Source organism: Tursiops truncatus, chromosome 18 (genome assembly GCF_011762595.2).
Source record: "Tursiops truncatus isolate mTurTru1 chromosome 18, mTurTru1.mat.Y, whole genome shotgun sequence".
In the NCBI taxonomy this organism is placed as follows: domain Eukaryota; kingdom Metazoa; phylum Chordata; class Mammalia; order Artiodactyla; family Delphinidae; genus Tursiops; species Tursiops truncatus.
In genome coordinates, this window is record NC_047051.1 from 20,473,321 (window position 1) to 20,534,268 (window position 60,948).

The 60,948-nt window shown below is 37.2% G+C and overlaps 1 protein-coding gene and 1 non-coding gene across 2 annotated transcripts; one reads left to right on the forward strand and one right to left on the reverse strand.

Annotated features, from left to right (window-relative positions):
• Positions 1-5,100: 5,100 nt before the first annotated feature.
• On the reverse strand, positions 5,101-46,386 carry LRRC63 (leucine rich repeat containing 63). The gene is made up of 9 exons (XM_019936419.3): positions 46,266-46,386; positions 39,139-39,816; positions 38,593-38,661; positions 35,303-35,463; positions 28,709-28,807; positions 23,803-23,939; positions 17,464-17,547; positions 15,679-15,918; positions 5,101-5,344 (listed from the first exon to the last, which is right to left on the reverse strand). The coding sequence occupies exons 1-9, from the start codon at positions 46,348-46,350 to the stop codon at positions 5,101-5,103; spliced, it is 1,797 nt and encodes a 598-aa protein (XP_019791978.2). The 5' UTR covers positions 46,351-46,386.
• Positions 14,977-15,048, forward strand: TRNAE-CUC (transfer RNA glutamic acid (anticodon CUC)). Its single transcript has one exon. It is a non-coding gene; the product is annotated as a tRNA-Glu (tRNA).
• Positions 46,387-60,948: the final 14,562 nt, after the last annotated feature.

A 60,948-nucleotide genomic window follows, 5' to 3' on the forward strand; every position in this document is an offset into this window, starting at 1 on the left:
CTTTCTGACTTACTTAACTCTGTATGACAAACTCTAGGTCTATTCACCTCATTACAAATTGCTCAATTTCGTTTTTTTTTATGGCTGAGTAATATTCCATTGTATATATGTGCCACATCTTCTTTATCCATTCATCCAATGATGGACACTTAGGTTGTTTCCATCTCCGGGCTATTGTAAATAGAGCTGCAGTGAACATTTTGGTACATGACTCTTTTTGAATTATGGTTTTTCTCAGGGTATATGCCCAGTAGTGGAATTGCTGGGTCATATGGTAGTTCTATTTGTAGTTTTTTAAGAAACCTCCATACTGTTCTCCGTAGTGGCTGTACCAATTCACATTCCCACCAGCAGTGCAAGAGTGTTCCCTTTTCTCCACACCCTCTCTAGCATTTATTGTTTCTAGATTTTTTGATCATGGCCATTCTGACCGGTGTGAGATGATATCTCATTGTAGTTTTGATTTGCATTTCTCTAATGATGAATGATGTTGAGCATTCTTTCATGTGTTTGTTGGCAATCTGTACATCTTCTTTAGAGAAATGTCTGTTTAGGTCTTCTGCCCATTTTTGGATTGGGTGGTTTGTTTTTTTGATGTTGAGCTGCATGAGCTGCTTGTAAATTTTGGAGATTAATCCTTTGTCAGTTGCTTCATTTGCAAATATTTTCTCCCACTCTGAGGGTTGTCTTTTGGTCTTGTTTATGGTTTCCTTTGCTGTGCAAAAGCTTTGAAGTTTCATTAGGTCCCATTTGTTTATTTTTATTTCCATTTCTCTAGGAGGTGGGTCAAAAAGGATCTTGCTGTGATTTATGTCATAGAGTGTTCTGCCTATGTTTTCCTCTAAGAGTTTGATAGTTTCTGGCCTTACATTTAGGTCTTTAATCCATTTTGAGCTTATTTTTGTGTATGGTGTTAGGGAGTGATCTAATCTCATACTTTTACATGTACCTGTCCAGTTTTCGCAGCACCACTTATTGAAGAGGCTGTCCTTTCTCCACTGTACATTCCTGCCTCCTTTATCAAAGATAAGGTGACCCTATGTGCATGGGTTTATCTCTGGGCTTTCTATCCTTTTCCATTGATCTGTATTTCTGTTTTTGTGCCAGTACCATACTGTCTTGATTACTGTAGCTTTGTAGTGTAGTCTGAAGTCAGGGAGCCTGGCAGGCAGATTCTTAACCACTGCGCCAGTAGGGAAGCCCCTATACTGATTGATTTTTGAAGGTTAAACCAGTCCTGCATTCCTGCAGGAATGCAGGAATTATTATTATATTACTATTATGCTCAGCAGAATAATATGCAATCATAAAAAATAATATAAGCTAATAATATGCTGATGTGAAACTATCTCTGTGACATAATATTAAATGGAAGGGTGCAGAAAGGAGCATGTATTATTTTAATATTTTATAAATAGTAGGAAATATATATATTTATTAGCTTACATGTACATAAAGTATCCTGGAAAAATATAAAAGGCTTGATATCATTGGTTGTCTCTGAGAAGGGAAATGAATGACAGGGCACTGGGGTTAAAGAATTCTTAAGATATACTCTTCTGTATCTTTTATATTTTGAGTTACGTGATTTTAATACCTGGTAAATATTTCTCTGACAATACTTGGTAGATATCTTTTCATGTCAGGCAAAACAAAGCTATCTAATTTTTTAAGTGGCTGAACGATACTACCTAGTTGGATTTGCCATATTTAACCAACTCTCCACTGATGAAAACTTAGAATGTTTCTAATTTTTCACTATTGTAAATATCATTGCAGTGACTGTCTTTGGATATATTTTTGCATACATGTACAAGTTTTCTTTTTTAAATTATTTTTTAATTTTTGGCTGTGCTGGGTCTTCGTTGCTGGGCACGGGCTTTCTCTAGTCACAGTGAGCAGGGCTTACTCTTCATTGTGGTGCACGGGCTTCTCATTGCGGTGGCTTCTGTTGCAGAGCATGGGCTCTAGAGTGCAGGCTCAATAGTTGTGGCACACGCACAGGCTTAGTTGCTCCGTGGCATGTGGGATCTTCCCGGACCAGATCTCGAACCCGTGTCTCCTGCATTGGCAGGTGGATTCTTAACCATTGCGTCACTAGGGAAGTCCTGTGCAAGTATTTTTGAGCAATAAATTCTTACAGTTATTAGGATAAAAAATACACATATTAAATTTTGATTGTTATAGCTATTTAAATATTTAGTTCATCTTTTTGTTGTTATTTGTAAAAAGTCTCTGATAGCTCTAGATTTTAGCTGCCCAAAACATTTTTCCTTTCCCCAATTTTCAGTTCCAGAACTCTTCTTCCTTGTAAAGAATCTATTTCATGTGTTTGGGGAGGGACTAATTTCCCTTTTCCCAGTTACAGAAATGGGCATGTGACTCAGCCAATCAGAGTATTCCATTCATGCATCTAGAATGATTTGTTCATATATGGACATGTGAGAACCATGTTGAACCAGTGAAAATCATCCCTAATGTGTTTTACAGTAACAGTGGAGATAGATAGTGCCCTTTTCTCTGAGGTTCCTGGCATTCCAATACACGAACCTGGAATCATCAGTGGTCATCCTTGCTACCTAGAAATGAGACAGACTGACAGAAAGGTGTTACTAAGAGGTAGATGATAGATAGATAGATAGATAGGAAAATAGATGATGCCTTGATGACACGGTTTGAACTGAATTTGCTTGCCTGAAGACTCATGCACAAATGACTACTAATACATTTCCTTTTGTTGCTTCCACTGGTTCTAGTGGGTTTCTGTCATTTACAATCAAGATTCCTGGGTGAATAGTCTAGTTCTCTGTCGGTCGTATGTATTACAGATGTTTTCTCCAGTATGCTGCTTTGTCTTTTGACTTTATTTGTGGTGTTTTTGGCTGTACAGGAATTTTTAAAAATTTTACACAGTGAATCTGTTCATCTTTTCTCTTGGGTTTCATTTCCTACTTAAAAAGATCCTTCTCATTCTGAATTTTTATTAAGACCCATTTATCTCTTTATATTTTCAATTTTGACCTTTAGGAATCTGGAAATTAATTGTTGTGTGTGGTGTGAGGCAGATACAGATCCCGTTTTTTTAAGTAGAGTAATACATTATTTCAGTGTGTACATATACACATATACCTGTCAAAATGATTATCTCTTGTTCATTGTGTGGTGGCATTACAACAGAGATTTTGTTTTCCTCTTAGGTTTAGTTCCATTTTCAAATATTTCTGTAATGTATGCCTTTTAAAAAAAAATTATTTATTTTAGGCTGCATTGGGTCTTCGTTGCTGCACGCAAGCTTTCTCTAGTTACAGCGAGCAATGGCTTCTCTTGTTGCAGAGCATGGGCTCTAGGGCGCGCGGGCTTCAGTAGTTGTGGTGCACAGGCTCAGTAGTTGTGGCTCGCAGGCCCTAGAGCGCAGGCTCAGTAGTTGTGGTGCACGGGCTTAGTTGCTCTGCGGCATGTGGGATCTTCCATGCCCCCTGCATTGGCAGGCGGATTCTTAACCACTGCGCCACCAGGGAAGCCCCTCTATAATGTACGCCTTACTTTCATATTTAAGAAACACACTGTAAGTTATTTTTTTAAAGATCTGTAAGAGATCACTTAGATTCGAGGTTTGTACTGAACATGAAGAAATAGCGAGATTGAGCGCTAAGTATGTTTCATGTTTGTCCAAATGTCTAGGTATATTTGTTTCTCTGCAGTGTCTCTAAGATATTGTAATTTCCCATGAACCCTATTCTTTCCTGTTTATTCTTATTTCAGTATGATACCACCCAGTTACTCAAACCAAGAAACAACATTTTTTTAAATAAAAAATAAATATACTTTTCCTCCAAGAAATATTTCAGGAACAAGTGTAAGCATTAGTAGGCTATGTGCCACTAGGATTTAGTGAATTAGGATTTATTTTTTTAAATCTTGTTTCACAATTATGGGTATATTACATTTTTAATGAATTTATTATCATGCTATAAACATCCCCTTCTGGATTACATGTGTGATATGGTAGTTACTTCTCCTACATTAATAATTTTATTCTTTTGCTGGAGAATACCTTGTATACTTCTCAGGCAAGGTTTTCCTATTTCTGCTTAAAACTGAATTAATTCTCAAGGAGAAGAATACAGGCATCCCAATTTATTGAATTCATTAGTCAGAAAAATTATTTTGCCTGGCTTATTTTTTTATTTAAATGATATTACTACATGATATACACAAACTGACATAAAATGTATTTTCTGACATTCTCTAATGATACGATAGTTGTATAAATTTAAGTCGTTTCATTTCATCAGGTTTCATTAGCAATGACATTTTAGATTTAAGTTACCTGCACATAAAAGATATGCCATATATGAAACAATTCTATGCCTTTCTAAAATTGTTTGTTATCTCAAAATGCTCTTTTACCTTCCTCTTACTAAATACTAATTCTTAAAGCCTCAAGTTCTACTGTATCCATATGTTGCTTTGCAATGTAATTTTTGTACGTTTTACTTTATTTTCTTGCCAGGCTATCACTGAAAGCCTGCTGAGTGCTGGCACTAGCCTGTGGAATCAGGCTTTATGAGATGGCAGTCCGGGTAACTGAAAAATTGTACCAGTTTTCTTAGAGCCTGGGTAATGAATTCAAACAACTAAATATAGTACTGGAATTAATCTTTTATTCCCCAGAGCAATCCACAGTTGAGATGGTTGGCACTGGACAAATTTCCACAGAAATGCACAAATATTGAGAACTTGGGTACATGACTTTGAATCCATATGAGGCCCAAACCCCACTGAGGACTTTTATTACTATCTTATCCCTGAGAATGGATGCATAAAAAGGCCAATTGTAAGAGAAATACTTTTTGCAAAGGATTCTAACATTTTTCTTTTTATAGTAAACATACTCTGAAAGAAATTTTCTAGATCTTCTCTGAAATCCCCGAAGACCTTTTTACTAATCATTCTTAAGGAAATATTCTGCAAAGATTCCCTAACAATCGCAGACTTTCATTAGGAGCTAGGATTACAAAGAGGATTCACATGAGAAGACACTTATCTTCCACACAGAACCTGTGCTCTCAAAGACATGAATGATTATATACGTAAACTTTAATGGCTTTTAAAGTGGGACTCATAAATCACTGTATGATTCATCAACTCGGGATTTAGAGATATTCTTTCACCAGGAACATTATTGAAAACAAAATTGCTTTCCTTTACTTTTCTGTAGCAGGAAGAGGAACAGACATAAAATATAACAGGAAACTGTGTTACTCCAAAAATATTGCAGGATCGGATGATGCGAAAACCTTCACCGAACATTGGACCATGACACCATTCACATCGGGATGTGCTGCAATGAAGGAAACATCAGATCTACTAAAGGAAAGACATTTTGCTCGATGCTCTGTAAGACTCAAAGTAGTATAAAATATGGCCTTTCTCATTATCGATCTTACCATCTCCTTGAGGAGCTAAGACATACACAAGTGTAAAACTAAATGCTAAAAAATAGATATATGTGTATAAAATAATCCTAGTTCTCTAAAACAAAAAAAGTATAGATTCATAGTAAGAAAACACCCTAAGGACAAATCCCAAATGGAAGACAGTAATTATCCTTGGACTTATTCTCCTATGTGATCACAGGGAATTTTAAATTTCTTCATAATGTTTTTCTGTATTTCCCAAATTTTCTATAATAAATACATATTATTTTTATAACTCAAAATAAATATATCATTTTAAAAATAAAGGGACTGTTGTAACCTAGCGTAGGATTAGTGTCCATGTATATTTTTAAATGCTCACAAATCAGTTAAAAAAAGACATCAGCCCATTAGTATATTAAGAGTAGCACATGAATGGACTATTCACAGAAGATGAAACTTGAACATCCAGAGAACATTGAAAAGTAAAGCTTCTCAATTTCATTAGTAATCAGGGAATACAAAACAAAATAACAAAAGAATACCATTTCATAAATCATCAGATGGGCAAAATGTAAAAGTCTGATAGTGCAAAGTTTGGTGAGGATACATGTAAATTGGTGGAGTATAAATTGGTGTAATCACTTTGGAGCAACTTGGCAATTTCTGCTTAGGTTGAAGATGTACATACTCATAGAAAGAGTAGAGTGATGGTTGCCAGGGGCTGGGGGAAGAGGGAAACGGAGACGTGTAGGTCAAAGGGTACAAACTTTCAGTTATAAGATGAATACATTCTAAGGATCTAATGTACAACATGGTGACTATAGTTAATGTGGTATTATATACTTGAAATTTGCTAAAAGTAAACCTTGAATGTTTTCACCTCATAAAACAAGAGTTAACTATATGAGGCAATGGATGTGTTAATTAATATTATCTTTGTAATCATTTCATGATGTGTATGTATATCAAATAATCCTATTGTACAATTTAAATATATACAATATTGTAAAAAAAAAAAAAAAAAGACAAAAAACAAGCCTCCTCTGGCCAGGAATTGTAAGAGAGGAAAAATATCTTTTCCTCTACACATCTTAGGTTCATTGGCTGGGGCCCTGGAAATTAAATTTGTCAGTTTAAACTTGTCAAACAGATTAGCAAGAGAAAAAAACAGTTTAATTATGTACACATACATGGGACTTTCTCAAAGAAATGAGACTCAAAGAAGCAGTCAAATGATTGAGGCTTATATACCATCTTAGGCTAAACAAAGGAAAAGGGGATTTGGGCTTCTGGGCTGAGAAGCCCAGTTACGGGAAGGCAAAGGGTGGAAATATATGGTAAATAAGGGTTGTCTTGTTATACAGCTAAGAGTCTTTCAGGTGATAAGAGTTGTCTCCTGAAGTAGTTCTCTTCCTGGTGTGAAAACATTTTACAAATGGAAATTTCCAAAAGGGGAAATTTATGTTCTATTTTAAGGTAGTTACTGGGAGGTAAAGAGCTTTTCCTGCATCTGCTAGATCTCAGTTGCCTTAAGCTCAAAATAATACCTATGTGAAAGAAGCATATTTTGGGGTGGCATATTCTGGTAGCCTTAAGAAAGTGGAAAAATTCAGAAGGTCCAATATTTGCTATAGTCCCAGAAAGAGCACAGAAAAATAGAAGATAGAATTTTCGAAGTAATAGTGTAAGAAAATTTCTCAGAATTAAAATACATGAGTTTCCAGATTGAAAGGATACATCAAGTACTGAACACATTGAGTTAAAAAAAAAAAACTCACAAAGGCACATCATCATGAAAATTTTAAACAACTAGCAAAAAAAGAGAAGATTCAAAAAGCTTCCCCTTCCAAAAAAAAGGTATAGGTTATATATAAAGCATAAGGAATAAGAAAGCTGTAGATCTCAAATAAAAAATAGAAAAGTAGAAGATGATGAAGCAATGTCTCCAAAATCCTGAAGAAAATGATTGAACCCAGAGTTTTATACCCAGCCAAATTATCAATCAAGTCTGAGTGCAGAATAAAGACATATTCAAATACGCATGGTCTTAAATTTTTATTTCCGTGCATTCTTTTGCAGGGAGACACTGGAGGGCTGGCTTCACCAAAATGTGGAGGTAAACAAAGAACAAGGTATTCAATGTGACTATAGTAAAGGAAATTCCAAGATAATAGTGAAGGGAAGTCTTGGAATAACAGTTGTGCACCAGATCTAGACAACAACATTTCTAGATTAGGGCAGGAAGACACAGGGCTCCAGGATGATGTATTAAAAAAAAATTAATAGGACTGATAGCCATATCTGATACATTCATACTGATAAAGATTTAAATAATTCTATTAGAATTTTCATGGCAGAATTAATGATAAACACATAAAGCAAAGTAAATGAATAAAAGTCAATAACTCTTTCTAGGAAAAACAAAAAGTTGTACAGTAAAAGAAATATATTCATAGTACACTGTGTAGCCTAACTATGCATTACTTAGATTTTATAATTAAATAATAATTATTGATTTAACTTAAAATCATTATTTTACTCGAGAAGTATTAATCATTATGTCACCAGAACTATCCTAGGTACTGGAGATAACATTAATGAACAAAACTATCATGTATTCTTCTCTTCATGGAGTTTACATACTAGAGGACCAGCCTGATATTAAACAAAATAATTAGATAAAATATAAAATGAGGTGATGGTAAGTGCTACAGAGAAAAATTAAAGCAATGAAGGGGGAGGAATAAGGAGTGCCAGTAATGTGAGGCATAGGATGCTTGAACTTTTAAACATTCTGTAAATAACTATATTGTGAGGTTGGAGGAAGAAGACAGGTGTATATGAGGGCTGATAAGAGTCCTAATACCTATCTTGCTTAGTAGGAAATTTAGAGATGATAGCTAAAATTGAAAAAACAAGAAGAATGACTCAAGGATGCTATTTAAAAATATAGAGGCAGCTCCAAAATAAATCCTCATATAGATGGTCAAATGATTTTCAGTAAGTGTGCCAAGACAATTCAGTGGGGAAAGGACAGTCTTTTCAACAAATGGTCCTGGGAAAACTGAATATCCCACATTAAAAAAATGAAGTTGGACCCTTACTCACGCCATATCCAAAAATTTACTCAAACTGGATCAAAAACCTAACTGTAAGAGCTAAAACTATGAAACTCTTAGAAAAAAATATAGGGAGGGACTTCCAGGTGGGGCAGTGGTTAAGAATCTAACTGCCAATGCAGGGGACACGGGTTTTAGCCCTGGTCCGGGAGGATCCCACATGCCACGGAGCAGCTAAGCCTGTGCGCCACAACTACTGCCTGTGCTCTAGAGCCCGCCAGCCACAACTACTGAAGCCCGCGTGCCTAGAGCCCGTGCTCTGCAACAAGAGAAGCCACTGCAATGAGAAACCCACGCACCGCAACAAAGAGTAGCCCCCGCTCGCCGCAACTAGAGAAAGCCTGCGCACAGCAACAAAGAACCAAAGCAGCCAAAAATAAATAAATTAATTAAAAAAAATATGTATATATGGGGAAAAGCTTCATGACATTAGATTTGGTAATAACTTCTTGTAAATGACACCAAAAGCACAGGAAACAAAAGAAAAAATAGATTAAGTTGTACTTCAGCAAAATTAAAAACTTTTGTTCATTAAAGGACACCATCAACAGTGGGAAAAGGCAACTGACTGAATGGGGGAAAATATTTGTAAATTGTATTTTAAAGGGGGTTAATATCCAAAATATATAAGCAACTACAACTTGACAAGAGAAAACACAAACAATCCAATTTAAAAATAGGCAAAGGACCTGAATAGACATTTCTTCAAAGAAGATACACAGATGGCCAAAAAGCACATGAAAGGATACTCAGCACCACTGATAATTAGAGAAATGCAGTGAGAACCACGGTGAGATCCCACCTCACACCCATTAGGATGGCCAATATAAAAAACAAAAACAGAAGCAAAACAGAACATAAGTGTTGGAGAGGATGTGAAGAAATTGGAACCCTGTGCACTGCTGGTGGGAATGTAGAAAGGTGCAGCCTCTATAAAAAGCAGTGTTGCTGTTCCTCAGAAAATTAAAAATTCAATTACAGCAATTTCACTTCTGGAAATAGAAAAATGGAAAGCAGGTATTTGTACAACCATGTTCAGAGCAGTATTCACAATAGCCAAAAGGTGGCAGCAATGCAAATGTCCTTCAACAGATGAATGGATAAACAAAATGTGGTGTATCCGTACAATGGAATATTATTCAACTTTTAAAAGGAAGGAAATTCTGACACATGCTACAGCATGGATGAACCTTGAGGACATCATGTTAAGTGAAATAAGCTCATCACAAAAACAGACTAATATCGCATGATTCCACTTATATGGGGTGTTTCTGGAGTCGTCAAACTCATAGAGACAGAAAGTAGAAGGCTGTTTTCCACGGGCTAGGGGGAGGGGGAAGTGGGGAGTTGTTCTTTTATGGGTATAAAGACCGATTCCAGTTTTGCCAAGTTGAAAAGACTTCTGGAGATTGGATGCACAGAAATAAAAATATGCTGATTGCTAAACAGTACACTTTAAAACGACCAAGATGGTAAATTCTGTGTCATGTGTATTTTACCACAATTGAAAATAAAATTTAAAAAATACGAGCGCAAACACCCAGGGGAGAACTGCAAAAAGAGTTTGGCAATAGGTGACTCTGGAGGTAAAGAGTGAAGGGGGATAGAGATGCGGGCAGGGGTGATTTTCATGGAAAGACCTGTAGTAAACATTTGATCTTTTAAACTAAATACTTGTGTTGATAAAAGATGAAATTATTTTAAAGAGAAGAAAATTTGGTTGAGCAGGTCACCTAAACTCTTGAGGAATGTCATCTTCAGAATAAGGGAGTTTAGTGGCCTGAGTTGTTATTTCCTTATTTCCTCTAACTAAATAGTTCTATTGCTGTCCCCAAGTAAGTGATATGTACTTGAGAAAATACGCTGGTACTAATCAAATCACATGGAAAATTAAATTGCAATATTTAATATAATTTTATCAAAAAATTCAAAGACTTTTGCACAATAATGAAAAATGGAAGGCTATAAAGATGTTAAAAAAAACATACTGAGTTATCTCTAGTAAAGATGACTTCCAAGTATTAAGTATGATCAAGGCTTTATAGTTTAGTGGAACTGAGTAATACTTTTGAAACTTTAGTCTATATCTCTAAGTAAACATTTCTATCATTCTCGTGCGCAAGGAAGTTGAGGTAAAATCCTATGGAACGTGAGTCTTTTAACCCAACTCTCAACAAAGGCAGATTCTCTGTCTGATTGAGGTGATAGAATGCAGGTAGAGACACAGGGAGGCAAAATGCAAAGAGAAGTTGTAGGAGTCAAAAAAGAAGCTCACAGCTGCTAATGGGTAGGGCCCAAATCACTGGGGTGGCGGCAGAAGCTGGGCTTGGAGTAGCCTAGGAGCAGACATTGTACAGAGCCCAGAGCTGAGCCACCATTCAGACCCAGCAAACATAGTACTCGGGACGGAGGTTGGAAATTAAGGATCAAAGCCAAGAGTAGACGTTAGAGGGTGAGGGTGGGGTTGGGTGACAAACGCCTCCTTCGTTGTTTCTATCTTTATTAATATGACAGTTGTCCTCGATGAGATTGAACCCCTCATCGTTTTTACTCCTCCCTCTTTTACTTGCCTCACATACTCAGGCAGCCGTTGAGTTCATTTTACCTTCATAATTTGTCTTGTGTCATTTCCTACCCATTTACTCCTATGCCCATTACTTTGGTTTAATCTCCCCTTACCAGTTAACAAGAGCGCTTTAAGTGAGCTCCACCCAGCCTTCCGCTACCCAATCCATCTTCGACACTACTGCCAGGTCTGCTGCTATCACCTGCAGTGGCTCGCATGGCCTAAAGAAGAGACCTCATCAGTGGTCTCCATAAGCTAGCTCCAACCTTCCTTTTTAAACTTACTTTTGCTACTCTTCATAGATGTTTTGTTCTGGCTGGACATTCACTTTTTCTCTTTGCCCACGTTCCTAATTTTACTCAGCTTCGGTTCATTTCCCCATTTGGTTCCCTCTTCCTGGAATGTCTCTTCAATACAACACATATTTCCAAATATATAAATTTTACCTGTTCTTCTAAGACTCTTTTCAAACACCGTTTCATTCCTAAATCTTTTCCCTATTTTCCCAGCTGTAGTTGTAATCTTTCCTTCTCTAGCCCCTTTTGTTTGTAATTCATTTGTCACTTTTTATTTACATGAAAACCCATCCTTGTAAAATTTCCAAAAAAATATAGACGCATACAGGAAAAAAAGCACAGAATTTCCCCTTTATTCCTCCTTTAAATCATTCTAACTCCCCTTTGCAGAATAACTGAAGCTCATATTGGTGGTGTTCCCTCTAGCTCCCAGACACATGACTCTTCTCTACATAAATGGAATCTCTCTTGTGTATGTGTTTGTTTTATTTCATTCTTATTAACAGCACCATAATGTTCCAAAATACGGATACACCATTTTATCTTACCACTTTTTTATTGATGCTCACTTAGTCTGCAGTTATCCCTCTGCCTAACTGTGTATTCACATATACCTATTTCTATAAGACATATTACTAAAATTTAAATTTCTGTTTTAAGGAATATGTAAGATACTGTCAAATTAACCTTCCACAAAACTTCCACCAACTTGACAGTGCCACCAATGGTGCATGAGAATCTTGTTTCTGGGCATGCAAGGGCAACACTTAATATCAATCTTTTTAATTTTGATAAAACAGGTAAAAAACCCTATTGTTGCTATTTTACATTGCAGTTCCTTGGTTACTAGAGAGATTTAACACTCTTTATGTTTATCATCTATCTGTGTATTGTCTTCCGTGAATTGCATATTCCTATCATTTAACCACATTCCTATGGGTTATATCTTTTCTTACTGATTTGTGGGAGATATATGTTTAAACAGTTATAAGCATTGCAACATCTTCTTTCAGTTAATAGCTTGCCTCTTAATATTATTGATGTTTATAATATTATGTAGAAACATCTTTTGTCAAATTTATGAAACTTTGCTTTACTGTCTATATTTTCGAGGTTTGTTTAGGGTATCTTTCTCTACCTTGAAGTCATACAGATAGTCTCCTATACTTGCTTGTTAAGGCTTTAAAATTTTGCTTTTCATATTTAAGTCATTAATCCAACTGGAAATGATTTTGTAAATGATGGTAACATATACATAGCAGAAACATAATTATATACTTCTCACTTATAGATGATCAGATGTTTCAGTGTCATTTATTGAAAAGTCTCTCCTTTCCCTACTGATCCACAGTGCTATTTTTTGTCCAACGTCAAGTTTCACATGTACATGAGAACATAACTGAGCTATGTATTCTTCATTGGTTGGATTGTCTTTCCTTGCGTGTAATATCAACTGTATTTCTCTAATTTTATAAGTCTTTCTATCTGATAGGCAAGTCCCTAATGTTAGGCTCCTTTTTCAGGCTTGCTTTGGCTATTTTGGGGTGTCTGCTTTTCCGTACACATTTTATAATCAGCTTATCAAGTGTCTCAGAAAATTCTGTTCAGATTTTGACCAGAATTGCATTGAATCTATAGCTCTATTTGGGGAGAACTGATATATATATATCTATATCTCTCTCTATATATCTCTATCTATATATCTCTATATCTATCTATATCTATATGTATTTATACATATATATATATATATATATTTTTTTTTTTTTTGCTGTACGTGGGCCTCTTGCTGTTGTGGCCTCTCCCGTTGCGGAGCACAGGCTCCGGACGCGCAGGCTCAGCGGCCATGGCTCACGGGCCCAGCTGCTCCGTGGCATGTGGGATCTTCCCGGACCGGGGCACGAACCCGTGTCCCCTGCATCGGCAGGCAGACTCTCAACCACTGCGCCACCAGGGAAGCCCAGAACTGATAGATTTTTGGTATTAAATCTTATTATACCTGAGTGTGTGTATCTCTCCCATTTCATTCAGCCTTCTTTACCTTTTTGTAAAGTTGTAATCTTTTTCTCTATAAATATCTTGGACATACTTCACTTGATGTATTCCTAGGTACATTATGTTTTTTATTGCTATCATAAAAGGTATCTTTTTAAAAATCACATTTCTAACTGTTTGATGTCTGATTTTAGTTACATCTTCTTTTTAACACCACACCATAGACTTTGTTGTTACTATTACTTTATAGATCGTAGAGATCATACTTGTTTAATTTCTTTTCCCTCCATCCCTTCTTACATCTCAGAACATACTTCTGGAGTTATCTTCCTTCTTTCTGATGCACATTCGTTGCAAGTTTCATTTCACTAAAGTGAAAATCTGTGGGGAATAAATTCTCTGTTTTATTATCTGAAAATCCGTTTTTCTCCCTTGTTCTTGAAAGTTAGTTTTGCTGGGCTGAATAACATTTCTTCAGTTATTGTTCCACTGTTGCTAGCAGTTTATTTGTTGTTCTTTGTAAGTGACTTTCTTTCCAGCTGATTTCTAAGTCTTTGGTGTTCTTCACTTTCACCACAAGGTGTTTTACTTGGCTTGTGTAGAGTGTTCAGTCTCTGTGAATTCACTCCTTTCATCACTTCTGAGAATTTACAGTCACTACCTCATTGAACAATGACTCCCAACATTCTCTGGGACTCTAAGGATATGTTAAATTTTCTCCTTTTACTGTCCATGTCTCTTTGCCTCCTGTCCACATATAATTTCTCCAGATTTCTCTTCATATATGGATAATGTCTGTTAAACCCACGCACCAATTTCAACTATTACACTTTTAGTCTCTAGAATTTAATTGTGTTTAAAATTTCTTTCTCATATTTTCGTGGTCATATTTGATGGTCTTTTATTCCTTAACCATTTTAAAAATTATATCTTACTTCTTTACACTCTTAAGGTAGGTAATTCATATTCTGTCAACAATTCTAATATCTTAGATCCTTGGAGATTCGTATCTGTTAATTGTGCTAATTTTTACTCTTGGTGGTTTATTTCCTCATGTATTTGAAAGTCTTAATTTTGAGATAATATTCATTTGAAATTAATTTTCTGGAATCTTTAATGTCTAAATTGAGGATGTTTCTCTCAAAAACATTTGTTCTGCTGAAAGAGAAGTACTCACTGCTCTGGGGCCACCAGCCCCTTTGGCGGTACAGATTTCACCCAGGAATACCATGTTCAGCTTCCCTACTTTGTGGTGAATTCAAATCTCTTGGTCCCATATATGTTTACAGTCACTAGTTAGGTTTTAATTCTTTTTAAATGTTTTTGTCCTTGGTGATTTTCTTACTTTCTCATGTGCATTCAAACTCATGAACATTGACATAGTGCATTAAAATCGAAAACTTTGGCACCTGGTTCCTTTTTTTATTGATAGATTTTTAATTACTTTTTCAGTTTCTCCAATGGTTACTAGTCTGTTCAGCTTTTCTGTCTTTTATTCAATCAATATTGTTGACTAATATACTCCTGGAAAACCATTTTACTTAGACATACAACAAATATTTGTTATATCAGGGAATTCCCTGGTGGTCCAGTGGTTAGGACTCAGCACTCTCACTGCTGTGGCCTGGGTTCAATTCCTGGTCAGGGAACAAAGATCCCGCAAGCCATGCAGCACAGCCAAAAAAAAAAGTTATATCAGTAATACAAGCACTGATCATCGGTAGTGCAGAAAAAATAGTTTTACACCATCTGAAAGGAAATAAGAGGTGAGCCTGAGTGGACTCATAGTGTGTGGGCTTTGAGAATCCTAGTCCTGAGAGAGGCAATAATGCCCACACTGGCTTTCAACCCCTGAGGAAGAGAAGTTGCCCTGGGTGTGTCTGCTCTATTCCTCGTCTCTGTGAAGTTAGAGGAGAATAAAGCATTTCCCTTCATAGTGTGCCTGGCACTAAACAATCTTTTTCTGGAAGAATCCCCTTCTTTGTCCTTAGGGGTTCGTAGAAAAGACTTACACTACAACTGTATAGATATTGCCAGCTATACCTCAGCAATCTGTACCTCACATTGGATTTAAGTAGTAACTTGAGAAGGTGGGCTGAATCCAGACTACAACATTATGCCTGAAGAGCCAGAAGGAGCAGTCTGAAAGATTGCATAGATGTTTTGGTGTGTGGTGGTGTGTGTGTGTGTGTACAGTAAAACTATCATCTGGCCCTGTAATAAAGATTTTAAACACTTAAAAGTGTGTCTTGGTAAAAAGAGCTTCAGAATTTGCTCACCATTTTAGTAACTTTTGAATTTCCACTGGGATCACATTATAATATTTATGCAGATTATTCTTTAAAAAGAACAAAGAAGTAAGTTGAGTAAGATGTTGTGGACTATTCATAGAATTCTCTTTCCAAAAACTAGGATGAGTGAAATTATTCTCAAATAGGACTTTTTTCAGGTTAAGCTTCAAAATTGCATGTGGAAAACTAGTCAGTTCATTTCCATCAACGATCAATGTTTCAAGTGATCTGCAAATAAAGGAAACCATATTTTAAAAGATAGAAGAAGACATCTGTCCCAATGTTCCCAAAAATTGGTATAAAACTTAGTAGTAATAAAATATGTGTTAAGTATTTCCTTAAAAATCAAGAGAATTAACTAAAAAGCAACCAAACCAATATATTATCATGGAATTAAGTGCATTTGTGTAAATAGTAGAGTTAAAGCACATATTTTGGGTCTTTGCAACAAGTCATCGCTATGGAAAAAGAAATAATCACAAACAGAAGAATGAATGTTATACTACATAAAATATAATATAGTATAGTACAGTGATACAAAGAAAGAATTTATTTTCATAGGCAAATTAAACATTAACACGTACTTTTTTTCATTCAGGTAAAGGTCTCAACTATTGGTGGAAGGCAGCAGTGGGGAAACAGACCATCATGCTGGGGGAAGCTTTTATCTTGCTTTTATAAAAGATTAAAGAAAAATGTGTTTGTAAATTTTGGGGAAGGAAAGATAGCCTCTAATAGACTCAGAAAGTCCAATGGAGTTCCAAAATTAACAAGGGAGAAAAAAAGAGAACAGATAGAATCCTGAAAAAAAATCTCCCCCACCAAAAAAAAGAAATATGAAAAGGAGAAAGTGAATAAATAGTAAATACAAAGTAAAACGGAAGGTAAAAAATTATAACAGATGTGAACAGGCTGCATTCTATTAAAGTACAAAGATTGTTACACAGGAAATTAAATAATTGGTATAAATATTAGAAACAAAATGATCTCATTTTACTGAAGATAAGGTAATGCTCCTAGAAACCAAATAAAATCTAGTAAAACTCAATCAGAACTAAGATAATTTTTTACATAGTTTGATTTTAAAGTGTAAAGAAGTAAATAGCTCTTTTCTCTTCTGTTGCATTCTTTATTTCTCTATTCTGACTGGTGATAGTCAACTAGAAATGGAAATTACAGAAAATATTACATTCATAGTAGCAACACAATTGTATGTTTTTGGGGGGAGGAGGGGCTTAGAATGATATTAAATGATCTTAAAGATCATAATCTAAAGAGACTAGTTGAGGCTATTATTGAAAAACAATCTCCATACTACTTATTAAAATTATTCTAAAGTCATAATCAAAATAGTATGGTACTGACCTAGAAGGTCAGAGATCAACTTCAGAGACTTTTTAGAAATTAGTACGAGAATCAGATCTTAGTATTAAAGCACTGTGTATTACTAGCATTTTGTGTATATGTATTTCCTTACAAAAAAATCAACTGAAAAGAATTACAGGTGCACACATGGATAAATGGACAAAAGCAGCTTGTCATTCTGTTAAGGTGGTCATCAATACTAGCTTTTAAATAATCACTGAAAATGTTATGTCTTAAAAATGCTAAACACCAGTCATTCAGTTTACATTTTGGTAAACCTTATGCTTCACATATTATGTTTTATGGCTATTGAATAAATGAAAGGACTCAATTTTATCCATCACAATCATCACCTAATATATCCTTAAGGGGCATATGTCTTACGGGTACTTACTACTTCCAAAATACCTGAGTTTCTGGATTTCATTTGGAATAAAAGCAATACTATTGTAGGAAATATCAAGTTCCTCAAGATTAAACAAGCAAAATAACCTTAAATAGAAAGAGAAAATGATTATATGTTTACCATTACTGGGCATTAATAAAGAATTGAATTCGTCAGTAAATAGAAGCATAGAGAAACTGTATTTTTCTAAGATTTTTCAACTTATAGACTTTTTTTTATTATAGATGGTATAATTACAATGAAATTTCCTAAAAATGATTCATCTATCCCTTAAGACTGGTTTGAAATGTTTAGAGTTGGTAAAGCCCCATCTAGAAAAAACCACCTGTATTAGTTCCCTAGGGCTGACATAACAAATAGCACAATCTGGGTGGCTTAAAGCAACGGAAATTTATTCTCTCACAATACAGGAGGCCAGAAGTCTGAAATAAAGGGGTTGGCAGAGTTGGTTCCCCTGGAGGCTCTGAGGGAGAAACTGTCCCTTGCCCCTCTTCTGGTGGTTGCCAGCCATCCTTGGTGTTCCTTGGTTCATGGCAGTATAACTCCAATCTCCACCTTTGTCTTCACATGGCCTTCTTATAAGGACACCATTTATTGGATTTAGAACCCACCCTAATCCCACCCTAATCCAGTATGACCTCATGTTAACTAGTTACATCTGCAAAGATCCTATTTCCAAATAAGATCACATTCTAAGGTTCTGCATGGACATGAATTTTTGAAGGGCACCATTCAACCCAGTGCAGTTGCATTAAGATTTTCCTGGTGAAATATCTTTGGTCTTTCTTTCCATTAAGCAAAGTACTTAAAAGTAAGAACCAAAGAACACAAAGGCTAACGCAGAGAGTCCTGTCTCCTGGGGGGTGGGAGTGGGAGTTGCTTCTTGGAGACTGGAATTGAAGTATGACATTTACCAAAATCCCTAGTAAATATTCCCCTCTTTGTGAATGCTCTTCTCAAATACCTTCCTGTTTTCCTTAAAGGATGAAAAATTACTTGCATGATTATTAACTAAGGCATCATGAGCACAATATTTCATTAACTTCATACTATTTTAGTGTGGATTATAATGGTCCTCATGATCTGTCCCCAGACTACTCGTCCGACTCACCTCTCACACTACCCGACATTCACCTCAGGCCCAGAATTTATTTGCTGAATTTCCCTGAATTAGCCCAGTTCTCACATATCTCCAGTTCCCCCAAATTTGATCAGTGTCTTTCATTTTTTAAGTCTTGGCTTAGATGTTACCTCTTCCAAGGAACTCTTCCTGCATCTTTCAGAATAGGTGAGCTGCCTCTTCTGTACTTCTCTGCTTACAACTATCATAGAATTTATCACACTGTGTAATAAGTGTCTCCTAAACTATGACATTCTGGAGGCCAAGGATTCTATTTTACATTTCTGTATATCCAGTGCTTTGGCCAGTGCCTAGCACATCAAAAGTGCTTATGAAATCACAATTGAATAAAAGGTATGGTGACCCCAGTTAATATAAAATCATTTGCTCTGAGAAAGTAATGAGATTGAATAGAAAAGCAAAAAAAAAACTTTTCAGTTCAGTGTTCATCTCAGACTTTTTTTCCACCTCTGTAAAGAAAATATTAGTTCTGTTCCATTTTTTTTAATTCAAAATTATGTTATTTCATTTTCTTGCCTTAGGCAGTTTCTAGAGTCATTTTGTATTCCCTTATTACTTCAGTACAAGCAAACTAGTCTGGTTCTAGGCTTTCACTGCTGATAAATTCCTGTTGATTGTGATGTTTAATTGAGCTTGTAGACAGCACTGAGAAAGCTAATTAAGAAATTTCATAGGCTCTAGAGTTGAAATTTATCTCATCTATATACGATTTTAGAGAGCACATTTGTTTAGACAGCCTTAGTTTGGTTTGATAGCAACAAATCTATCACAATTTTCAGGGTGTATAGAATGTTTTACATTTATTTCATTGTTTTATTTATCAGCACATCATTGAGCAATGAGATGCTTAAACTAGACGCTTGCTGTTGGCTTGGAAGATTGTGCTAGCATTAATATTTGCATGTCATAACATTAATCACCACCACAGCAACATAAATATTACTTATTGAGAGCCTACTATGTGTTTGTGGCAGTTTAGAATGGTCTTTCATTGGACCACAGCAATATTGTTAATATTATTTACAGATTTAAAAAATGGAAGCTACCTTGATTCCTTGCAGTAGTAAATGGGAGTGTTCAAAAGGAATAAAATACCTAGGAATAAACCTACCTGAGGAGGGAAAAGACCTGTATGCAGAAAACTATAAGACACTGATGAAAGAAATCAAAGATGATACAAACAGATGGAAAGATATACCATGTCCTTGGACTGGAAGAATCAACACTGTGAAAATGACTATACTACCCAAAGCAATTTACAGATTCAGTGCAATCCCTGTCAAATTGCCAATGGAATTTTTCACAGAACTAGAACAAAAAAATTTTACAGTTTGTATGGAAACACAAGAGACCACAACTAGCCAAAGCAAACTTGAGAAAGAAAAACAGCTGGAGGAATCAGGCTCCCTGACTTCAGACTATACTACAAAGCTACAGTAATCAAGACAGTATGGTACTGGCACAAAAACAGAAATATAGATCAATGGAACAGGATAGAAAGCCCAGAGATAAACCCACACACATACGGTCACCTTATCTTTGACAAAGGAGGCAAGAATATACAATGGGGAAAAGATAGCCTCTTCAATAAGAGGAGTTGGGAAAACTGGACAGCTACATGTAAAAGAATGAAATTAGAACACTTCTTAACACCATACACAAAAATAAACTCAAAATGGATTAAAGACCTAAATATAAGGCCAGACACTCTAAAACTCTTAGAGGAAAACATAGGCAGAACACTCTTTGACATAAATCACAGCAAGATCTTTTTTTTTTTTTTTTTGTGGTACGCAGGCCTCTCGCTGCTGTGGCCTCTCCCACTGCGGAGCACAGGCTCCGGACACGCAGGCCCAGCAGCCATGGCTCACGGGCCCAGCCGCTCCGCAGCACATGGGATCTTCCTGGTCCGGGGCACGAACCCGTGTCCCCTGCATCGGCAGGCAGACCCTCAACTACTGCGCCACCAGGGAAGCCCACAGCAAGATCTTTTTTGACCCACCTCCTAGAGTAATGGAAATAAAATTTAAAATAAACAAATGGGACCTAGTGAAACTTAAAAGCTTTTGCACAGCAAAGGAAACCATAAACAAGATGAAAATACACCCTCAGAATGGGAGAAAATATTTGCAAATGAAGCAACTGACAAAGGATTAATCTCCAAAATATACAAATAGCACATGCAGCTCAATATCAAAAAAACAAACAACCCAATCCAAAAACGGGTGGAAGACCTAAATAGACATTTCTCCAAAGACATACAGATTGCCAACAAACACATGAAAAGATGCTCAACATCACTAATTATTAGAGAAATGCAAATCAAAACCACAATGAAGTATCACCTCACACCAGTCAGAATGGCCATCATCAAAAGAATCTACAAACAATAAATGCTGGAGAGGATGTGGAGAAAAGGGAACCCTCTTGCACTGTTGGTGGGAATGTAAATTGATACAGCCACTATGGAGAACAGTATGGAGGTTCCTTAAAAAACTAAAAATAGAACTACCATATGACCCAGCAATCCCACTACTGGGCATATACCCTGAGAAAACCATAATTCAAAAAGAGACATGTGCCACAATGTTCATTGCAGCACTATTTACACTAACCAGGACATGGAAGCAACCTAAGTGTCCATTGACAGAAGAATGGATAAAGAAGATGTGGCACACATATTAATGGAATATTACGCAGCCATAAAAGGAACGAAATTGAGTTATTTGTAGTGAGGTGGATGGACCTAGAGTCTGTCATACAGAGTGAAGTAAGTCAGAAAGAGAAAAATAAATACTGTATGCTAACACAGGTGTATGGAATCTAAAAAAAATGGTACTGATGAACCTAGTGGCAGGGCAGGGATAAAGACACAGTCTTAGAAAATGTGGGGGGGTGGGGGGAAGGGGAAGCTGGGACAAAGTGAGAGAGTAGCATTGACATATATACACTACCAAATGTAGAATGGATGGCTAGTGGGAAGCTGCTGCATAGCACAGGGAGATCAGCTTCATGCTTTGTGATGACCTAGAGGAGTGGGATAGGGAGGATGGGAGGGAGGCTCAAGAGGGAAGGGCTGTGGGGATATATGTATACTTATAGCTGATTCACTTTGTTGTACAACAGAAACTAACACAACATTGTAAAGCAATTATACTCCAATAAAGATATTTTTAAAAAAAAGAACTGTAAAAAAAAAAAAAGGAAGCTATAAGAAGTTAAGTAGTTTATCCAAGTCAGTATGAAATCAAATTAGTACTCCCTGTTCTTCAGGTATATGGATACAAAGTAATTCAGTCCCTATCTTTAATCAATACCAATATGGGAAAATAAATTTGTGCATTTTTAGAATCAGCTCTTACTTCAGTGTTCACAAGTATGTTCTTAAATTCTTTATTCCAAACAGCTTCTCTTTCCCAAAGAACATGCTGGCTAATTAAATCAAACTGAACCAAAACAAGGCAAAACTTTGATTCTGTTAGTTAAAAGTAGTAATTTTCTATGTCATTTTCCTCCTGGTATCCACTGAGAAAAAGATAAGAGCATTTTTTTTTAAACTTTTGTTACAGTTATGGCTTCATAACTTCAGGGAGTGAGGTGTGTGTACATAGATGTATGTGTGTGTGTGTATACACAGAAACAATTATAGATATGTGTGTACACAGATTAGTATACATACATAAATTATCTATCTCTGTCCACTGAGAGTGTCTAGAAGCAATATCATCCCAATAGCAGTGGGAATATACAGCACCCAGATCTTGTTTTTTAAATACCATCCTCCAATAAAAAGGAAATAGGGTTTCTTAAGAGAAATGGCTGATTCTAGTATCCAGGCAGGGAATCAAGGCAGTACACTTTATGTTACTCTGGAAAGATAGATGAGTCAAACAAAAATAAAACTCATAATGCAATATCTTTACTTAGTATTTATTCTTTCTTTTTAAATACATTTTATGTGTAATGTGTGATGTGTATATAAGCGTTTTTACACAGAAATGATATAATTTTTATATACTTTTTAATTTTTCAAAATGAATAGTTTTACAGTGTTTTAATGTAGATCTTGGATTGTTAATTACAAACAATGCTGGATGAACAGTTTTATAAATGAATTTTGATGCACTTTCTTAATTACTATAAGAACCTTCTTTTGCAAAATGTTAAACTGTTGAAGAGTCCCTGTGCTCTTAACTTTTTGCCCTTAACCTACGTTCAATTTGTTAAAATCTAACTGGAAGAGATATCTTGTTTTGGCATTTGGTTAAGGTTTTGGTTCAAAACTTTCATTAAGCCTTTAAATAATTACCAGTCCATATGTGGGGAAAAAATCCATCTCTTTTATGCCTGGATATAAACATTCCTATCAGAGTTTAAAGGATCTTAGACATCATACAGGTAATTTCTTAGTTCATAGGTTAGGAAATTGAGGCCTAGAATGGTTGTGTCTTTCTCCAGATCAAATAGATAATTCTCAACTTTGAAGTTAAAAGTCTAGAATTCTTTTTTTTCTCGATGTTTTTTTTTAAAATAAATTTATTTATTTATTTTTGGCTGCATTGGGTCTTGACTGCTGCATGCAGGCTTTCACTAGTTGTGTTAAGCAGGGGCTACTCTTTGTTGTGGTGTGTGGGCTTCTCATTGCAGTGGCTTCTCTTGTTGCGGAGCACGGGCTCTAGGCACACGTGCTTCAGTAGTTGTGGCTTGTGGGCTCTAGAGCACAGGCTCAATAGTTGTGGCACACGGGCGTAGTTGCTCCACTGCATGTGGGATCTTCCCAGACCAGGGCCCAGACCCATGTTCCCTGCATTGGCAGGCGGATTCTTAACCACTGCGCCACCAGGGAAGTCCCAAGGCTAGAATTCTTAATTCCAAGTTCAGAGTTCTTTCGATATCCAAAAAGGTTACCAAGGGATAGGTGTAAGTTTCTCACCTGAGCTTCTTTATATGATTTAATCCATACTTAGATAATGGATGTCTAGATATGTATTTACTAGCCCCAGATTAATTGCCATCTATGTAGCTGGTAGTTTTTTTTTTTTTTAACACAATAATTAGAAGCAAATCAGCTAACTGGAACTGAATAAAAATTATCAAATGGCTAAAAAGTAGCTAGCTGCTTTCAGAAGGGAAATTGATCCTTTTCTAAATTATATGCTCTTTATTTTCTATGTTTAGAATCTCAGACTATCAACCTTACCCAGGTGGAAGCGTAGTAATCAAATTAAAGGCGATGTTGAAAGTTCTAAGGAACTTAAGTTGTTGAATTGTAGAAGGGATTTCTTTGATAGGATTATTTCTCAGATTCAGTATTTGTAAATTTTTAAGACAAAATATCTGAAGAATGGAAAAGAGAAATAAGCATGAGTAGAATACTAAAGTGTGCGAATCCTTATTTTTTACATTTTATAAACCCTTTGAACTAATGCAGTCAAATCAGTATGGTAACACTAATTGGCTGTGTCATATATCTCAATAAATACCTTTGGTAAGCCTTGAAAATAACTAACCAGCATTCATATGTATGATATGGTAAGATAGTGCAGCTACTGTACTCATATACCCTTGACTCAAGAATGTTCCTTTTCTAAATGGGAAAATCATCCTATTTGATCAAGCTCACGGTTTCATAAGAGACAACCAAGAATGAGGAATGTCAAGAATGAGGAATGTAGGAGATACCTGCAGAATCAAGAAAATAAGTGGAATTAACTGCAGCAATCATGGGGTGTCTGATATCATAGCCAGCTTGATTCACTCTGATATCACAGTAATTTGTAAATAACTGATTTTTCATATGAAATTTAAAAATAGAGTATGCCATTTAAATCCACAATCTTTGCTTGATTTATATATTTCTTCCTCTCTAGTGAATCTTAACAAGCTTTTACATTAGCTCTCTTTAACATTAAATTAAAACTTTTTATATCATGAAGATTTAAAATTGGTGGAGTAGAGCATGCTTATTCTTGCCATCAGAAAGTTTAAGTCCTCCAAGTTTGTTTTTTCTTTTCAAGATTGTTTTGGCTATTTGAAATCCCTTGCAATTCCATATGAACTTTAGGATCAGCCTGTCAAATTCTGAAAAAAAGGCAAGTTGTAATTTTCATAGAGAGTGCAATGAATCTGTAGATCAATTTGCAAGTATTGCCATCTTAACAATGTTAAGTTTTCAGATCCATGAACATGGGATGTCTTGTCATATAATTATGTCTTCTTTAATTTCTTTTAACAATGCTCTGTAGTTTTCACAGTATAAGTTTTGTGCTTTTGTTAAACTTCTAAGTATTTTCTTCTTTTTCGTGTAAGTAGATTTGCTTTATTAATTTTGTCAGAATTGTTTGTTGCTAGTATGTAGAAATACAATTGATTTTTGTATATTGATCTTGTACACTGCACCCTTGATTAACTCACTCATTAGTTCTAATAGTTTTTAGTGAATGCCTTAGGATTTCTATATATAAGACCGTATCAGCTACAACAAAAGATAGTTTAAACTCCTTCCTTTTTAGTGTGAATGCCTTTTACTTCTTTTTCTTGTCTAATTGTCTTGGCTAGAAACTCCAATACAATACACAGTGACACGAGTAGACATCTTCATCTTGTTCCTGATCTTAGGAAGAAAATTTTCAGTTTTTCACCTTTAAGTATGGTATTGGCTGTGGGTTTTTTGTAGACACCCTTTATCAAGTTGAGGATGCCCCCTTCTATTCATAGATGTTGAGTGTTCTTGTCATGAAAGGATGTTGGATTTTGTAAAATGATTTTTCTGTCTCTGTTGATATAATTGTATAGTTTTTTTTAACCCTTTACTATATTAATGTGGAATCGCATTGATTGATTTTTGTATGTTTAACCAACCTTGCATTCCTGGAATAGATCTCACTTGGTTATGGTGGAAAATCCTCTTTATATGTTGCTGAATTTGGTTTACTAGCATTTTGTTGAGGATTATTGCATCTATATTCATGAGCTATTGTTCTATAGTTTGCTTTTCTTTCCATATCTTTGTCTAGTTTTGGTATCAGGGTATTACTGGTTTAATAGTTTGAATGAGAACGTTTTCTCCAATTTTTCATAAGAGTTTGTAAAGGATTGGTGTTAATTCTTTTTAAGACATCTGGCAGCATTCGCCAATGGAGCTATCTGATCCTGGACTTTGCTTTGAGGAAAGTTTTAAAATTACTACTGAAACTCTTTCTTTTTTTACAGAACCATTCAGGTTTTCTATTTATTCTTGAGTCCATTCTTGTGTCTTCCTAAATATGTGTCCACTTCATCTACATTATCTAGTTGGCTGGTATACAGTTATTTGTAGTATTTTCTTAAAATCTTTAAAAAATTTTTCTGTAAGGTTGGTATGATACCCCATCCTTCACTCCTAATATTAGTAACTTGAATCTTCGTTTTTTCTTGGTCAGTTTATGTCAGGTTAGTCAATTTTGTTGATCTTTTCAAAGTAACAGTTTTAGGTTTTGCTGACATTGTTTTTCTGTTCCCTGTTTCACTAGTTTTTATTATGTCCTTCCTTATTCTTTCTTTAGATTTATTTAGCTCTTTTTCTCTTGTGGCTTAAGATGGAATATTAGGTTTCGATTTTTTCCTTTTTAGTATAGTAATTGATAGCTATAAATTTCCCTCTGAGCACTGATGTAGATGCATCCCATAAATTTTGGATTGTTGTGTTTTGATTTTTATTTATTTCAAAATAATTTTTAATTTCCCTTTTGATTTCTTCATTGACTCATTGGTTATTTAAGAGTGTGTTGCTTAATTTCCATTTATTTCCAAATTTCTTTCAGCTACTGATTTCTAATTAAATTTCATTGTGGCCCAAAAATATACTTTCTGTGACTTTCAATTTTTTTTTTAATTTTTTGTAGACTAACCTATTGTCTCTTCTGCAAAATGTTCCACGTGAATTTGAGAATTATGTATTCTGCTACTTTTGGTTGGAGTGTCCCATAAATGTCTGTTAGGTCTTATTGGTTTGTAATGTTGTTCATGTCTTCCATTTCACTTTCATCTTCTGTCTAGTTGATCTGTGTGTTATTGAAAGTGGGGTATTGAAGTGTCCAACTATTATTTTTGAATTCTCTATTTCTTCCCTCAGTTCTTTCAGTTTTTGCTTCATGTATTCTGGGGCTCTGTTGTTAAGTACCTAAATGTTTATAGTTGTTACAGCATCCTGAAAGATTGACAAAATGTCCCTCTTTATCTCTAGTGACATTTTTTGTTTTAAAATTTATTTTGTCTGATATTAGTATAGTCACTCCAGCTTTCTTATGATTGCTATTTGCATGATATATCTTTTCCTGTACTTTTACTTTTAACCTCTTTGGATCTTTTACTCTTAAGTGTATCTCCTTTAGACAGACTATCACTGGGGCTGACAAACTGTATTTTTTTATTGGATTGTTTCATGTATTAACATTTAATGTTATTATTGACATGGTTGGATTTACATCACAATTTCACTTATAGTTTTCTAAATGTCATGTCATTTTTGTTCCTCCTTTACTGTCTTCTTTCGCATCAACTGGATATTTTCTAGTATAACATTTAAATTAATTTAATGATTTTTTTCCCACTGTATTCTCTTCAGTTATTTTCTTAGTGATTGCTTTAGGGGTTGTAATATACACCTTGACTTACCAGAATCTACTTCAGATTTACACTAACTTAATTCCAGTGAGATATGGAGATGTTGTTCCTAGATAGCTCTATTCCCTCTTCCTTTTTTGTACTATAATTTTTATACATATTACATCTATATATGTTACAAACGTAACAATACATTATTATAATTAATTACTACTGTACGTGATTTTGTGTCTTTTAAAGAAGCTACGAGAAGAAAGGAGACCAAGTATATATTTATATGGTTTGTTACATTTACCATTTCTGCTTCTACCTTTTCCTGTCCTAAACTATTTCAGTAGGCTCTGTCTCTGCCAGAGTCTACCATCTTGAATTTTCCATGAAACTTGTCCAATCACCACATGTATGCCAGCCTCTAGTCTTCTATTCATTTCACTTACACTATGCTAATAACTTGGCATCATTTGCCTACCCCTAGTACGGCCCTTCCAAGCCTGGATATTGCCATTTTCATTGGAACATTTTATCTATAGCTGTACAACACTGATCTGCATTTTAATGGCAAGTTCTACTTATTTCTATCACTTTAAAAATGAGCGCTTTATATTTTACACCTGAAAATCTCCCATATGGTTATACATTCTGCTTGAGTGGTTAGAGCATTCTTTGGCAGATGCACAAGCCTCATATATGACTGTTTAGAAGAAAGGTTAAAATTAATGTGAAGAACTAAGATCCCTGTATTCCTTGGGAATTCTTGTCAATTTGTCTTAGTCAAATTAATAAAACTAGTGTGATATACTAGAAAAGAACAAATAACTCTTCTAGTGAAAATAAAAACACAATATCATAGAAATTATGGAAAATATATGTTTCCAATACTACATGTTTGAAATAGAAAGCAAGTCAATTTGCTAGAAATTAATTCACTAAAAGTTAATACTCTGGAAATCAATTCACAAAACAACAAAACACCCCGTGACCAATGAAACAATGACTAAAGACACTGAAAACATAATCTGTCCTAATTACTTATAATGACTTGTTTATATAATGACATTGAATCATCTCACCCCATATCTGATTATCCTTGGTATGTTTTATTAAGCAGAATATCCTATTTCAGCCTATTGTAATTAAAACTTGTTACAACATCATATTACCTTGTCACTAAACATTGCCTTTAAAGCTTCCAATTAGCATGGATAAAGTATATCTTAGGTTTTATTCAGAATCAGAAAAATAAATAATTTTATATACGTTGTACAATTATGAGAACATATTTGAGAGCCTGACCATAACACAGTCTTTGGGGATTGTGTCATGGGACTTGCTAAGAAAAATGTACTATACTTTTGGTACTTCTAAAAATGAGCCTTTTAGGATACAATCCAAAATATATTTATTTATAGTAACTCCAGGGTATCATAAGTGTCTATTTTTAAATTATAATTATTAATAATAATAAATTATGACAATATATACAATAATAAAAATGGACTCACTTCTGTGGGAAAGTAACCGATGTTATTATATGATAAATTAAGATATATCAATTGGAAAGCCAAAGATGTTAGGTCTGGACAATTCAGGAGAAAAAAGCCCTAAAAGAAAGTGACAAGAGATAAGAATTATTTACCATGCACAAAATATTTTATACTAGTGTTTAAAAAAATGAGCACATAATCTAAATGTGTGACCTAATAACAAGCCTATAATAATCTTCCATTCATTTATTTTAGTCTTTCATGATAATAATTTCTTAAATATGTAAAGAAAAAAATAGAAAAACTAAGTATTTACATCTGTAATAAATATAGTGTTACATGTGTGAAAGGCATTATTTCAGTTAATAACAAGCAAACATTTATTGACTGTCCACTACATGCTGAAATAAGTAATTAAATATATTTTATATTTAATTCTCTTTACCCCCTCTTTTTTTCATGTTTCTACTTCTATTTCTCTGTTATCTTTCTATTAATCTAACGTCTTCTTAAAATTTCTTGCTTAAATATGCCAATTTCTGATTGAGGAAAACATATGCTTTTGTTATGGACTAAATGTTCATGTTCCCCCAAAATTCATTTGTTGAAGCTCTAATCCCCAACATGATGGCATTTAGAAGTGAAGTCTTTGGGAAGTAATTTGGATTAGATGAGGTCTTAAGGATGGAGCCCTCACGATGGAATCAGTGTCCTTATAAGAACAGTGGACCAGAGATCTCTTTCTCTCCACATGTGAGGATACAGCAAAAAGTCAGCTGTGAAAAAGAGAGCGCTCACCAGGAACCAAATTGGCTGACACCTCAGTGTCAGACTTCCCAGCCACCAGAACTGTGAGAAGTAAATGTCCATTTTTAAAGCCACTCTATGGCATTTTGTCATAGCAGCCCAAATTGACCAAGACATGCTTAGTGCCCCCAGTGTCTTTAATATTCCAGGAAAGTTGGTACATTTGTTTCTTAAGTAGCATAGAATCAGTAGTGTTCAGCTGAATGAACCAAGGAACTCTAATGCTGAAGGATCAAACCTCAGCTTATAGTGAAGGGAGGCATTGCTACCAATGCATTGGGTTATGGCATGCACTGTATGAGAGAGATGAGGTTCATGGCTAAAGAATCTTAGAATTGACAGTACTGGTTTCAAGACTGACCTCTTATTAAAGTATCAATATTTGTAAATGTCTAGATGTTGGTAGAAATATACACCTATAGAAGAGTAGGTGTTCTTTCTTCCTGTCACTAAACTTTCATCTCTTCTCGACATAACTAGTAGTACACTAAATTATGTAGCAGGAAAGTGTCTGTCACAGTCTGTAATCATTCCACTAAGTGTGCTCAGATAACTAGTGCCTTTACATTTTCTTCTGCCTGGAAAACTCTTCCCCCATCTATTCCCATGAAGTATCTTCTCACTTCATTCACAGGTTGCTTATAGGCAGCTGTCTGCTCGTAAGTCATCACATCCTATCACAAATAGCAACCTCTCAAACCAGTGCCCCATTGATGGCTTTCTGTCCCCTCCACTTGCTTTATTTTTCTTCATAACTCTTATCACCAGAGGACAGACTATATATAAATGTATGTATGTATGATCTCATCCCACTAAAGTATAAGCTCCATGAAATAGGTTTTTTTTTTTCTGTTTTGCACACTGATACATAATGAGATACATAGTGTACCACTGGGTACATAGTGGGTTATTACTAAATATTGGCTGAATGAGTGACTATCCAGGACCTTCTTATTGCCTCATGGAATCCCAGGAACCTTCACTGTGGATATACTATGAGGTCTGACCAGCATAGGTATGCTGGATCTCTCTTTTACCATCCCATCATAAAACCTGTTTGCTGCAGTTACCATGATAAGGATGTGAAGAATTAAACAACACCAAGAAAGTGGAGGCTTTCTCGAGCTCTTGAATTGCTCTAGCAACATTTAAGCATTGATGCACTGAGTCTGTATTAAATTAATCAGTACATTTTTTGTGTGTAAATTCTATTCATTTTCCTTAATAAGTCCATGAGATAGATTAGAAGTTATTACTTTTAATTCTTTTATATCATCCCCACAGAGCTCAGGATTCTACTCTGGAGTCACATATTCTTTTAAAATAATATTGATGACTGTGTAAGTAGATGTTTCTCTTGACTAGCTCCATTTAACTCTTTAGAAGATATACTCTTCCTCGATTTAAAGCAGGAATCAGTGAGCTACAGTCTGCCACCTGTTTCTATAAATAAAGTTTTATTGGAACACAGCCACACTCTAAGTTTGGGTGTTGTGATATGGCTGTTCTTATACTACACAACAGAGTTGATTAGTTGTGACAGAGACCATGTAGACTTCAAAGTCTAAAATTTTACTTATCTGTCCCATTACAGAAAAACCTTGCCAACCTCTGATTTAAAGTAATTCACTTTGGGACTTCCCTGGTGGCACAGTGGCTAAGAATCCACCTGACAGTGCAGGGGACACAGGTTCAATCCCTGGACCGGGAAGATCCCACATGCCGCAGAGCAACTAAGCCCATGCACCACAACTACTGAGCCTACGCTCTAGAGCCCACGAGCCACAACTACTGAGCCCATGCACCACAACTACTGAAGCCCGTGAGCCTAGAGCCCGTGTTCCGAAACAAGAGAAGCCACCACAATGAGAAGCCCATGCACTGCAATGAAGAGTAGGCCCTGCTCGCCACAACTAGAGAAAGCCTGTGTGCAGCAGTGAAGACCCAACGCAGCCAAAAATAAATAAATTTATTTAAAAAGAAATAAATAAAGTAATTCACTTCAAAACCAGATAATCTGATTTTTTCACTTATACTAACGGGCAACAGCCTTGTTTCAAACCAGCCCTTCAACTAAAACCAAAAATGGAAACAAACACAACACAACAGAGACTTGGAGAATGACTAAAGTAGCTAGGTCTTAAGGAGCCAAAATTCCAGAAAGAAGGGAATCTCAGGGTGTTAAACACAGCACTCAACACTATTTTTCTCCAAAAGTCATTTGCCTAATCCAAAGCTGTGGTGGCGAACTATAGCCAGTCTCACAGGGCTAGGGAGACAAAAATTGGAATTCAGGGCTTCCCAAGGAGAAGGGACTTCAGACTTGATATGAGGTGGCTAAAAGGCTACAGCCTTAGGAAAGAAGTTTAACAGGAAATCTCTACCAAAATTAAAGTCCAGCATTAAACCAGCTGATTTTGATTAGATTAAGATGAACATCCCCTAGTCTCTTTGCCTGTCAGAAGCAACAATAAAAAAATTTTGGAAGAATATAACATTATCTATGGGCTCAAATTATTTCTACACAACATCTATCATGCAATCAAAAATAAAAAGACGTGCAAAAAGATACTTGGACAAAAATCAAGAGAAATGATAGACCATAGAAATAGGCCCATGGAAGGTCCATATTTTGGATACGTCAGATGTGTTAAACAAAAAAAAAAGTTAACTGTGATTAATAGCCTCGAAAAATCAAATTATAAGATAAAGAATTTAAAGTTCAAAGAAATTAGATTATAAAAGAAACCAACCAAAATTAAGGACTTGATAAAGGGTTTAACAGCAGATTTCACAAAGCTGAAAAGAGAATGAATGAACCAGAATTTAGGTAAGAAGAAAATGCTCAGAATAAAGCACAGAAAGTAAAAGGGATACAGGAAGAGAGTAAGGGATATATGGGACAAGATGAAAAGGCCTAAGATACATGTAGCTGGAGTCTGATAAGAAGACGACAAAAGGAATGAGACGGGAGCAATATCTGAAGAGATAGTAGGAGAGTTACACAGGCATCAAACAATGAGTTAGCAAGTGTTCTTCCTCCTCTGATTTCTGAAGGAGTTAGCCTAAACTGATATTATTTCCTTCTTCATTGTCTGATAGAATCACCAGTGAGGCTGTTTGTGCCTGGAGCTTTCTCTGTGTGAAGGCTCTTAATTAAAATTTCAATTAGGTTTTTACAGGTGCAAGACTTTTCTGATGTTCTAGTCCTTGTTGTGTCTGTTTCAGCAAGTTGTGTTTTTCAAAAAATTTTTCCATTTCATCACAGTTGTTGCATTTATTGGGAAAATGTTCTTATTATTTCATTATTTTCTATTTTAATGTCTGTAGGAAATGTGGTGATTTCCCCTTTTTAAATTTTGAATTTGGTATTTAGTGTTTCTTTTTTTCTTAATCCCATCATGGATTTAGCAATTTTATTAATTAATTAACAAAGGATATTGATCTGTAGTTTTCTTGTGGTGTCTTTATCTTCCCTTGATATCTGGGTTATACTGATAGCATAAAATGTGTTATATGTTGTTGATATTTTTACTTGTTAAAAAATGTATTTGGTCATCTGAATGACCAAAATATATTTCTCATATATAGTTGGACTTTATCCATGGTTCCTCGCTACCAGCTCCCAAAACCCTTGGAATTTCCTGAACAATAAGAGCAATGGGAGCATCTTTTGTCATAATACTTATTCTCTTATCTTCAGCTCCTGAAATTGCTTCAGAACCATAAAGGCGAAATGGGTGTCTTGTTATTCATAACAAACACCTTTCCACAACAACTGGATTTATGTTGGTGAGGTGACTTTTGAAAGGGGCTGGGTGTCAGAAGAACCAACCATGTGATTAGAAGGTTGGAACTTTCAGTCCCCTCACCTCTGAAGAGGGAAAGGGATTGAAGACTGAGCTCAATCAGCAGTGGCCAATGATTTAATCAATTATACTATTAATGAAACCTCCATAAAAACCAGAAGGACAGGATTTGGAGAGCTTCCAGGTCTGTGAACACGTGGAGATTTGGGGAGAGTAGCACCTGGAGAGGGTGTAGGGTCTCCACACCCTTTCCTCATACCATGTCCTATGTTTTTCTTCATATAACTGTTGATTCACATCCCTTAATATCCTTTGTAATAAACCAGTAATCAAGTAAGTAAATAGCTTTCCTGAGTTCTGTGAGCCACTCTAGCGAATTAATCAGGAGGGGTCGTGGGAATTTCTGATTTATAGCCAGTCAATCAGAACTATAGGTAACAACTTGTGATTGGCATCCTGAGTTGGAGGGGGTCCTTGGAACCTCCAGTCTGTAGCTGGTTGGTCAGAATCACAGGTAACCACCTGGGCTTGTGATCGGCGTCTGAAGTGTAGAGCAGTCTTATGGGACTGAGCACTTTACGTGTGGAATCTGATGTTATCTCTGGGTAGATAGTGTCAGAATTGAGTTGAATTGTAGGACACCCAGCTGGTGTCCAAGAACTGTTGGGTGATGTGGGATTCCCGCCCCCTCCACCAGCACAACAGTGGAATTGGGTGGTGTTCCTTCCTCTTTTATTTTCTGGAAGATTTAGAGAAGTATATATGTTCCTTTTTCTTTAAACGATTAGCAGAATTCACCCATAAAGCTATCTGGACCTGCACTGTTCTTTGTTGGGAGGTTTTGATAATTTATTCAATCTCTTTACTTTTTATAGGTCTGCTCAAATTTCTATTTGTTGTTGAGTCAGTTTTGGTAATTTATGTTTTACTAGAAAATGTTTCATTTCATCTAGGATATTTAATTTGCAGGCATGCAGTTGTTCATAGTATTCTCTTATAATCCTTTCTGCTTCTGTGAAGCCAGTAGAAATGTTTCCATTTTCATTTCTGATTTTATTTATTTGGATCTTCTCTCTATTTTTTCTTAGTCTAGCCAAAGGTCAACTTTGTCATTCTTTTCAAAGAACTAACTTTTGGTTTCATTGATTCTCTCTATTGCTTTTCTATCCTCTGTTTCATTTATCTCTGTTCTAATCTTTATTTCCTTCTTTCTGCTAATTTTGGGTGTAGTTTGCTCTTTTGTTCAAGTTCCTTAAAGTGCAAAGTTAGGTTACTTATTTGAGATCTTTCTTTTCCACATACCCCTTCCCCACACACATCCAGTACCTCTCCCGACATCAACATCTCACACACCAGTATATTTGTCACAATCAGTGGACTCACATTAGCACATCATTATCAACATAAATCTGTAAATTATGTTAGAGTTCAGACCTTTTGTTGTATATTCAATGGGTCTTGACAGATGTATAATGAAATGTGTATCCATTATGACAGTATCATACAGAATAATTTCACTGCCCTAAAAATCCCCTGTGTTCCTCCTATTCATCCTTCCCTCCCTCCCTCCAAAATCCCTTACAACCACTGATATATTTACTGTCACCATAGTTTTGCCTTTTCTGGAATTTTTGTTGTTGTTATTCCACGTTTACTACATTACTGCCTCCTTGGTGTTTAATTAATTTTTTGTAATCTGTCATGTTGATTCCTTTCTCATTCCCTTTTGTGTACATTTTTAAGATAGTTTCTTAGGAGTGGTTACCATGAAGATTACGATCAGCATCCTAAATTTAAAACATCTAGTTTGGATTGATACCAAGTTAACTTCAACAGCACACAAAAGTTTTGTTACTATACAACTCCATTACTCCCTCAACCACCACCACTTTATGTTGTTCCTTCAATACCATGGAGAATAACCTAAGTTAGGAAACCTAAAACAAAAATGACCGATAATACAACAGGAAGTTGCCATTGAGAAGACGTAGTATACCTTAAGATTAAGTGCATTTCTTCCATGAATTTGACAGGTTACTATGGCCATCTTGGTCATGGATGTTACTGTTCCATAGCGTGTTGCCACAACAGCCTTAAAACCTTCACAATGTACGATATGTGACACTGAGGTTTCGATTTTTCTAGATTTAATGCTACCTAAATAAACAAAACAAGACAGGAAACGTAAATGTGTCATCACTTAGAGTGAAAGTTAAAAGGTATTCATGTTATGATAACAGTAAGTCATCATAAATAGGTTACCTGGATGCCTCCTTTGGAAGAGATTCCCCATAACTTTCACCCACCCAACCTCATGCTGGAGATTCCCTATAACCTCCATCCACCCAACCTCAGTTGGTTCTGTTGGCCAAACATTTTAATATTAGATAGCAGACTAATATTAGATAGCAAACTTTTCTTCCCAAAAGAAAACCATAAGCTCATAGATTTCTACCTCAATAATTTAGATTCCATCAGTCTGAGTCTTGTGCTATATGTAAAAACATCTTATTTTATGATGAATTACATAAACAACTTCTTTCTTCACAAAATGAATAAAGGACATCATATAAGCATATATCAGATAGAGATCATATCCCAAGGAGAAATCTTGCTTTTTGCTTTAATATCGCATTGATGCGTGATTCAAATACCCTGTGTAACTAAGCTCTTCCCTCAGTTTAAAGACCTCACACAAGAAAGGGGTGGGGGGAAGCAGACAACTCAGGAGTAGCCAAACAGCGACCACCTACATTTACTTTATCACAACCCTTGTGGGTTTCCCCTTTTGTCAAAAATGGCATGTTCAAGCACACACCCAGGTGTGGCAGGAAAATATTTTGAAATATATTTTACACTTCCAGCCATTCTTGCTGTATTACTTGCTGCAACATATTTTATCTGAATAATTCTTATACCATTGCTTCAATGAGAAGAAACGAGGCATCCTAGACCAAAGAAAACAATGTTCAGTTGTTAATTTCTAAAATAGGCCTTTGTGCCCATTTCAGGTCAATCGATGTGAAAGTTAACCACAGAATGAAGAAAGATGTATGATGTGATATGGAGATTCCTTGTCTTTTGGGAGGGAATGGAGCAAGAGGAATGGAGAATGAGTTAAGAATTAAGTCTGTGGCCTGCTTCCTGCCCACCCACACTTACGGGCTAAGCTCAAGCAGTTGATTTTTGAGTGAAAAGGAGGGAGATGGAGGTGCAGAGGTGGTTAGAAATTCCCTGAAAGATCTCTGAAGGATCTCAGGATGCTTAAACTTCCCTGGGAACTTTTCAAAGAGGGAAACACCAGAGTGGAATAAACTCCCTAAGTCAGAAATGGTAACATGACTGGTTTAGGCCTATGATGTGGAGGAGACCCAGTGGTTAATTTATGTCACAGACAGGGATAGGGAACTGCTGGAAGGGTAGTGTGCTCAGAAAGTCTTATGGCTGCTGTAGTTAATGATACTACAGTGTATATTTGAAAGTTTCTGAGAGAGTGAAGCCTAAAATTTCTTGTAGCAAGAAAAAGTTGTCAGGTGATGGGTATTAACTGAATTTATTGTGGTAATCATTTCACCATACTGTATATTCATGTATCAAATCATTATATTGTATACCTTAACTTTATACAGAGTTGCATGTGAATTGTATCTCAATACAACTGGGGAAAAAAGAGAAAGTTTTATGTCTGGAGTGTTCTTCTGTGTATAATCTCCTACTAAACACATCTGTGAATCGTTAATTTGTTATATTACTTTTTCTGTTCTAAAATTTTATATGACTCTAATTTTTAAAAGCAGAAATTCCAGTTCTCTGATAAAATTCTTCAACTTTTTATTTTCTTCAACATAGTAATCATAGTTATTTTAACATCCTTGTTTGAAAACCCCAATACCTGATCCTATGGTTCTCTTTCTTTTGCCTCTTTCTACTGGTTCCCAGACCTTTTATCCTGTTTTTAGGATGCCTTGTGATTTTTAAGTTTAATGCTGGACATTGTGAATGAAAATTTTAAAGGGTCTGGATAATATTATCTGTCTCTAATAAGTGTTAGGTTTTCTTTGACTAGGCAGGAAGTACCACTTTGATTTATCAAGGATTGGTTTTGAGTTTTGTAGGGGATAACCTATTTTAGTTTTGTCCTTTCTCCTAGAGCATCATTCTTATTCCCAAGGCATAGGTCTTCTGGGTCTGCAACTGAAAGCCCAGTGTGTTTACCAAGGCCCCTTCATTTCAGCAGAGCTTGACCTCCAATAATTGCCTTCTGTGCAACTGTCAAAATCTAGGCGCACTTCCTTAGCATCTCAGCTGATGGTTTCTGCTGTGTTTCTTAGCGTATTGTCCTGTACATGCCCAGCTTAGAAATCAGCCAACACTCTTAAGGGAGTTTGTATGCAGGTATTTGAATTCCGTTCTCTCCTCTCTGATATATTACCCCTCTATCCCAGCTATCTTGTCAACTCTGACGTCTGACTGCTATCTCTTCAATCCAGTAAAACTATCACCTTCTTTCTACCTGTGCCCTGTTCGCCAACACCACAAATCCCCTCAAGAAAAAGCCAAGGTAAATGTACAGCTAATTCAGCTTATTTCAAAGATGGTAACCACTCAAGTCATGCTTGCAAGGGTTACTCTCCAGTAACCTCAGTGGTTATTTTATGTATTTGTGGGCAGCTTTAATAACTGATTTTGGTGGGAGGGATTGTCCAATACAAGCTACTCAATCTTGGCTAGAACCAAGTCATTAGGTTATTTAAAAATCTGAATCTGATCATTCTAATAGCTGGAACTCCTGTGGGTATGTTTCTACTGCTTACTGTTGCTGCTAGTTTTCATTCATTTTGTTTTTCTTTGTGTACCTGACAATTGTGAATTGTTTACTATACACTGTATTTGTGAAATCGTTTATAGAAATAGTGTGAGACGTAGGATGATGTAATCTTTCTCTAAAGATGATTTCTCATTTGTTTCTGCTACGTAACTAAGGTCAAAGCACTTAAAACAGTGCTGGCACATGGCAAGCAGTTAACTGTCATGATTGCATGTCTATCTTCTCCATCCAGATTAAGAATACTCCATCTTATATGTTCCCAACATCAGTACAAAGTTGGGTTTATAGTCAACACTCTAAAAATAGTTGCTGAGTAAATAGCTTAAGGAATGGAAAATGAGGTGGGACATATGTGTGAATCACACACATATACACAAACACACAAAATCACAAATACTTTTATGGAGAGATAATCATATATACAATTTTTAAAAGAATGATATAAACCTAGCATTTACCTTCACATACGTTCAGCATGCTTTGCTTTGGGACACTTTCTACACGTTCATGTTCTGTTACATGACTTTCTAGGAAAAAAATTTAAAATAGGATAATGTTTAAATTCGTGTGAAAATTCATGTTGAGGGTATTATGACTTCATTATAATTGTTCATCTTTTAATGAATTGAGGTTATCCATGGAAAAGTGCCCATGAAGGCATCCATGAGCACTGGCATTCTGCTTCTAGAGTTCATCTAGACCACCTTACAGACGACTGTTCATTCACACTCCTCCTTTATGTGAGCTTTTCTGATCCTTTGAACTGCTTTATCTGGTTCCCATCACCACCATCTGGGTGGAGTTCCCAGTTTGCCCTTGGCAGACCTGCAAGGTCAGGATTTCTGCTACTGCATTCTGCCCCATATATTAAATGTACAGGTGAAAAGGGATCCCACCATCCCATTCTGCAGACCCAAGGGGGAACCACCATATGCTTGGATGCCTTCTCTCCCTTTTGCTCTACTTGACCCCATTATTACAGACCATGTTCAGACTGGATTTACCTATCACAGACTGTCTTAGAGGTTTCCTTGGTAAAACTGGCGTCGGTGTGAAAATGGAACCTGGAAAATCTTTAATATTTAGTGTCACCGTACGACATTGTAAACGGTCAGACTGCTGACTTTCAGCTTTAACAGGTATAGTCCTCGGTACAGGGATTGGCACTGTTGCACTTAAACGTAACAGGGGCTGCTTAAAAGTATAGGTACTGCTCATTTGTAAAAACTGGTCAGAATGAACTTCCTTGAGTTTGGGAGTGGGCACTGAAGAAGGGGCACTTGGTAGTTTGGAGAACTCTGAGGAGAGAATCAGAATCTCTTTTAAAATGTTAGCATAAATATTTGTTATTTTTAATGGCTCTTCTGATTTTCTGGAACTTTCCATCTTGCTTGTTTCTTTCCCAAAAATTCGACTTGAAGCTGAACAACACTTGGGAAAAAATATGGAACCAGTAGCAGTCTCTGGAATGTGCCAATAGACATGCTTAGAAGATTTTGTGGTTGTTGAAATAGTAGTCACTCTTTTTTGTACATGATGATCAAGAAAGAGATTTTGAATATTAACAGGGGGTTGTGACTGATCTCTTGGAACATCAGGAAAACTAGTTTTATCTCTTTCAAATGAAGCGGTTTTATCTGGAATGAACCGTACACGTGGTAGCTTAGTTTCACCAGTCTTTCCTAAACCAGAAAAAAAAAAATAAGGCAGAATTAGATTATGTTTATCAAGGTGTCAGGGGCAGAACTATTAACGTCTCAGCATTCATAGCTTTTCTTTATCCACTCACCCTCTCTCACCTTATAAAAACGTTTCTGTATACACTCACTCAGCTATCAGGACTTCTGCTTACCTTACTGGGATAAAGTTTGCATGAACAATTGGAGAATCAGGACGGCTAAATTATACTAGATTTAGAAAGAGTAGGGGGCTACTCCTGGAAGAACAGAATGGATGAAGAAGAGTAGGACATAAAGGGAGATTTTTGAGCAGTTGCCACAGAAAACTCTGGCAATATGGAGAGGTAAAAATGACTCAGTGAAGTTTCGCTATTTATCATTATCACTTCCTCATTTGAAACTTCTTTGAGCAAAGATTTACATTTCTTTTCAAAGCCAGATATCAGACCAAGATGGCTTTGGAACATGATAACATGCTGATACTGGCTACAGGGTACCACAAGTTCACTCAGGTTACAACCAGAAGTATTCTTATCTCTCTTAGGTCCAGAAAATGCACTGTGCCTGCATTCTTAGGGACCTCACTATATGAAATCGTGCTTTCTCTTTCTTCTGTGACAGAATGTTAAATAACATTTTTGTCCATCATCTCAGTTGAGTACAATAAATGATGAGGACCTCAGCATTCTGATGAGAAGATAAGAGATTCATTAAGGCAAGATTTGCAAAGAGATGGCCAAAACAAGCCCAAGTCTCACCTGTTGTCTGTATATGAGAGATGGCTAGAGGTTGATCTACATTCGCAGAGAGGATTTCTTCTGAATTGAGCTATTGGCGTGCTATGTGTTTCTCCGATCTTCCCCTCCTTGTGGTGGGTAGAGGAGGATTTACCCCGACCTCAAACCAAGTGAGGGGGATTCTCAGAGAACCATCTACAGAGCACAGGAGTGTATGCCACAAGGAGAAGATAACATCTCATCATTCCCTGCCATGGTTCCCCCAACCCCCTTATACCTACAGAGTAACAGAAATGTATTGGCCCTCCCATTGCTGTGTCGCAACTTGTGTAAGGCAAGAGAATCCGTGAATCTACTTGACCTCTACCTTCTGGCATTTCAGGGGGGTACAGAGACTGATGACGGATTCTCACCTTCACTCTTAACTCCTTAACTCTTTCCCACTCCTAGCCACACCTATGAAGATACCAGAAACTATGAGTTGGGGAAGAGAAGTAAAAGAACAAGATGGACGCATTTATCATGCCCCTGTTTCCCTTGGCTTGTCTAAAAATTAGCAGACCTAGTCTGAGCTGGGAGAAAGGGCAAGGTTTAATTACATGCTAGATGAAAGTATTGATTTAGATTGGACTTAATATCTAAAAATGAGACAAGGCTAATAGATGAAAGTGACTAGAAAAGCCTCGGTAGAGAGATGTGTGCCGTGTGAGTTTAAAGAGCAGTAGTAGGAGAAGGATAATGTTTGCTTCCTGCTTATATGGAACTTATCAAAGCTAGCTCGTTCCATAAAATGGTTACACCACCGTGTTCAACTTTCCTTTCTCTCTCTCTCATATTAAAACAAAACATAACATGAGCAAAATCTAGGTGATGTTAGGTGTGGCAGTGACTTTTATTCTTAATGTATTTTTTTATTGGAGTATAGTTGCTTTACAATGTTGTGTTAGTTTCTGCTGTGCAGCAAAGTGAGTCAGTTATACATACACATCTATCCACTCCGTTTTTTTTAGATTATTTTCCCATATAGGTCATTACAGAGTATCGAATAGAGTTCCCTGTGCTATTCAGAATGACTTTTTAGAGATGACACCAAAACAACAATCCATGAAAGAAAACATGGTTAAGTTAGACTTCATTAAAATTAAAAACTTCTACTCTGTGAAAGACATTCTTAAAAGAATAAAAAGACAAGCCATGCACTGAGAGAAAATATTTGCAAAACACTCATCTGATAAAGGAATTGCATCCAAAATAAAGAGGTCTTCAACTCAACAATAAGAAAACAAGCCAATGAACATAGCTACTCCAGCTTTTTTTTCTTTTTTTTTTACATCTTTATTGGAGTATAATTGTTTTACAATGTTGTGTTAGTTTCTGCTGTATAACAAAGTGAATCAGCTATACATATACGTATATCGCCATATCCCCTCCCTCTTGTGTCTCCCTCCCACCCTCCCTATCCCACCCATCTAGGTCACAAAGCACCGAGCTGATCTCCCTGTGCTATGCAGCTGCTTCCCACTAGCTATCTATTTTACAGATTGCCAACAAACACATGAGAGGATGCTCATCGTCACTAATCATTAGAGAAATGCAAGTCAAAACCACAATGAGGTATCACCTCACACCAATCAGAATGGCCACCATCAAAAAATCTACAAACAATAAATGCTGGAGAGAGTGTGGAGAAAAGGGAACCCTCTTGCATTGTTGGTGGGAATGTAAATTGATACGGACACTATGGAGAACAGTATGGAGGTTCCTCAAAAAACTAAAAATAGAACTACCATGTGACCCAGCAATCCCACTACTGGGCATATACCCTGAGAAAGCCATAATTCAAAAAGAATCATGTACCACAACGTTCACTGTAGCACTATGTACAATAGCCAGGACATGGAAGCAACCTAAGTGTCCATCAACAGATGAATGGATAAAGAAGATGTGGCACATATGTACAATGGACCATTACTCAGCCATAAAAAGAAATGAAATTGAGTTATTTGTAGTGAGGTGGATGGACCTTGAGTCTGTCATATAGAGTGAAGAAGTCAGAAAAAGATATTACTGTATATTAACACATATATATGGAATCTAAAAACAAAAATGGTTCTGATGAACCTAAGGGCGGGACAGGAATAAAGACGCAGACATAGAGAATGGACTTGAGGACACTGTGGCAGGGGTGGAGGGCGGGGGATGGGAAGCGGGGACGAAGTGAGAGAGTAGCATTGACACATATACACTTCCAGCTTTCTTTTGATTAGTGTTAGTATGATGTATCTTTCTCTATCCCTTTACATTTCATCTATCTGTTTTTATATTTAAAGGAAGTTTCTTGCAGACAGTATATAATTAGCTCTTGTCTTTTATCTACTCTGACAGTTTCTATCATTTAAGTGGTACACTTAGACCATTCACGTTTTAACGAATTACTGACATCATTGGCTTAACATCTACCACATTTGTAAAGTTTTCTATTCATTGCAGTTGTTTTACTTCTTTGTCTTTTTGAAATCTTCCATTCTTATTCTGTCTTTTCTGGTTTTAGGTGAGAATTTTATGAGTCAGTTTCTCTCCTTCAATTTCATTCCTTTCTTAGCATATCAATTATACTTATAAAATTTTTTAAAAAGTGGTTGCCCTAGAGTTTGCAATATACATTTACAGCGAATCTAAGTCTACTTCCAATAAACACTACACCGCCTAATGGGTATGGCAAGTATCTTTTAACAGAATAGTCCCAATTCTTCTCTCCATTCCTTATAACACCGCCGTCATTCGTTCCATTTATCCTTGTGCTACAATCACCCAGTACATCGTTGCTATTCTTGCTTAGAATAGAGACTTAACCTATTAGATCAAGTGAGATCACGTATCCTTCTCTGACACTCTTTTTTTTTTTAGGTAGACCTGAGTTTCTTTTGTTGCTCACACGGTGTGGAATACTTTCTCTTACCAACCAATTTAAATCATTTTCCTTTGCCAAAGTCTACCTTAAACCTTATACAATCCATCCTTCTTGATTAACACAACCCATACTTACTGGTCTCATTACTTAATTAAACAAACATTTAACACCTCCCATGTGCCAGCTGTACACATAGTGCTGAGGGGACAATCACACAGCACAAACCTTACTACCATCAAAGATCTCATGATTTAATATAGAAACCAGGCAGGTAAACAGTTACACTAGAGAATAAGAGCTCAGTAAGGGGGTAGATAGGGGATACTCTGGAACCATAAAGGTAAGCACTCTGACTGGGTGCAGAGAGAAGAGGTGCTTAGGGAAATCTGCCCAATGAAGATATCTGTCTTCTCAATTTAGACTTCCCTATTTTTTAAATTTTTATTTATTTATTTATTTATTTTTGCGGTACGCGGGCCTCTCACTGTTGTGGCCTCTCCCGTTGCGGGGTACAAGCTCCGGAAGCGCAGGCTCAGCGGCCATGGCTCACGGGCCCAGCCGCTCCGTGGCATGTGGGATCTTCCCGGACCGGGGCACGAACCCGTGTCCCCTGCATCGGCAGGCGGACTCTCAACCACTGCGCCACCAGGGAAGCCCATAGACTTCCCTATTTTTTGATACATTTCCCCATCCCCATGATTTCTTTTCTTTTTCTTCTAGTACGTTAAAATTCCACTTTTCCAATAGACTCCTCTGCCATCAAAAACTACATGGGTCTCCTCTATAATTAAACATATTTCATTTCACTTTCACTAATTCCTCAAGTCTTAGTTCACACCCCATTCCTGCCCCAGGGTTTCTCACATTTATGAAGTACTACTGTCTGTACCATTAATTGGGCATAAATTCTATGCTCTTTGTATTATTATTTAAGGTACTTACTGTATGTGAATCTCATCTTTAGAGTTTAACTAAAGTTCTTGAAAGGTCCTGAAAGGCAGGGACCAGATCAATCGTGTCATTCATTCCCTACAGCGTTTAGCATTGTATGCAAACTGCAGGTATTTATTTCAGGTTTTTATTTCAGTGTTTGAATATTCATTTTTATAAATTGTATTTCAGTCATTTTAAGTATTCATTCATTTATTCGAGTATTTTGAACATCTACTATATGCAAAGCACTCTGCCCAGAACCTTTGGAGACACAGGATTACTAATAGTTAAGGTCGTTGAATCTCCATGTTGTCAAAAGCAGGAAAGCCCCCCCCCACAAAAAAATTATCCAGCCCCAAATAGCAAGAGTGAGAAACTCTGTACTAGAGGATAAACTTCAACCAAAAGATAAACGGAAAAACTACAACCAAAGAACTAGTAGTGAGCAGTATATCTACATAACTGTGGGTATTATTATTACAGAACAGATTGTAAATGCAGAAATGTAGACCATTATAGAAATGTAGAAATGATATAACAAAAGTTGGTAGGGAAAGTGAGAGAGGAAATTGGATGTAACATAGGTATGTTGATTGACACATCTTTAATAGCCATGGATCAAAAGGTAATGATTTAGCATTGTAAATTAAGTTAGACTAGGCACGTTTTAACAGTATAAATGCCGACACTAAAATAATATAATCAACTAAAATCAGGGGGTAGAGGAGACTGAAAAGGGGAAAGAAGAGGAAATATGCTAATTTTACCATTGCTTATAAGTAAGGAGTTAATAAATACCATATACAGAAATAGAGGATTAAGGGTATTATATAAAGTTATAATCATAAAAGTGGCTCATCTTTACTTCACAGCACTTATCACGGATAATTTTACATTTAGTTGTATATCATTGGATCCCACCAGAGGGTAACTAAGAAAGAGGAGTGGCAGACTTGGTTTTGCTCACTATTATATCTCCAGTTCTTAGCACTGTGCTTATAAGTACACTCTGTTCTCATGATTTGTGGCAGTTCTGTTCTGTAGTCTCAGTGAGCACTGAGTTATCCAACACTGAGCCATTACTTCTTGGGAAGATACGGGGTTAGGTTCCTCCAAGCCTCTGGTCTCAACATTATCAGCAGCCAATCAATACATAACCTTGTTTTATATGTGCTTCTATTTCAAGACACTTTATTTAATATAGATCGTTCATTCATTAACATTGAACTCTCAGCCAACAACGCTGTAACTCAGGCCTGAAGGTAGCTTCTCTAAGGCATATATTTTCTCCATAAGGCACATCACAGCCTTCTTGTACTATACTTAGGGGCTATGTTAGACTGTTAAATCACCAACAGAAAGTACAGAATTCAGAAAGCATGGCACTAACTAGACCAGGAAAAGGGCAGTTATTTGTAATATGAGAGCTAAAACAAGAAGGCACAGCCATATCTTTCTTTGACCTCAGCTGGGAACATGTGTGTTTTCAATGCCCTGCATGTGTCCGAGAATTATCATATATACCCGCCTCCTGCACAGTTTCACTATTATAAAAGGACTGAGAAAGAGCTCTATATACTGCTCCAAAGTGTTCTTCATGGTATATTTTGGAGCTAAAAAGACAAAATATAGTACAGTGTACTGATTCAGGAGTTACAAATAGATTCTAGCAGTTAGGTAAATTCACTCCTACAGAATCCACAAATGATGAGGATAAACTGTACTTGTAGAAATGAATTGGATGTTACCATCTTACAACAAACATTTGTAAGTTGCTGGTTATTAGTGAATGTCCTTATTGCGATTCTGAGCTGTGCAGGTTGAGAGACTTCTGTAAAAAATAAAGTTAAACATCTGAGTAATGCACATACCTGCACGGGCTTTCTTCTGACATAAAGACAGCTTAGGGAGATTTGGAGGTAAGGGTCTTCTAAGAAGTTGCGGATGGTTTTGCATTTTACTAATAAGCACTGTTTTTCACAGCTATTGAGAATTGAAAAGTTTTTGAATGTGTTTGAATTGTTGCTGAAAAATAATTCATTCGAATGCAGATTACATCCTAATGAAACTTGTTCTACACTAATACTATACCGGGTCCAAGCAGAATTCCTATAAAAGGAAAAGAGGGGAAGAAAATAATTTCTTAAAACTTCTAGAAAGAATCTAAATAAAATTTAGGTTTATAATTAATACAAAATTTAAAAATACATATACTGTTACCAATCAGGATCATTCTAAAATTTCACATGTTAGCAAAAAGTTCAGTCAGTGTTATTTCAGCTAGTAAATACTGATTTTCCAGAACAGTAGAACTGACACTCATTTTTTTCCTACCTCCAAAATATTATCAATTTATAAATTTGGAAAGAGTTTTTGGTCAAAAAGGTGAGGAAGTCCTTCCATGGCCTCTGAAGACCCACAATACCTAACTCTTCACAAATAAGTTGTTTCCTTTCTGTAATAATGACTTATTTTAAATTTCAACCACTACACTTGGGCCATAACTATTTAACCTCAAAAAAAAAATGGTCTTCAATATAATGAGATTTTCCAGGATCGCGGTCCCAATTAGTACTGTTTGAGAAATGACGCCAGAAGATAGAACCAAATATGTGTGCTTAGTCGCGACAATATGAAAGTGCCTGGGACATCACTATTCCGTTGACAGTCTAGGCGGGTACGCTCTGGAGCTGCACAAATGGGCCGCTTTATCCCCCCAGGATGACTTGCACACAAGCACTCAAGGTATGCTTCCTGGTAGTACGTCCCACTTGATGCCTGTAATTTTCCGTTCTTATTATTGGAAGAGATGCTTGGAAACGTTGGACTTGCACGCTCTCCTTTAGGGCAATCAGCTGCTTCTCAAAACAATCAGCTTTTCCTTTTTTTATCTCCTCTTCCTGGGAATTTAGGCAGGTTAAGGGCAAGTGAGGTCGCAGGTCTTCCCGCGGTATACGCTGTCCGGAAAGAAAGCACTCAGGCCACCCTCACCCAACCGCCAGGTGCGACCCGAGGCCAAGGAGACAGGCCCTAGCAACCGGAAGCCGATAAAAGCGTCCTGGCCGCTGGAATGCGCAGGCGCAGAGGGGAGGGCGGGGCCGGGCGCGGCCGGGCGGGGAGCGCACCCGCCTGCGGAGCACTGCGCAGCGGGTCCCGCCCCAGCGGGCGGCGCGCGCCGAGGCCATTCGCTTTGCCCAGCCGCTGTGCCGGGCTGCAGGAGAAGCCCGCTCCACGTGCACCTGCTGTACGGAACCCCGTGGTGACAATCGTTATTACTGTTTTTATTCTTAATGACAATGACCACTATTATGTATTTACTTTCCTCGCTTGCAAGGTGCTTAACTCGGGTGTCTAGGGTCCAGGCTGGCATTCTTTCATGCTGCACTTCTGCGCAGCCGGGTCCCGGGGCTGATTTTACAGGGCCCCCGAATAGCGAACATTCTGTTTTGTTTCTCTTCCTTTAATGCAACCTGTTTTGTCTTTCTGATCCTTTAAAGTGCCTGGATGAATAGGAAATGTGTAGGCATAGGGGCATTAAGGATCCAAGAAAGCTTTAAAAGAAACCCGTTTCTCACTGTCCTAGTTATTTGTTCTGACTATCGTGTTGTGACTTGTGTCCTGTGTCATGTTGTTGATGAACCTGTACGTGCAGTGATCGATACATCGTGTGTGTTTGCATGTATGCGCATGTGTTTCTCTGGAGATTTGATGGAAAAAGTGCGAGAGAGAAAACTCATTAGGTAGGTGTGTAAATCCCAGCTCAGAAAGTGAAGTAGATGGAGCTACCTTCCAGTCTTGTGTTTTGTTTTGTTTTGCTTTATTTTGTAAGTACAAGTGTAGGAACTTTAGTACAGTTGTTGGAAGATGAGACTTGTGTGTAAATCTTTGTAACTTTGGGGTCTTTCAAGATTTACTCCCTAACCAAGTCTTCCTTTTTCTCCTTAGGAGCAAGCATATATTTTTAAACAGTCAGTGAAAAAAGTGGAAAAGTAAAAAAGTATTTCATCAGACTCTGGGAAATATTCTGCACCTTGTTTTCCTTTGTATGTAGTTTCTTTTCCTTGTAAGATAACTATGTCCCAGTTAAGCTGCTACTCAACACTATGAATTTATTCCACTCTTAATCGACTGCATAGATTAATTAGCTTCTCAGAAAGCTAAGAAAGTTGACAATAGGCAGATCCGTTTGCTAGGTTTTGTCTCAAGTAATATTTGTTGTGCATATTTTGTAAGTGTGAAAAATGTTTATATTTTTAACCATGAAAAATATTTATGTTCCAATAGATAAATTGAGTCAGGTTCCTATCCTCTTAAAATTTGCTTGAACCGTGAGAACTACTGGGATTCAGTTTTACTGACCAATGCTTGGCCTTTAAAATTTGTACTTAGTATTGCATAGTCAAAATCAAAGCGATGCACTTATCAATAGTTTTTTTTTAAATGCTTTGTCACACATGGAATCAGGCATCAGGCTTCATTCCCTGCAGATTTGTTCTAGCAAATAGCAGGCAGAAACTAAGGCTGTTTAATATGTAACCTCCTTAGGTGTGAATGTTTTGTCTTCCACTACTTACTACTTCTGTTACTTAGCACCAAACATTTAGGTAAATGAGATCGTGATTATGAAAATTCAGTTCATGGCTTGGTGTGTTTCATATGCATATATCAGTTTTTCTAACACAGATTACGTGCTTCATCTATGGAAATGATGTACAAGTGCAGGCCGGATTTAGAAAGTACACATCACATTCAATTTGGATTCTTTTACTATTTTTATTTAATTTATTAATTTTTAAATTTTGGGGGGAAACATTGCTACCTCAATCTCCTTTTCTTTTTTAAAAATAATCATATCTCTTTAAATAATACAACTCCCTCTGATTTTAAGGGTCTCCTTCACCTGATGTACAGTACAGTCATCCTTTTTGTTTGTCGCATTAGCTGTGTGATGAAGCTTGTCAAACTGAACCGCAGCACTTTTAGCAGACTGTATTAAGGAGGCCACAGTAATGGTGAGCGCCAAGGTTGTATACATTCTGCGGTTTTTTTTGGTTTTTTTTAATGTTGCTAAAATGAGATAAAAGCCTTACGCACAAGCAACCCTATGCACCCTGCAGGTAATGCTATTTTCCTAGCGAATGGGGAGTACTTGGGGAATCTCAGATTTGCTATTGGTGAAAGGACACAGCTCTGTTGGAATGGTGTAGAAACTGTTGCTGGAAATCTTCTATATATAGAAAAACTATTTTCTATATACCGCTCTGTTTGTTTGTTTTCCTTTTAAACCGGATGGAGGTTTACAAAATAGTTTGGTCAGTGTAGATTTAATGTAGCATTCTACTTTCTGGAAATAACTGCAGTGATCTGTATTTTTGTGCTCATATTAGTTTTTTAGAAGTTCTTTTAAAAAAAACAGTTATTTTTGAGAGCACATTGAATAAACTGTTGAGTCCCCAGGGTAAACCAAGGCACAAAAAGCTTTTGAGAAAGAGGTATTTTCTTGATCTGAGTTTACCTGTTTTCTTATATATATACTGAGAAATGTCTTTACTCTTCACCAGTCACAGTGGTTTAAATGTATACTTTTGTTTCATGTGTTTTCATGCTGCTGCATAGAGAACAATTTTATATTTTCTTAAATGTTAATAAAGATATTTTGAAGAAGCTGCTTTTCTTTTTACCTCTCCTATCTCATTGCAAAGGCAAAAACTTCGTTTCTGTTCTTAATTATTTAGGGGCGGGTTATTTAGTTTTTCCTTTTTGTCTTTCATGATGATAGTCCTGGGATTTTTTTCAGAAAAATCATTATTAATAAGGAAAGGTCATGCAACCTGCATCATAGAATTAAGAAAAATTCCCAGACATAGTGAAAGAACAATGTCTACCTGTTATAAAAGCATATTCATGAATTCAGCCATTCATTCCAGAATGATTTATTGGAACCTGTGTGTAAGGCTCTTTGCTAGGTGCTAAACTTTAAAGTTTATTAAAACAACATGTAATGATTCATTTGAGGCTTTATAATTTTAGACATTAAAATGAAAATTTAAATCTTTTCAGTCTTTATAATTATGACTACTTGAGGTTTTTAAATTTTTTTAACATTTTTTTATTATGTTGCTTGGATAGAATACTGTTATGTATTCACAGTACCCCGAACACTTAGGAACAGTTCTGTATTTCCTTAGTTTCAGTGATTGTTTTAGACTGTCTGCGCCCAGCTGATACTAGATATCTGTGTATATTGTATGATTGTGACCTTCACCAAAAAAGGGTAGATAATACTTGTTTCCTTAATGTTAGGTTGACTAAGCAACATTGCCTTTCATGCTGTGAGTGATGAAATGTCAATGGTGGTTACTTACCATGTGGAAGGCACTGGTCTAAGTGTGGATTTTATGTTTTATCTTACTCCACAGTTCTCACGTTAACTGAAAATTCTATTACCTGCATCATATGTCAATCCAAGGCAGCATAGCTCAGCTCGGCTGGGTTCAAATCCCTGGCCGCTACTTGATAGCTCTGTGCCCTTGGACCAACTACTCAACCTATTAAAGCTCCTGTGGTTTCTTCACCTGTAAAACTGGGGTAAAATGGTACCTGACTCAGGATGTTGTGAGGATTTAGAGAGAGAATCTAGGTCAAGGACTTAGGTTCTGCTGGGTACAGGTGAGTCCTCATTAGATGCTAACTGTTAAAAACAAATAGCTCAGATTTCCTATCTGCGTTGTCCCTGCTTTATGTGATTATAGTTGATGTTAACCAAAGTATTTGGAGGGTTGAAGGGTGAATCCTGGGCATTTATCCATAAAGTATCACACTTGGTTTGCTAACGTCTCTGATATGTTGGTGAAAGAGGTCTGCACCTCTCAACTTGTGAACAAATGCAGCGCATGCTCCAGGGCAGGTCCCCACATTCTGTCACTGGTCCTTATACCCCTCTGGGCCGCAGAGGAGCCATGGGACAGCTCATGCCTGAAAATGTCCAAGTGCAGTGATGTGAGTAAAGAGACCTTGACCTGTGTCATTTACGTGAGTTGAGTCCGTGAACTGCTGTCAGCATTGACTGAGCTGGACCGAATCCATGATGAATTTCAACCTGTGACCCAAGGATGAAAGCCGCTTTGTTCTCGGTGTCCTCCAGGCCAGCTGGTGAGCCAAACAAAAGTGGAAAAGGCCAAAAGGCTGCAGTGTGTCCCTGCTCAGAATTGCTAGAGGGAAAGATGTTCTGAAAGTATATAATTTTTCTCAGGTTTTTTCTAAAGTGCTCACTGGACTTTGGGAGAATAATCTACTGAGTCCTTGGGACCAGCTAGGATTTAGCCCTAAACTTACAAGGAGCATGTGCCAGGAGGTGGAGGCGCTGCGTGCCTTCCGTTCAGTCCTCAAAAAAGACCTCTAGGGCTTCCCTGGTGGCGCCGTGGTTGAGAGTCCGCCTGCCGATGCAGGGGACACGGGTTTGTGCCCCGGTCCGGAGGATCCCACGTGCCGCGGAGCGGCTGGGCCCATGAGCCATGGCTGCTGAGCCTGCGCGTCCGGAGCCTGTGCTCTGCAACGGGAGAGGCTGCAACAGTGAGAGGCCCGCGTACCGCAAAAAAAAAAAAAAAAAAAAAAAAAAAAAAAAAGAGACCTCTAGCATGTAGAACCATAGGTAAGCAGAAATGCTTTGTAATGACTTACTCCTCATTCTAAGGCAAATAGCAGTTCATGCTCTTAAACAGTAAATATGGTGGATTTGCTTTTCAAACTTACTCTGCTTTATGCTGACAGTCCTAAGTGTAATGAGGCCTGGGGATGGCAGGTGGGGAAGAGCACAGGTTGCCTGCACATGTCATGGTGCTTTATATTCTCCATGTTGGTGAAGAACTCACATTTCTTACACCACAACCGGACTAACAGAAGCATCACTTTAGTTTCAGTGTCACACAGTGAGTTTAGTATGCTCTTGACAGTTCTTCAAGAGTTACAACAATCTCAACCCCCCCCACCCTTATGTTTTGATGTTGGAGAGTTTATCAGGATTGAACTTAGTAAATCCCAGGACACTGTTTCTTTTCTCACCCTGTTCCTTCATTTCCTCTGCCAGTTATTCCAGGTGAGGTAATACCCTCCAATGGAAGAGATACGGTGTCCAGCTCTGTTCAGGAGCCATGGGGAAGACAGATCATGGGGCTTTGCTCTTCCCTCCACCGCAGTTCCAAGCAGAGCAACTACCCTGTTATCTGTTTGACATATTAATATGGCTCTGCTTAAGACTTGCTTTAAAGAAGAGGTTCGGTAACTACAAGAGATTTGCATGCAAACCACCAAATAGCATGAGAGTAAGTCTGTGCTCCTGCTTTTCATCAGATGGTACCTCATCCTGAATCATGGAGACCTCGCATGCCATTGCTGGTGGGGTACATTCCTTGCACCCACGAACCCCACACTACCCACCCATCCGAATCAGACCCATAAGGAGATACCTCTAGTAACCCCTTCTTTCAGTAGGAGCTAAGGAAACCAGACCATCCCCTTCTTCCCCAACACCCACTTCCCAAACCCAGACTCCTGGCATGGAAAAGGATTTGCATCCAGAGGAGTTGTACCTTCTCATATCACTTTGCCCAGGTGATCCCTTTTGGGAGGAGAAAAGCATCTCATCCTCACACTCACTCTCTGCTTCTCCTCAGTACATGGTTGTGAGGCACTTGATGTCCCCAGTGAATGGAAAAGGGGCTTATGGGATCAGTGAGGAGCTAAGCTGATAGACCACAGTGACTGAAAGTGGAACCACAAGTATAACAAATCCGGCTTGTCACCATTTGCTTAGTAGGAATTAGTTAGTTAGGAACTAGAATGGCCGGTTTTGCTAATCTTGTAGTGTAAGACGAGCTGTAATGAATTAGAGCAGCTGTGATTTTTAGACCCACACTTGAGGACTAGACTTGATTCAGTGGGTTTTCTTGTTTGTTTTTTTAAATATTCTCAAGGTTCTTATTTATGTATTTATTTTTGGCTGCATTGGGTCTTCGTTGCTGCGCGCGGACTTTCTCTAGTTGCGGCGAGTGGGGTCTACTCTTCGTTGCGGTGCGCGGGCTTCTTATTGTGGTGGCTTCTCTTGTTATGGAGCAGGGGCTCTAGGCGCGTGGGCTCAGTAGTTGTGGCACTCGGACTCTAGAGCACAGGCTCAGTAGTTGTGGTGCACGGGCTTAGTTGCTCCGCAGCATGTGGGATCTTCCCGGACCAGGGCTCGAACCCGTGTCCCCTGCATTGGCAGGTGGATTCTTAACCACTGTGCCACCAGGCAAGTCCCCCTATTTTTCTTCTAGAAATCCTGATTTAAGCACCTATCAGCTGTGTGTAAGAGTGTTTATTTCCCTTCATTCTAACTGATCCTGGGAATTAGTCAATTTTTTAAGCTTTGCTATTCTAATAGGTGGGAAATAACATCTTATTTTAATTAGCATTTGATTATCAATGAGCTTAAACATCTTTTCCTCTGTTTATTACTGAATGTTTTCTATTATAAATGACTTATTCTAGTCTCTTGCCTATTTTTACATTTTAGTGTTTATTATTCCCCGTGGTGATTTTGAAGGGAGTCTTTGTATAGTATAGATACCTAATGTACCCAGTTTGTCTACCTCACTATTTAAGATGAGACATAAAGTGGTTACATGTTTGGGCCCTAAAACCAAACAGGCATGGTTTGAGTACTGTCTCCACCATTTACTAGTTGTAAGACTTTGGTCAAGTTTCTCAACCCTCTAACTATTAATGTCCACATCTGTAAAATTGGGACAGTAATGGCGCCTACCCTACATAGAACTGTTGTGAAAATTAAATGAGAATGTCCTCATAGTGCTTTAATACAGTGCTTGGAGTATTGAAAATGCTCAATAAATGTCAACTATCATTTTTTCCCAGTGATAATTCCAGAATCTAATAGTATAAAGAAGAGGCTACACTCCTGACCATTATTATTATAATTACATATAACAGTGACTTTCTTTGTTGCTAAATTAAACTGAAATGGAACTTGTGCCCTTCCCCAAAATTATATATATATATTCATAACGTTATTTCATGCTTGAGCATGTGTGGTTTGTTTCATTGGTTAGAAATCACTGATAGGACTTTCAGTCTATGTGGCTATTAGTGCTGACGTGGACAGCCTTCTACCCACCTCAAATACATAGAAATGTAAGATAAAATATGTATGAGATGAACAGAAAGGGAGATCCCAGGTGTTGATACAAAAAAATTTAATGGCAGTGAAGTAAGGTCGAGGTGAAGCCATGGTACTCCACAGGGGTATCCAACGTGGAGTTTTAGGGGCCAGGCACTGGGATTGTACCACTGACACAGGAAGTAAAGATGAGCTCTCTAGTCTCCAGTGGGCAGAGAACTGAATCAAAACACCTTGAATAAAGTTGAGAGCCTCAAAACTGCAACCCATCCTCTGGAGCTAGAAAATCTACACCTTAGCCAGTGAAGTGTCAAGGAAGTTGACTGTAATTCTGGGCAAGAAATATACGAATATTGGACAAAGTAGGCTCTCATGGACTTATTTTTTAAGGATGCAAGGAAATGATTCATCAAGATGACATGCCAACATGAGACTGTCTGCACCTAACCACGTAACTTCTAAATACATGAAACAAAAATGGACAAAATTACAAGGAGATGTTATTGATACATTCATTTCTAAAATGGGGATTTTTTTAAAAACACGTCTCTCAGTAACTAAGAGATCAAGAAAACAAAAGAGTACTAAGGATATAGAAAATTTGAATAACCCAATTGATAAGTTTGATCTGATAGACGTATATAGATAACTGTATCCACTAACCAGAGAACACACAGACTCTTCAGAACACAAGAAATATTGACCAAGATTGATGCTTACTTGGCCATAAAGAAAATCTCAGCAAATTCTAAAAGAATATTTTGCAAGTGTCTTTGTCTGTTCTGGCTGCTATAACAAAATTACCATAGACTGGTGCCTAATAAACATTTATTTCTCACAGTTCTGGGAGCTGGGAAGTCTAAGTTCAAGGCACCAGCAGATTCGATGTCTGGTGAGGCCCGTTTCCTGTTCCATAGATGGCTGTCTTCTGCTGTGTCCTTACATGATGGAAGGGGCAAGGGAGCTCTCTGGCATCTCTTTTAAAAGGGCACTAATCCCATTCATGGGAGCTCCACCCAAAGGCCTCACCTCCAGATACCATCACCCTGGGGATTAGGTTTTAACATATGAGTTTTGAAGGGACACCGACAGTCTATGGCAAAAGGTATCCTAGTTTGACTAGAGAGAAGATGGGTAGGTAAGGCTGCAAATGTAAGTCTGGGAGAGACTTAAATGTCAGAATTTTGACAGGCAGAGAGCTACTGAAAGATTTGGAGCTGGGAATCCACGGGGATCTGCATTAAGAGATGTATCTAGAATTGAGGCCAACTTCCTCCTTTAATTTTCATGAGCTAATGAAAAAGAACCAGCTCCAAGTAATTCATGAGTTCATGCAAAGTGAAGGCCAAATGATGTCACTGAAGCCTGCAGTTGTTCAAAGAAAGCAAAGTGGGAGAACTGAGCAGAACACAGTAGACAACCTGGACGGTGAACACAGAAGAACTCGCACGATGGGGGATAAGCGCCATGTTCACAAGGCAATTTAATTCCAGAAAATCACGAGTATCCTCATTAAAATAACTTAATTTGGTTTTGTTGTTATTGTTGTTTTGAATTTAACCTGATTTTGGATTTATACTTAGGCTCTGATGGCATTAGCAGTTTATGCCAAGTTTTATGTTTGCTCACGTAATAGAAATAAAGACAACTTTGGACGTTTGGGATAATTTTTCCAGATATTTATTCATGTTTGAGAAATTCTGGTCTAGCTGATGCCCCTCATTTTACAGTTATGTAAAACAAAGCACAGAATGGTGACTAATAATAATAGTAACTATAATAAAAATTATTAAATATGACTTACGTTTGGTTCATATCTTGTATATTGGTCATTATGCTAAGTGCTCTCCATGCATCACTTCCTGTATACCTTGTAACTATGCTAGGCTGTGAGTGCTGTTTACTTTTCCCGTTGTGATGAAAAAACAGGCTTACAGGGATTAAGAAGCTTTGTCCAAAGGCACAAAGACAATAAACCTAGGAACCAAGTTAGGAACCCAGACCTTTGTAACTCCAGAGCATGTGCTCTTAATCACCTGGCTATACCGGCTTCATCTGGCCACACAAGTTGAAACAGCCAAATTTTGATCCAGGATCTCTTGACTTGTGGTCAGGTATGTTTTCCACCTCACCCCAGGCCTCCATTTCTTTGAGAGTATATAGGTGAAGCCACAGAGTCGTTCAAGATCCTATTGCAAGAAAAATGTTTAATTAGGCATATCTACTGTGTCAGAAGTTTAGAATATTTAATCATATTTTTAATGTCATTTGGGAAAATCTTTGACTTTTCATGGAGCCTCTGGAATGTTTTAATCAGATATTTGACACATCTTTTGTTTTCTCTATCACCTGTAGTACAAACCAAGTATTCAGGTTTTGGACCAGATATTGGTCTAATAAGTATTTGTTGGATGGATGAATGAAAATCTAGAGCCTCTTTTCTACTTATGAACAGGTTAGATTTCAGAAGTCTGTTTTCAAGTACACTTGTATGTAAGTCTATAATGACAAAAGTGGATTGAAGTAGTATTTCCCAAAAGTCCCCAGAAGTATTTCCAGTAAAGCTGGGTGTCAATCAACCAGACCTGGAAAACTTTAAAATCAGGTCTGTTTATCTCCTTTGATAATCAATCTATCAAACATCTCTTCTATAATTGATTGTCTTGGTCTACTTTGAAAATCTTTTGAGGCAGTTAACCCTTCTCTTTGATGATATCTACAACTGTTTTAGTTATACCTTGGTTGAGGTCCTCACTTGATAAACCACAATATTAAATCAACCCTCCACTTACTCAGTACCTGCACCAGTGGAGATGAATGGGGTGGGGAAAAAAACCATACGGAATGCTTGTATTTTAAAATCCATGATCACTGTATTATTAATTATAAAGGAAATAGTACCTTTACAGAGGAGGACCCTGGCAGAGATCACGTGCCACACGATGTGATGCACTAAAAACAACACATCACTTTTGTGATATTCTTGCCAAAACTACGTACCTGATTTAAATTGTGAGGAAACAGACAAGCCCAAACTGAGGGACATTCTATGACTAGCCTTTTCTAAGGTGTCAAGGTAATGAAAGACAGACTGAAGAACTGTCCCAGATTACAGGAGACTAAGAAGACAACACAACTAAATAGAATATGGGATCGTGGATTGGATCCTACTCCAGAAAAAGAACATTCATAGGACAGTTTGCTAAATTTGAAAAAGGTCTAGTTTACTGAAGAGTGGTGGATCAGTGATAACTTTCTGATATGGACAGTTATACTGTGATTATATAAGATGTTAACATTTGGGGAAGTTGAGTGAAGTGCACTTGGGAATTCTTTGAACTATTTTTGCATCTTTTTGTAGTTCTGAAATGATTTCAAGATGAAAAGTTAAGAAATTAAAAGGAAAATATTTTTAAAATGTAATCACTAGCCTGGGATGTTGCTCAGCCATCATACCCTCTGCCCCTAAAGCATTCACTCTTCCAACCTCCTCAACAGTTATTTCACACACTCTGCTTTCTCTTTAACCCTTCCATAGCTTCCCCCAAATCCTTCACTGTGAATATAGAGGCAATCAGAAGAATTTCCACAGCCCGACCTCCCAGCACCTGTGACCATTTACTCAGCTCTCTCTCCTATCGTTGTAGATGAGCTGTCTCTGCTCCTAGCCAAGGCTGAGCCCTCTACTGTTCACTAGAGCTTATCTTCTCTTATCTATACGAGCAAATTGTCCCAGCTAATCTTCCCCCTGTCTCTTGCATTATTTTTATCTTTCTCTCTGCTGGATAATTCCTGGAATCATAGAAACATACTGTTATTTCTCCTGTCTTAAAAAAAAATCTCTTGAGCCCACTTCCCCCTTGAACAAGCTTCCACAACATTTCTCTTCTTCCCTTTATAATAAATCTTTTGAAATTTGTTTATAGTTGCTATCTCCAATTTCTTCCCTCCCATTCTTTTAGGGAAGCTCTCCAATGGGACTTTTGCCCCACTCCTCCACCAGACTGCTCTTACATGACTACTAGCGGCCTCCATGTTTCTGTATCCAGTGGCCAGTAGTTGTCCATCCTTAAATGACCACCAGTGGCTTTTCAGAGGTTGAGCCTTCTCCTCAACTTGAGATCTATCTTTCGTAGGCCTCCAAATCATTACCATCACCTGATTTATCTCCTACCTCACTGAGAGTTCCTTCTTAGTATGCTTTGCTGGTCCCTCTTCATTTCCCTAACCTTTTATGTTAGAGTGCCCCCAAAGCTCAGAGCTTGGTCCATTTCTCTTCTTTATCTGTATTCACCCTCTAGGTGATCTCATCCAATCTCACACCTTTAAATACCAAATATATGCTGATGACTTCAAATTTAAACCACAGTGTGGACCTCCAGACACTATATCCAACTGCCTACGCCGCATCTCCTGATTGGATCCCCAGTAGGCTTAATGGGTCTAAAACTGAACTCTTGCTGTTCTCCACCCCCAAGCCTGCTTTCATCTAGTCTTCTCCACATCAATCAATGCCAGCTTCATCCTTCCAGTGGCTCAGGCCAAAGGCCTTGGAGTCATCCTTGCCTCTTCATTTTCTCATATGCCGCAAAGAATGTCAGCAAATCCTCCCAGTGCTACAATAAAAATATACACAGAATCTGATGCCTTCTTGCTGTCTCCACTGCCAAGACCTTAGTCCAAGCCATCATTGTCTCTCACCTAGATTATTGAAACAGCCTCCCAACTGGTCTCACTGCCCCTGGCTTTGCTGTCTTTTGGTTCAATTATGACAGCAGTCAGAGGATCCTTTTAGAACATATGTCAAATCTTGTAACTCCTTTGATTAGACCACCTTCCCTGCAATGACTTCCAGTACCACTGATGGTGAAAGCCAGCCCTCTGTGTGATCAGGCCGCCCTGACCTCATCTGCTACTGCTCTGCCCCTAGTTCTTGGATTTATCATGTTGCTCTTGAAAGTGACACATGCACCTTTCCCTTGGGACCTTTACACTTGTTCCTTCTGCCTGGACTTTTCTTACCCCAGATATCTCAAGGCTTGCTCCGCTTCCACTCACTCACTGTCAGCCCTCACCTCCCTCGTGTGTCTATGCAAATGTTTCTTTCTCAGTAAGGCCTTTCCTGTTCCCCTTATTTAGAATTTCAAATCCTCTTCACCCTTCTCCCTGCAAAAGGATGCACACATACTACACAAAAACAAACTTCTATTCCCCTTTCCTGATTTAATTTTTCCCCCTAAGACTTATCAGTATGTAATATAGAATTTACTTATTTATATTGTATATTGTCTGTCTCTCTTAACTGGAATGTCAACTCCAGAAGGTCAGGAACTTTTGTCTCATTCATGCACTATTGTATCTCCAGTGCCTCTGATGGTACCTGGCACATAGTAAGTGCTCAATAAATATTCGTTGAATGAATGAATGGATGCATGAATCTGTACTGGAACCTCAACACAAGCCTTAGTGAAACAGGCTTTGAACCAATAGACTTATCCACGCCTTGCAACAACTTTGAGCAGTAATTTGCCACAGTATGTTATGACTCAGATTCTTAGCTTTCTTCCTCTAAATTAACATTAGACATCCAACATTTATCACACCAAAGATTTTTCCCTAGTTTCTTGCAGATGATAATGTTGATGATGATGATGATGATGGTAATGATTACATAGGTAAAGCCTGTTTCAACATTTTGCATGATTTGTTATCAACCTTTCAGTATCATCTTTACTGTCACATCTTCATCCAATATGCACTAGTAATGGTCATTATGTTCTTATTATTCTTAAGTTTTAAATTTTTCTCTTTTTTCATTTCAATTATAATTGCATGCCTCTTCCTTTAGGTTATTTCAGCATTCTTAAGTCTTTTGCACTGATTGCATATGCTAAGGTTAATCATGTTTGTAAACCTGTGATGAGTTCCATGTTTCTGTGCAAACACAGCAAACTTGCCATAGACCAGAGGTTGTAAATTAATGACCTCTGGATGAATCAGTTACAGAGTAACCAATATGACATTTAATATTTTAAAATTCATTGCCAATATTTTTAAAAATCAGATGATTTCCCAAGAAAATCAGATTTTTGGTTTCTCTTGAACAATCAAATTTGCCTTCCTTCTGCTACTACCTTTAGACAAGACATACATTTTCCAGTGTGTGTCAGTTCCTGCCACCTACACTTCGCTCATTTAGCTCAGTTTAGTTACCTGCCTGGTCCCTGGAGGTATTTGAGATGGACTCAAACCATAGGCAGGGAAATGGCTTAGAGATTAAAACAACCCTGTGTGCTCACTGTTGCCACCTGCTACAGTAGGCAGAGTTGTATACTTACTCTGAAGCTTTGCTTCCTCTCTCTGAACACTTACAAAATGAAAAT

Excerpts from the sequence above, each read along its gene's own strand:
- LRRC63 (XM_019936419.3), bottom strand. The coding sequence starts at position 46,350 with ATGCAAAACCATCCGCAACTTCTTAGAAGACCCTTACCTCCAAATCTC. Across the intron at positions 17,548-23,802 it reads ATTACTACGCTTCCACCTGG|GTTATTTTGCTTGTTTAATC; the intron begins GTAAGGTTGATA and ends TTTCTATTTAAG. Across the intron at positions 15,919-17,463 it reads AATGAAATCCAGAAACTCAG|ATCACTTGAAACATTGATCG; the intron begins GTATTTTGGAAG and ends CTTTATTTGCAG.